This window comes from Phoenix dactylifera, chromosome 4 (genome assembly GCF_051530095.1).
Source record: "Phoenix dactylifera cultivar Ajwa chromosome 4, Ajwa_hap1_PhDact_Kaust_v1.1, whole genome shotgun sequence".
NCBI classification, from domain to species: domain Eukaryota; kingdom Viridiplantae; phylum Streptophyta; class Magnoliopsida; order Arecales; family Arecaceae; genus Phoenix; species Phoenix dactylifera.
The window spans coordinates 16,239,165-16,311,253 of record NC_143193.1 but is presented as its reverse complement, the minus strand read 5'-3'; the positions used below and the strand labels follow the sequence as shown (position 1 = coordinate 16,311,253).

The following is a 72,089-nucleotide window of genomic DNA, read 5'->3' as shown; positions in this document are numbered from 1 at the left end:
TTTTTCTAACAGTTCTGAAAAATTTGAAAGTTCCTGATGGGTACTCATCGAATATTTCATGATGCGTAAATCTCAAAGAGCGAAAACTTTCAAATCTTAAAAGTCACGATTGTCACATTTTGATGCAAGATATCTTTCCATTGGCTTTAAGATCGTCAACACCGAAACAAGTTTTTGCAATTGTTTCTCAATTGTCATCATTCTTTAAGGCATTATGTTCCAAAGTTCTTGATCCTAAGGAGCTTGATCAATTGGAGTCTAATATTGCACTTACACTATGCAATATGGAAAAGATCTTTCCTCCTGGATTTTTTACTATTATGGTTCATCTACTCATTCACTTAGCGGCAAAAGCTAAACTTGGTGGCCCGGTTCACTACCGATGGATGTATCCTATTGAGAGGTAATTTTTCTAAATTCTAATATAATTATTTAATAATCAGTTTGATTTTGATATTTATTTTAAAAATTTATTGTTGAAGGTTTCTTATGCGTTTAAAAGATTATGTACGCAATCGAGCCTATCCCGAGGGCTCGATTGCTGACGGATATATTGCTGAGGAGTGTTTGACATTTTGTTCGAGATATCTTGAAGGTGTTGAAATGGTTTTCAATCGACCTCAAAGGAATTGTGATATCATAGAGAATGCAGATGTTTACAAGTTCTCATCTGGTGGAAGAGTTTTGGGAAAAGTTGAAAGTGTTGTTCTTGACCAGAAATCGTTGGCACAGGCACATCGCTATGTCTTACTTCATAGTGATATAATATCCGAATCTCGCAGGTTAGTACGGTTAATTGAAATCTAAATTTACTGTCATGTCAGGAGAATGTAATATTGGTATTTAATTAAAGATAACCTTGATCGTGCAGAGAATTTTTAATAGCTCAGCGAAGTCTCAACCATAACATTCGTCCTACACCAAGGATTGAGCAACGATGGTTGGTTGAATTATTTCCAGAATTGCTTTCCAAACAGGTTAGATGTGTAATATATTAAGCTTTTTTTTTAATTTTATAGAGAGAAATTAATCATTACTTCCATAATTTTTTTTAGATACCAGTGATGATGGAGAAGCATTGTTCTGATGAGTTAATAGTCATTGCTCGAGGTCCGAATAATATTGTCAACAGATATGTTGGGTTCATTATAAATGGTTTTAAATTTCATACTAAAGAGCGTGAGAAATTTAGAAAAACACAAAATAGTAGAGTTATAGTTGAGGCGGACGGAAAAAATTATTATGGTGCTCTAACAGATATTTATGAGCTGAATTATTATGGAAATTTTAAGGTAGTATTATTTCGATGTGATTGGGTGGATATAAACTCACCTAGAGGTTTGAGGCAAGACATAAATGGTTTCACACTTGTAAATTTTTCAAGGTTGATACATACTGGTGTGTTATTGAAAGATGATCCATTTGTTTTTTCATCTCAAGCTCGACAAGTATTTTTTGTGCAAGACTCAAAAGATAAAAATTGGTCTCTTGTTATTAAAACGAAACCTAGGGACTTGTATGATATGGGAAAAAAATTGGAAGAGGAGGACGATGATACTTATACTCAGTGTATGCCTTATAATGTTGTGCCAACTGATGAAGTAAATGCGCCAACGAGTTTGATGCAATGAAGGAATCCCGTGTACAAGATCTTCTGATCTCAGTATGTGTTTGATTGTTAGAAGTTTTTGTTTTTTCCTTTATATTGCTCAGCTTACTATTTTTGTTTGATGAGTTCTGTGCGGCTACATTAAGTGTCCATCAGCTTGAAGGTCTGGATAGATGGGAGCAACATGCTCGATGCGCTTATGAGCTTTTTGAGAAGGATGGAAACCGACTTTAAGCTCGATGCTCGATGCTCGATGCGCTTATGAGCAACTTGAAAGGACAAGTTGGCTCCATTCCTGAATCCGTCCTTGCAGTTGGAGTTTCAAATGTTGCTGGTACTTTAAGAACATCTATTGTCTTGTCTCTTAAAACTTCTAATTTCTGATTTAGTAGTCTTTGAAAGATGTAATCTCTACCTTCTTCCAGTCCTCAGTCGATGGTGCTTCATTATAGTTATCGTCGCATGTTTCCAATACAGTAAATGCTTGTTTATATTCCAAGGCGGCCGCCAGCATCAAGAGACAATGTCTTTGTGCTAGGAATTTCAAGTTGCAAGGCAATCTCAGCAAAATTTTCTTCACGGGCTGGAGAAGCTTTGATAAATTTCACACTTTCACGGATGTTGTATATAATACCATGGATTGAAGCAATCACATCTTGAGCAACTACATTCAAAATATGGGCATAACAACGGACAACAAACAGCTGACCCTTGAGCATGAGCGTGTTCTTGTTGGACAGGTGGTCTCTGAGATTTGCACTGTAGATGTCATGAGATGAGCAATTATTGTCTAAAGTGATGGTGAATAACTTGGACTTCATGCTCCAATCTGAAAGGCTAACCCCGATAGCTTCACTATGAGCATTTTCTGAATGAGGAGATGATACCATCATGAAGTTAAGCATTCTTCTGTGCAGCCTCCAGTCGCTGTCGATGAATTGCCCAGTAAGGCAAACATAGTTCCAAAGACTTGCATGAGGCTTTGCTTTTCTTTCTGATAAATGGATATACGCAGCTGACGTCCTGGTCAAATGCAGCGCCATTTGCAAAGCCAGACATTCTGTAGCGTCTTTTGCGAGGGGGTTCACCGCAAGTTTCATCGGCTTTTGAACCTGAAGTAAGCGCAAGCATTTTCTTTTCCTGAAGCAATATGCCTCTTGAGGTGGCTAGTGCCTGCAATCTTCGACCCACTACTGTAAGCAAATGTTTGCTTGCACAACTTGCAACAAGCCCGTGTACATCCTCCAGCCACAGCTTCAATAGTGAAGTGTTCCATCTTTTTCAAATTTTGCACCACTTTTTCAAATTGAATTTAGTATTACATCTTTCAAAGACTTCAGGTCAAGAAAAACTTTGAAGTTTGAACATATAGACTGATATGAATATACTTTGAAGTTTGAACATGTAGACTGATATGCATATACTTTGAAGTTTGAACATGTAGACTGATATGCATATGAAGTTTGAAGATGATATAGTTGTATGATGATCCATGTTCTAAATGCCTTAAAAATCAGAATGATTGTGATGATCAGCTTGATATGGCTGGTTGGTGTCATATTGTCCTAAGAAAGATATCTCTGGTGATCTTCTAGAGTAAAATTTGATCTTCTCTTTTATTAGCCCTTTATTTAGTATAAATTTATCATTTAACCAAATATTGATTCTTTTTTGTGCATACCAGGTAACAATATGCCCCGAGAAAGACGATTTAGAGATGTGGAGTTCCAGCATTCTCAGGTGGGATCTACTTCTGAGCAGTCCCTGCAGTCCCAGCAGCCATGTGATCACCAGCAGCACGAGTCAGGATCTCAGCGCGAGCCTCCTGCTGATTGTCCGGAGGATGAGCTCCGGATCCAGGGTAATTCGATTTAAAGTTCATATTTTATGTTCATATTTGTCTTCAACTTTTTAAGACATTTTATTTAATTTGAATAGATGGACAAGGGACAGCGAGGACGAGACGGGGACCCACTCAAGCAAAGGATGTGTGGAAGCTTCCTCCGGGTGAGAAGAACATCATCCGATGCAACGAATTGAGGCAACCCATCAATAGAGCTGGAAGTCTACTATCAAGCTTTTTAGGATCGGTTGCACGCAAGGGTCAGCTGTGTCCACTCAACTATACGAAGTGGAATGACATGCTTCTTTCGTATAAGGTTGAGCTTCTTAGACTTATACAGATAATGAATTGAATTTATTCTTTTTAATTCGACACCTCCTGTATGTTAATTTGCTTAGTATCATAATTTTATTTTAGATGTTTAATATTATTATAACATTCTGTATCTTGTTGTAGGGTAAGTTTGTACTCCCTCCAGAGAGCCATGATTGGGTGCTAAAGTCCCTCAATCGCAAATGGAAAGAATATAAAGCAAAATTGAAGACGGACTTCAAGCGCGAGGGTATGACAGAGGAGGAGGTTGCTCGTGTGACTCCTCCTGATGTATACCCTCAACAGTGGAGGGAGCTTGTTCACTACTGGTTTTCTAAAAGAGGACAGGTCACGTATATTGTTTCAATATCTTCTATTATCTTTATTATTAATATAGATTGCAAATATATACTTTGAATCATATTATACTGTGTGCTTTTATTTTGGCAGACATATTCTAATATTGGTAGAGCTGCACGAGCATCTCAAGCAGTTCCTCATACTTCAGGCTCGAAGAGTTATGCGAGACGTAGAAATGAATTCGTAAGTTCTTTTGAAACTATTTGAAACTCTACTAACATATAGCACATATCATGATATATAGTTTGCCCATATACTTTCCGTATGTGTAAATAGTAGAGCATGGAAGGGAGCCTAGTAAGGTAGAGTTTTATAAGATGACCCACACTCACCGAGATGGCAGCTTTGTCTGGGACGAGTCGAGAGATATAGTTGTATGTATTCATTTTTATTTGATCATAATTTTTTAATTAGTTTTACTTCTTTTAAATTATTAATGTGACTGTTTATTTTTTTGAGAGAGATATAGGAAAGAGCTACAAATCTTATTTCAGAGCGCGTCGGGGAGTCATCATCATCCAACGCGGCCAGTCGCGTCGAGGCTCAGGTCTATGCCGAATTGATGGGCCCAGAACGTTATGGTCGCGTAAGGGGTTACGGTATTGGAGTTACCCCCACTCAGCTGTCTGCAGTGAGCCGATATACCCAAGATGCCAAACAAGGTACTAGCACTGCAGAGGTTTATCGTTTGAAGACAGAGATGGCACAGATAAAGCAGTCATATGAGACAAGGATAGAGGAGATGAGGCAGAGTCATATGACTGATATGGCGGAGTTGAAGCAGAGCCAAGAGTTGAAGATACAATCTTTGCAAGATCAGCTTGACCATATTTCATCTTTTTTGCAGAGATTTGCTCCTCCGGTACATAACTAAATATATTTGAATATTTTATATAATTATAATGTATTCTTGTATTAGCGTGATGACTTTCGTATTTTTAGTTTCTAAAGTATTTTTTTTTCTTGTAGGTTGCTGATACTTCATCTATTCGTAGAGATGATGCCGTCGACTCTTGATACATCGTAGATTGTATACTTAGAAATTTGAGATGGATGTTTTTAGAATGTTTTTGAAGTACAATGTAATCAAATATGATAATATTGAGATTTTGAATGAAAAGTTCTTGTCTGTGTTGTGTATTTTCTTATCTATGTGATTTAGTGTATGTGTTTTGTTAGAAATTAATGTATACAGAGTATTAAAAATTGCATATACAATTTTTTTTTAAAAAAAATGTCATTGCCGACGCTATTTAGCGTCGGAAATACCAAGCGGCACGACATTTTTTAAAAAATGTGAAATGCCTTTCACGACGATTTATTGCGTCGGTAAAGTCGCATAGGCCGACGCTTTTAAGCGTCGGCATAGTCCAACGGAGACTACGGTGGGAAGCGTCGGTTGAGGTACGCCGACGCCTTTAAGCGTCGGCTTGCTATAACAGGAACGATGCTTAAAAGCGTCGGCATAGACCGACGACGCTTTTTTGACGCGTCGGGTTAAACCCGACCCACGCCCACCTGCCCGACGTCTGACCCACGCTTTGCGATGCGTGGGCTGGAAATTCGCCGACGCTTAAAAGCATCGGTAGAGATAAAAAAAACCGCCGGGAGATATTCTTTCTTTTGTAGTGTAAGTTCACATACTCGTCAAACTACAACAATCTCATAGTGAATAGCTGAGGCATCGCAGGTCAAAGGACCAGTCATACAACTACATCATAAGTAGTCATTGACGAGTGGATAGACATCCATGTGACTATTATCTTTGGTCACGCTCAGTACCTTGTTCTCTAATAAGTACTCGCATAATCACTCCAGTGTCTCTACACCATGGACTTGAGACTCGTCCATCTGACTAAGTGATATGTGCACTAATCTCATTGGATCGATCACCGTTCCTCGTGATGGATCCATCGATCAGGAGCATTTAGAAATTAATCCCTAATGACACGTGCCTCAAATTCTCAACTCCTTGAGAATATGTGTCATCATCTATTAATTTCTTGGACGATTCATGAACACATACAAACATGAATGAAAAATAAATTATCCAATCTTATTTATTAATAACTGTCAAATTACAAATTTATGCCCCAGATTACAAATATGCGTCAACCACGTTGGCTTCTAGGGCATACTTCTAACAATCTCCCACTTGCACTAAAGCCAATCAGACATGTATTTACGTCCCAATTTTTTAAGATGGATTTCTAATTTCTTCCGACTCAACTGCTTAGTGAATGGGTCCGCCACGTTATCAGTGGAGTCTACTCTCTGCACCTCTACATACTTCTTTTCGAGGTAGTCGCGACTTAGATGAAATCGCCGCTCTATGTGCTTGGACTTCTGGTGAGACCTTGGCTCCTTAGCCAGTGCTATGGTGCCATTGTTGTCGCAGAAAAGGATTATGGCATCTGTAACATGACTCCTAGCTCTTCGACAAATTTCTTATACCAGAATACTTCATTCGCAGCATCCGATGCAGCAATATACTCTGCTTCCATGGTAGAATCTGCAATAATCGGTTGCTTGAAACTCTTTCAATTTATCAATCCTCCATTGCATAAGAATACATATCCTGATGTAGACTTTCTATCATCAGGGTCAATCATAAAGTCTGAATCAGTATATCCTTCTACCTTTAACTCTGTGCCTCCTCCAAAGGCCAAAAACATATCCTTAGTCCTTCTCAAGTACTTAAGGATATTTTTCACAGCTATCCAGTGCTCCTCGCCTGGATTTGACTGATATCTGCTCGTGACACTCACAGCATGTGCTATATCAGGTCGAGTACATAGCATGGCATACATGAGGCTCCCTATTGCTGATGCATAAGGAATCCTACTCATGCGCTGAATCTCTTCAGATGTTTTGCGGTACATCTTTTTGGAGAGATTTATCCAATGCCTTAGGGGTAACAATCCCCTCTTAGAGTTTTCCATACTGAACCTCTTCAACACTTCCTCTATGTACATTTTTTGTGATAGACCAAGCATCCTCTTAGATCTATCCCTATAGACCTTAATCACCAAAATATAAGATGTTTCACCTAGGTCTTTCATGGTGAACTTCTTAGACAACCATAACTTGACCGATGTGAGCATGGAAATATCATTCCCAATCAGGAGTATATCATCCACGTACAATGCGAGGAATATTATAGCCCTTCCATTGACCTTTTTGTACTCACATGGTTCCTCTTTGTTTTTGATGAAATCAAACGATTTGATCACATCATCGAAATGGGTGTTCCAACTCCGAGATGCTTGCTTTAGTCCATAAATGGATCTTTTCAGCTTGCAGACCTTGTGATCACCATCACTGAAAGTGAAACCTTGAGGCTGTTTCATATAGATATCTTCCTCAAGATATCCATTAAAGAATGCAGTTTTCATATCCATCTGCCATATCTCATAATCATGATAAGCTGCAATGGCAAGCAACGTTCGAATGGACTTCAACATGGCTACCGGTGAAAAGGTATCCTGATAGTCAATGCCTTCGCGCTGACCATAACCTTTTGCCACCAACCTTGCCTTATAGGTCTCTACCTTGCCATCCGAACCCATTTTTCTTTTGTAGATCCATTTACACCCAATAGGTACAATACCTTCAGGTGGATCTATTAAGATCCATACTTGGTTGAAATGCATAGAGTCTATTTCTGACTTCATTGCATCCATCCATTTCTCGGAGTCGATGTCTAATATCGCTTCGTTGTAGGTCTTGGGATCATTACTATGATCTCTTTCTTCCATGAGTAACTCTTCCTCTATGTCCTCTGTAATCATACCTAAGTATCTTTCAGGAGGATGGGAGATCCTACTGGATCTACGAAGTGGACGAGGTTCTTCATGTATTGGCTCCACGTGAATAGGTTCACTAGGCTCAATTGCTCGTTGCTCTTGAGAGACTTTTTCTTCGAGCTCAATTTTCCTCCCACTGCCTCTATCAAGGATAAACTATTTTTCCAAGAAGATGGCATGTCAGCTCACAAACACATTGTGGTCTTCTAGGATGTAAAAATTATATCCTAATGATTCTTTAGGATATCCAATGAAGCGCGCACCAATTGTCCTAGCCTCTAACTTGTCTGCCTGTTATCGTTTGACTTGGGCCGGACATTCCGAAATCTTGAGATAACCAAGACTTGGTTTCTTACCATGCCATATCTCATACGGTGTGGTAGGAACGGACTTAGAGGGAACTCTATTCAATATGTAGATAGCTGTAAGTAGGGCATCTCCCCACAAGAATAAGGGTAAGTCAGTGAACCTCATCATGGACCTGACCATATCCAATAGGGTCTGATTCCTCCTTTCTGACACTTCTTTGAGTTGAGGTGTTCCAGGAGGTGTCCATTGTGAAACTATACTATTTTGTTTGAGATAATCGCGAAACTCTCCACTAAGGTATTCTCCTCCTCGATCTAATCGAAGAACCTTAATGAGTTTTCTTGTCTGTTTTTATACTTCAAATCTGAATTCTTTGAACCTTTCAAATGCTTCAAATTTATGTCTCATAAGATAGACATAACCATACCATGAGAAATCATCGATAAAAGTAATAAAGTAGAAAAATTGACCCCTAGCCTGTACATTGAATGGGCCACACACATCAGTGTGTACTAGGGCAAGTATTTCAACGGACCTCTCCCCATGTCCTACAAAGGGTAATTTGGCCATATTTTCTTGAAGGCAGAATTCACAAATCGGATATGATACAGAAGTCAATTAACTCAAAAGCCCATGTTTCTCCAATTTATTAATTTTGTCTTCTCCTATATGACCAAGTCTGAGGTGCCACAAATACTTTTGATTTATCTCATCTCTAGATCTTTTAGATCCTATGGTACTCACTGTATGCTCAGATACGTTCACAGATACATCCATATGTAAGTGATAGAGACCGTCAATCATAAAACTACGTCCAAACAGTTTATTTCGCAAATAAATGGAAACGTAGTCTTTATTGAAATTGAATTCATAATGTTCCTGTGCTAGACAAGATACAGAAATCAGATTTCTGCTAGCACTAGGTACAAAATAACAATCTCTAAGTATTAAACTAAATTCTGACGGTAAATGCAAAGGGAATGTGCCCACAGCAACAGCAGCAACTCTTGCTCTATTGCCAACCCGTAGGGTTATCGCACCTTCCGTGAGCCTTCTACTTTTCTTTAGACCCTGCATGCATGGTAGTGCACAAGTGAACACTAGAACCAGAGTCTATAACCCAACTGGAAATAGAAGAAACCGTTAGATTAGTTTCAATAATGAGCATATTAAATATACCTTCAGAAGGCGTGTCACCCTTTTTGCTCTTTATGTTTCCCATGTAGATCGGACAGTTCCTCTTCCAATGGCCGTCTTCATTGCAATGGAAACATTTTCCTTTGGATTCGGCCTTCTTCTTAGGAACTTCCTTCTTCGGCTTTTTCTCGATCTTCTGCTTCTTCACAGGCTTCTTCTTCTTCCCAGTAAACTTTATCTTGGAAGTAGAAGCTAGCTCAGCAGTGAGAACTGTGCCCCTTGAACCTTTCAAGGCTCCTTCAGTTGTTACCAACATATTCAACAATTCAAGCTTGGTGCATTCAATTTGATTCATATGGTAGTTTACAATAAACTGCCCATATGAACATGGCAACGATTGTAGGATCAAATCCGTTTTCAGATTCTTGTGCATGGTCATGCCAAGCTTCTCAAGCTCCTCAAGATCCTTGATCATGGTTAAACCATGTTCATGGACGGACTGTCTATCGTGCATCTTGGCTTTGAAGAGCCGCTTGGACACTTCAATACCTCGCTGCACGACTCTGTTCACCATACAACTCTTGTAGGTGATCAAGTATGTCCTTAGCAGTTTTCATGCTCTCATGCTGGCATTGCAATTCGTTGGACATGGATGCCAAAATGTAGCACCTAACTTTATTATCGTCATCCAACCATTTTGCATGCATCTCACGCTGCTCATTGGTTGCACAGGTTGGTAACACCGGGAGTTCATGGTTAAGAACGTAAGCTATCTTTTCGCAACTCAAGACAATCTTCAAGTTGCGGAGCCAATCTTTATAGTTTGGTCCGGTCAACCTATTGTTATCTAGAATTCGAACTATCGGGTTGGAAGCCATTGACATCTGCAGAGAGTAAAGATTCTAATTAGAAATTTGTATTTGACATTAATTTGTTTTAGGGACTTTTAAAACAAAATTGGATCAAATCCTTCCACTATTTTTCGGATCTCTCACACTCCCCTAGTAAAGATACAGAAACCTGCGACTTAGGATTTCGAGTGGGGTGCTGCGGTCCTACCAATCTACATGTCACCTCACCTAACAGTTATTGGAGACACATAGACGATGAGTGTACAACTCTTGTACAATGCTTCGTAAGCATATTAAGCTAACCTAGTCTCCAAGTCATAAGGACCTCACCTAACAGTTATTGGACCCGTTCCTTGGTTAAGTCAGACCCATCGTATATCCTGCAAAAATAAAGCTGTGATTGGGTCCTCACCTAACAGTTATTGGAGCCCAACCCCACCTTTACCCCACAACATCTCATATTAATAGAGACGTCTAATCCTCCGATGCAACTAGCCCACTGTATCCAGCCGAGACCAATCAATGCCGGAAAGATCTTAGCAACTCTACTACGGTGGAAGACCAATCGACTTAATATTGGGTAATCAGATCCTGGTGATTCCAACATTGAGTTTTTCATAGGAGGTAAACGATCAATTGGTCAGGTAAGCAGGTGGGAGGCTCTCCTTACTCGGAGAGTAAGGTCCTATTTAAGTAACCACCTTTGAGCTTTCCTAGAAACCAATTAGATCAATTAATCAAATATGGCTAGCTCAATGTATCGTTCACTCTCGCTTGATTTAGAAAGCTTTTAGGTCTCTTGGGATTTACATCTAATGTAACCATCTACCACATACCATATGTCATTCGATTTACATCTTATGTAAATGTCATATTGGTTCAAGTTTACATCCTATGTAATTATAAAACCCTTTCATATATTATGTGATTACATCTTATGTAATTCAGTTTTCATCTTATGTAAATGATTTATTATTTAAGAATTTTCTTTACATCTCATGCAAATAAATTTTGTTTAACTAATACATACATCTCATGCATACATTGTTTTAAACATAACCTTAAACAAGTATGAACATTATGATTACATGCATCTTATGTATATTTTCAGATCTAAAACTTTAAACCTATTATGCTATTCTCTGGATTTCAGATCATGCATTACTTGATTTAAAATATTGTAATCTAATTGCAATTCTAAAACAACTTGCAAGATCATAGCAAATAAAAATCTGCATGCTGAAAATTTCAGTAACCTGAAATTTCAGCACGCAGAAAATCCAGCAAGCATAATTCCTTTATTAAATCAGATTAAAAATATGGTAATCAATCCTTAAGTCCTAATCATGCTCCCTAGAACCATGGCTCTGATACCACTGCTGAGTTACGCTCTGTTCGATGCGACATTTGCAGCGGAATTCAAACGGAATATCGTTCATCGTATGAACGTGCCTCGGATCGTAGAATTCAAAAAAATTTCTGGATCCAAATCCAGAAGATCTTTGAACTCATTAGGAAGAGGAGATTAGGATCTGAGAAGGGTTGATTAAGATTTATAAAACTGAAACAAAAATCATAAGTTATAAATTTGAAGATCTCATCTTCAAAAATTCTGCAGGTGTAGAACACCACAGCCTGATGATCTTTCTAGGTTCCTGGTTAAGCCGCACATATGTCCGGCCTCTACAAGTATCCACACGAGGATCTAATCATCTGAGATAGGGTCTTACCGGAGTGCTAGCTTCTTGCAAAGACCTCTCATGACTATCATAATATTGGAAGATAAAAATCTGCAGCATACCTCTTTGACGAAGAACGCTTTCTTCTTCAACCTTGCTCGCAATGAAGGAAGATGAGGGATGAAGCTTTAAGCGTGGATCTTCCTTGCCTTGCTTCTGTGGATGAAGAGGAAGACGAGGTCCCCTTGCTGCCGTGGCGAAGGAACGAAGAAGAGAGGGAGAGAGGAGGCGTGGGGATCTAGGATTATAAATTCAATGCACATGCCTCCCCTTTTATAGATTGGGTTTAAGGGCTTCTCCTAATCTTATTAGGAATATGGGACTAAAACCCACCCTTGGATTAATGCCAAGTGTCCAATCCTTGTGCTCATAGATGCATGACATGTGTCTACTTAATCAATTGATTAATTTCCTAATCACATTAGGATTCTTAATCTTATTAGGAGAATTAATTGATTTGGGAGCATGCATCCTACGACGCCATGTGGACTTTAAAGTCCGCATAGTGTGAACATGACTTAAGTCATCTTCATCCTACGACGACATGTGGTCTTTAAAATCCGCACAAACCTTGGTTTAATCAAATTGACCCAATCATGAACCCAAATCAATTTGGGTCGAACCCAATTTGATTTGGCTCATTAAATCAGCCCAATTGCAATCCACTTACAATCAATTCCACTTAATTCTTCTTCCATTAACTCACTAACACTTAGTGGGTTAATTCAATCACCAATCATATTAATGATTGATCTCTATTGTGATTCACAGTCACAATTATGATAATTTGACTAATTAAATCCTCTATGTGTGTGACCCCGTAGGTTCTATTCTAACTGATAGTAAAACATATTGAGATCTCCATCTCAATACACTGAAACTCCTTTTAGTGGACTGAAATGATTTCAATTCTACTCTCAAGGTTCACTGATCACCAAGTGAATGCTTTCGAGTCTCACAATCCACTAGTGACACCTAGCAGTATTTGGTGGCAACCTAGCAGAATGGAATGTTTGAACCTCTAGGTGCAGTTAGTGTATGATACAGTCCCTCTATCATGGATTTCGACGTGACGAAGGTTATGGATATCTCGTCAAACCCCATCGTCCGTCATATGTCAAATTTATACGACTTCCAGTTCGAGATATGGAAAACTCTTTTTCCAAAATGCGTGGCCAAGAATTTATCGAACTCAGTCTCATAAATCACATAGGATCACTCCTAATCTATCAAGGTCGATAGATCCCATCTAGATGCAACTTTATTTCAAAATGAACCTACTGTAACCAATCCGCACTACAAGGATCCGAATGGCTAGGGCCTAAGTTCACATGCTCGTCAAACTACAACAATCTCATAGTAAATAACTGAGGCATCGCAGGTCAAAGGACCAGTCATACAACTGCAGCATAAGTAGTCACTGACATGTGGATAGACATCCATGTGACTACTATCTTTGGTCACGCTCAGTACCTTGTTCTCTAACAAGTACTCGCATAATCACTCCAGTGTCTCTACACCATGGATTCGAGACTCGTCCATCTGACTAAGTGATCTGTGCACTAATGTCAGCGGATTGATCACCGTCCCTCGTGATGGATCCATCGATCACGAGCATTTAGAAATTAATCCCTAATGACACATGCCTCAAATTCTCAACTCCTTGAGAATATGTGTCATCATCTATTAATTTCTTGGACGATTCATGGACACATACAAATATGAATAAAAAATAAATTGTCCAATTTTATTTATTAATAAGTATCAAATTACAAATTTATGCTCCAGATTACAAATATGCATCAGCCACGTTGGCTTCTAGGGCATACTTCTAACAGTTTTGTACTTAGTTAAACGAGTCAGGCATGTTAATAATTATTTTAAAATTTTGTTATATGTTATGAAATCTGAAAAATATGACTGGGCAAATTATGAAAAATCTATTTTGTGTATATGTATGCATTCTCAGCATGGCTATGATCCGTTCTGGCCCCGCCAATGAAGATTATTCGTTGGCCCTGTCGACTTGTATTTATGAAAAACTGGTTTCAACACCATGCCACGAGTGATTAGAATAGTGGATTTGGACACCGTTGCCACCAATGGTTAATAATAGTGGATTTAGCACTTTGTGCAACCCATGTCACTAAGTTACGTAACCATAGCCTATTTATGTTGGAATTCTGGTATCAGAGTTTTTATGAAAATGCTTAGTAAATTTCCAAAAAAAAAATATTATTTCTGATTTATTTTTTAGTTATTATTTTATATTTTGATTAAATATTTGACATTCTTTGATCCCACTCTGGGCTATTTTGTTACTTACCAGGCTAGTGTAGCTCATTATCTTATTTTCTCTATTTTTAGATCTAGAGGCATAATCACATGGAATTGGAGAGTGCATTAGATTTTCTGATGTTTCTTTCAGTTATTGGCATTTTAGATAGACTAGTTAGAATATTTGATTTATGTTGACATATGGTATTTTGAGACTTTGGAAGATTGCTTTGAATAAATTATTGATTAAAAAAATTTAAGGATTTGTTATTACCTTGGATATGATCCATTGCCTTGCATGCTTGCATGGCCCGCCGTACAAGCATGCAGCGTCTGCCACGCTCTGGACAACTTAAAAGGTTTCACTCATTCAACTCCCTTATTTGCATGAAATCAGTACTTTCCAAGTACATAAATATGGGAAAAGAAGTATTATAAGTAGTGGAAAACGTAGGCAAAGTCAAGAAAGAAAAGAGAAAGTAGCATATAACTATCGCAGGGATTGAGCTTTCTGATCTGTAGTACGAGAGCTTGGATCATGGCCTTTATATAGGGAACCTAGACCATGGTATTGAGAACCTAGACCATGGCCCTTATAGAGAGAACAAAAGATAGCTTTCTGATCTACACCGAGAGCCTGAACCATAGCCTTTATTTACAGAGCAAAAGGCAGGCTTCCACATATCCAGCCTGGCCGACATTGCTGAGCCCAGCTCACATTTTGACTAGCCCAAAAGCCCACTTATCCTATTAAAGACCATTTGTTGGACAAGTATTAAATATCTGTATTCGCATTAATTTTTCCACCGTAGGACTAAAGTTTAGTGAACTAGTTAAGACATAAATGCTTTAATGATGAAACTTTTCCAACCAAAAATCAGGAAAAAATGAATAATTAATTATTATCTAACACCAACTCTCAAACATCCAAAATACAAATCTTCTTGAGCCAACTATTCAACTATTCATATTGAGCTTAGCTTTAATGTTACCCCAATCTCTTGCCAATTGTTGCTATTTGCATCCATGCTGGCTTTAAATTTCCCCTCCTAGACTCTCTTATTAAAAGCCTATGCAATCAGACTACAAGAGTAAATACCATAATTTGCAAAGGAGTTTCCTTGGTCAAAAACTACAGTTATCAAAACAAAATATTGTTCGTGATTTAATGTTGCAAATATATAAATTTTTCCTTGGACTATTTTTTAACATGGACTTATAGGAAAATGTGAATCATTGCTTACAATTGGAAAAAGAACTCAGCAAATGAGACTTTTCAACGAGCAGATTTCTTAGTAGGTGTAACATATAAATACTTTAATAGATAAAATGAAATTTAAATAACACTTGTTGTTTGCGTTGCTTATGTCTACCACAAGCAATAAAATAATTTAATAAATAAATAAACCATTAAGGAACAGTATTTTTGACATGAAAAGATCAAAGAATACGGACGTCTAGGTGATGCATAGACCTCCTTAATGACAATTATTATGAACACTAATTACAACAAATCACAGTAACCGAGTTGGGATTTTACAAAAACAGCAATCCTACTCAAGTTGGCATGTGGAATTCGTGGAGAGAACCGGACACGCTAATAAAGCCAGCGCCTGCCCTCCTTTCAAAACAATGGATAATAGGAGTCTCCGCGGCAGACAGCTTCAGTTAGCCCGCAGCGAGTAGCTCAGCTCATCAGTCAAGCTCATTTTCGAGTCTGGGTGCTTGCAGGCTGCTGCTCCACTGCAACAAACCTTGGCAGGGTTATCAGGGTGTTCACTCGAGATACACCGTCTAGGGCAGACCATTCATCACTGTTCATTACTGTGGCATTGCCATCAGAGGGTAGTTGCTTCCTTGGGCTTTCTATATCACGAAGGATCAAAGAGCCTGAACGGGTGGTGCCAGATCGGTCCGTGCTAATCCGAGTAGATAGCTCTTCTTTGCCACTGTCAGCTCCTGGAGCATATGGTGATCCCCTTACTTTCGTCTTGAGGTTGGAGGAATTATTGGATGCATCTGTATCGAGGAATAGGCAGACTACCGCACAATCATCAATTTTGGAGGTTGGATATTTGAGCCTCCAGACTCCAACTGCTGACTCAACAAGGGAATGAGCTGCAGAGGACCGAGCAGGTGCAGAGGAGACAATGTCTACCACTTCTTTGTTAGACAAGACATCCCACACCTGTGAGAACAAGGGAGCATAAGTGGCATGTAAGAATTGCAGTTGGGAAAAGACAGCACTATTCAATGTAGCTCTTCAGTTTCACCTAAGGGTCAGTATAAAGACCATATAAGCAAAAACAAAATGGCAGTAACAAATTTATGCTTCAAGCCTCACCCCATCAGTGGCCAACACAATGAACTCATCCCTTTTAGTGATGTGTCTATAAGAAATTTCCGGAACAGAAATTAAACCAAAATCCTTCAGACAAAAATCTCCAAAAGCCCGTGCCATAGCCAAGCCCGGGGAGTCATTGTTTGGCAGCCAAACCCGAGCCACCTCTGGCTCATTCTGAAGAGCAAAAACGCGGCCCCTGCACTTCCTGATTCTCTCGGCTTCCCCTGCAAAACAACTCTTCAGATTCTTAAGACATGCTGCATTTGAAGGTTTCCTCTTAAATCTATTGAGACATAACATTTTGCTTTCCAGAAACAGAACATTCAGATTAATAAGCATTCGCAATCGTTGAGTTACGAGAAATCCACTCTCACTCAAAGATAAGTACTTCTAATTAGAAAATTGGAAAAGTTGAAGTACATCCTTTTTGTCTACAAGAATATATCCTGCATCTACATATCCATCAGCATAAATATACTATTGACAAACAAAAATTTAATTCTGCATGAGTTAAAGAGTTATGAACCACCAAGACACTGGGATTCCGTCAACAGAATTTCTATACTATATTGTGATTTTACTTGAAATATATAATACAAGTTTTACAGATTATTAAAGCTGCCATCTCGTTCTCCTTACCAGGGTATGATAGAATTTTGAAGCAGATAGTGGAATGGGGTGTTAATGGACTATTAATGGACTATAGTTTACTCAGAATAAATACATATTCCTATACAGAAACATACACATACACGTACACATATACATATACATATATACATCCAGACATATAAAGAATCTTGTTAGTAAAATAGGAATACCTGTTAGCCAGAAATATGAGGGCTCAACAATTTACATGACGAGCGGTAGAACTGAAGTTCACCATAGCAAATGCACGCTAAGCAAACTTCCCATGTATTTGGTACGGGCCTAACAGATCACAGATCTCCGTTGGTTTCAATTCAAAGCCAAATCTACCAAATGCGAAATTTCCATACTCCTATATGCTACCAAAAGGCAAGTATTCTTTTGTCTACCTTCACGTTTTGGCCTCATTACAAGTTACATAAAATTTTCAAAAACTCCTTTCCTTAAAACAGTTGGAATGCAGGCTGAACTCCGCTTTAAAACACAAGCTTTTGTGTAGAAGATCACAATTCAAAGAAAAACCATCAAACTAGACTAACAGAGTACCAACATGAAGTTACTTGGGTTGTATGGAGGTTGACTCTATGCATCATACATAGCCTTCCCAAAGATAACATAGAAAGTAAATTCCTGACTGTGATTGCTAACATGATCTTTGCCTTCCTCCAGTGCTGAATCTAATTAAATTCTTGAAGATCACATTGCATGATATATGGTGGGAGATCTATAAGAAACTAAGGAATCTTCAAACCAGTATCAAGATTAAACAATTGTTCCTAAGATGAATTGCCACGTTATCAGTATCCTTACCATGAAAAGGGATTTCATTATTGGATGTGAAAACAGGTGATTTTCTCCTTGATGAAGACCTACCCTGCTTTAGGCCATTGAAACTCATCATCTCATGAAGTGACTTCTGTCTTATTTTTCTACTCATACCCTATTCTTTTGATCCCTGAAAGTAATCCTAGCCAAAGATGTATTAAGCTTATGAAAATCATCTAGACAAAAGGTAGCTATAACAAGATGTATTTAGCTATAATAGCAAGCACAACCAAAATATAACCTTAACAAAATTACAGCAACTGAGCAGAACATTCATATGTTTCATTGATTCAGACACTTCATGACATGAAGTAATGAAGGAAAAGCTAATGATCTAGATTATTTTAATAATCTGGAAACCTTTGCAAACAAAATCGACAAGGCTAAGCCATCAATTTTGTGCTAGAATTAGATAATTTTATCAGCAATCATTGATAAAGTGATATTCTGAAAATCCTAGCTTCATCTTACCTATTGCTATTGTGTCCAATCCTATCAATCATGAGTCTATGAGTCTGCCCTCCATTCAGAACCAATTAAACCATGCCCACCTCACAAAAACTATCTTTGGACCCTCCCCAGAACCAGCCACCCTCTATTCTATTTTGAGAATTGGTGCAGTGGAGACAAATGAAATCAAATGGAAAAAGGAGAGGGAAAAGTAAAGAAAGAATGTCAAAATAGGCTAATTCCAAATCTGTTTTCTCCTTATCCAGATGAATCATCACAAGTGAAGAGGCATTATTTAGCAAATGAAGTGATCTATGTGACTACCAATTCCAAAGCATATCTAAGATGTGCACTAGTATACTACAATGATGTTGACCTGTGTGTCATATGTGTCAATCCATATCAATGTGTATCAGCTCATATCAATGCATATCCCTTTAATACTCATTAATACAGCTATATGAGCATGTATGCTCGATATAAACTTGTATGCAATCATCCTAATTAGCCTCCATTAATACTCAACACGGTACAAATCCCTTCTATTGATTTTCTAATTATTGGCAATATAATAAGCTTTCTATAGACTGAATATCGTAATGATAAAATACCATATATCAGAGAGTTTAAAACACAAAAATAGTTTTCACGTCTATTGTTTGTTTGCTAACACAAAAGATAGTTTTGACGTCTATTCTCTAAGAAATATTCTTGAATCTATGAAAAGTGCATACTAAATTGCAAGAATTCAAAACATCTAAGATGAATTATAATCCTAAATTTCTATGAATTAGTCGAAAACCATGACTATTTAAGTTGAAATATGACTATAAATTAATATGAACAATCAAAGTTTTTTTTTTTAATGAATAACTTGGCAGATTTTGGTGCGTTAATTGCAAATATTTCATCACACTTGGCTCTTTGGCATGGGTTCATCATCATCGCCATCATCATCATTATCATCATCATCCATCAAATACAGGGTCAGTTATAAAGCTAGCTTCATTGAGGGATTGAGCAAATTTCACAACCACCAATATGTTAGCCTTACATGACTCCGAAATTTGTAGCTAATTCCTAATTAAGGCAAATCTAGACAAAAGTGGGCCACCATGACCTATGGTCTATTTACATATACAAAGTACCATACTATTTGCAGTTTAAGATTATGCAATCAACAGGTAACTCTCCAAATTCACTTGGACTAGTAAAAAGCTATAAAAAGTCAAGGAATGCAATCCCATTAAGATTATAAAAACAAATCTTATAGATGATTAGTATCCTAAACTCAAAGCTATCATGAAGGAAAAAGAAGAGAAAAGTTAATGTTTTCATTTCAGTTATGAGATAGGGAGGGTTAGCCTTGGGACAATGTTTAAGGTTGCTCCATTATGACCTAAGGTTCATGGGTTCGAAACATGAAAACAGCTTGTCTGCACCAAGTGTAACCACGCTATCCGCTAAAATTTGTCCCTTTTTTATGTATTTACCCTGTTGAACTTGAGGTTTTTAATTATAGTGATTTATTCCAATCCAAGACATAAACAAAGACAGGTAATCTTTCTTAAAAAACTTTCTTTTCTAAAAGGAAGACCCATGTAAGAATAAAAGATCTATTTTAACATGACATGGATCTCTCCATATCTCTTCTTTCTGTATATTTCTGACTCATGTTTACGAGATGATAAAATAAAATAACAATTAAAAAAAGTTCAAACGATTAAATTAACAAGTTTTTGGCTCCCAAATATCCAATTGATCCATTAATTTCTTGTAATGGACTCTAATTATTCTTTGACATATAAGCTAGGAGTTGTTGATGTTTTTCCAAAATTATTCGTAAACCTCTTTGGGATAAAAAACTCTTTAATGCAATTTCTCGGAGGGAGAAATTCACTTTTTTATTTTGTTGATAGAGGGTTCATGATTATGAATCATGAATAGAAGTAGGATAAAAAACTAGATTTGGAGAAAAAAATAAAATGTAATTACCCAAAACTTCTAACTCTTATTACAGGTAGAACTTATGTCATCAAAGAAAACACAATTCTTTTTAGTCTTTTCTTTTTTGATTATGATGAACTAAATAATTGTTCACTACAAATAGCTGAATTTAGTACTCTACTTTATTAATGTTTTGAATTTTGACATCTTACTATAAATTTCATTGTTGTCAGCATTGACATGTAGAACAAGACTCTCTTTTTATCCGATTAATCAATTTTTCAAAAGATCTATCAAATCTGGAATGAATTATTTATCGCAGAATATTCGATTTTTCCTTCAAGTTCAATTGGAACGGATTCACAGTAAGATAGTTCCTCTTCATATGTTTTGCATTGCTAATCAAATCTTGAATAGATTTGACACAAGGAACTCCATAAATTTGACATACACTTTTTCATGTGCTATGTACCAAAAACCATCAATTTTATTGCCCTTCTCGCAACAACCACCTTCAATTGATGCTTTTTGAAAAGCCTCGGCATTTCTCTCTCTCCACTTAAACCATATTTCTATTGATCTGTCTGCATTTGATTTCTTTCCTCTTCATCCATTTAAGCTGTAACCTTCTCTGACAAACCATTCTTGCTTTAATCTCATAAGTTTCATTTAAATAATATCATATATATTAGTCTAGATGTGTGTGAGAAAATCTACTACCACTAATATTCTATATCATATTTGTTTTAATATCAAAATAATTTTATACACAATATTGTCCACAATAGATGTACCTCCCACTATTCTTTCACATATAGAATCAAAAAGGGAATCGCTCTAGATAGATCACCCCCCCCCCCCCCCCCCCGGGGAACAAAACAAAGGAAAACTAATAATTCAACCCTCAAATAAAAAACCTATTAATTCAGGCCACCCTAAGTCTTTCCATCAAAATTTGACCAAGTAGATAAACTCCATCTAACACGTTTATATCCCACCCTCATTTCCAAACTCCAGTAAATCTAATGTATTCTGCGCCTACTACTTAACACATGTGAAATACAGATAAGAAAAAAATCAGATGCCTGCATATGAAGATCTAAGATGCATAAGATACATGTCCACAAGGATGCAAGCGTGCAGCAATTGTGGACCTGCCGGAATCCACGATAATCTTGACATGAACCATGATACTGATGATTTGATTGATAACACACTTCAGTGGGAATGTAAGTGCGTGAAGCAATCAAATAAAAAATTAAAAAAATGCTGAATCCAACATACACAAACTCAGAATTCTAGCATCATCAGATTCAGACTGAATATGGATCTGAAGCAAATTTACAGAGACAGGTTCAGATTTATTCTCTGTCAAAATTGGTAAGTACTGAATAACATTGCGCTTAGTACATGACAAGACATTAGATATTTAAGCAATATTTACAAATGTGTAAAACAAACACAAAGGTTGATATTTACAGCATTACATACATTAATATTCATATTTCTAGAATCTCATTATCGCAATGTGTGAAGCAATTGGCAAATTCAATAAAATATCTAATTCATCACATAGCTACAAAATCAACTCCCTCGATAAGAATAAAGGCGAAAAAATAACCAACAAAATTACTTTGAATGTCAATAATAAATAAGTTACTGAAGTGAGAGGGTAAGAGTCTTGGCAAGATGTCGAAATTCATTCTAAAATATGCATGTTTTCATTTCTGCAATTAACTAATGAGAATTGTCGTCTAACAGTGAAAGACTCTTACTCCTTGCCACACATATTAACCAGAAAATCATCACTCAAGCAGCTTTCTTCAATGATATGTAGTAGTTACTCTATAGCTTAATAACGGTCAACGGCAACTTGGAAGGCTGATCTTCTTTGTTATCCCAAAATTCTATAAAAGCTACAGGTACCTCAACTAACTTAACTGATAACTTCAAGTACATCAAATTACGAACAAATGATTATCTTTATAAAGACAGTGATAACACAAGCCCAATATGATGTCACAATATGCACATGAAGATAAGGACAAAATCTCCTACTGTACATAAAGATAACATTCTATTCATTAGCACTATGATAACCATAACCATTAAGCATTATCCTAAGTATTCGGGTTTCTGGATCCACATTTGCCAAAAATTCCTAGACCATCTCTGATGTAATTTCAAGCTTTTCCATATTTTTTGTCAAAACCTCCATCTATGTCACCCTAGACCTTCCCCTTCTCCTACATCCTTCAACAGAAACTAAAGTACCTTTTCTTACAGGAGCCCTTTCAGATCTTCAATGCACATACCCAAACTATCTCAATCAGTTCTCTAACATTTCATCAGCACTAACACCCATTTATGATTGTTATCTTGTTTGTGCTCTAGTAACAGAGATTTTGCTGGTAAATCCTTTTCCTTGTTATCCCCTTAACCTAAGCAAACATTGGTCACTTTAAATACAGACTAAACTTTGCTTCAGAATGTGGAGCAATAATACCATAATCCGCATGCTAAGTCACAAGGCTGAAGAAGAATTAGATTAAGTTTCCTTCTGTACCCATAACGAACACACTTTCCTTTAGCATCCCACCTCTTTGTCAAATATTATACAAAAATACTGGTCCAAAACTATTCAAGTTGTGTTTGGTGCAGTTGGCTTCAATATCACATGCTTCAAAACCCATACAAGTCCATGCAATAAGGTCATACATGGACTTTATCAACTTTCCAAGCAGCATCACATGCAAATTATATGATCTCATATTGTGTGACATATCAAACTAACCACTTCAAGAGAGGTGCTAGAAACAAGTTGCTTATAACTCTACTATGTATAAGATTCTCAAGAAGTATGTTCGCTGCAACCCCCTTCATCCATCTATCAATAACCCTCAACAAGTAACAAAACCCAAACAACCCGGAAAGCACTGGAGGGCTCACATTTTTCACAGACATGTATCTAAAAGGAACACAACCTGCTTACTCGTCCAACATTAACTCTAGTAAATAGGCCCAGTTTGGATGATAAGAGCAATCTGTGGATGACGTCAGAGAGTGATCTCCTCCACAGAGGAGATAGAAGGGACAAAATTGGGGGAGCTTGGTGGTGGCCTGCAATCCTAGTTTTTAAGGGAAATGCGTCACCTTGGAAATGAAATATATTATTTCTGAAATTCAGGAATGAGAAAAACAATGAGCCAGCTGGATCCTCATCTAACTATTACTTCTTTTATATTGAAAAAGGAAGCCTCCACAGATCACAACTTATCCATGGACAACTCCTTTCATTGTCCAAAGGGGGTCTTATCCACATCCTATTCCAGAATAGATGGCACTGAATCTAGCATTCCAATACACACTCTGTCCATCGGTTATGCCTCTAACCTCATGTCTTCTCATCAACTTCCACTCAATTTCTGATCTCCAATATGCCATATCTTTCATTTCCTTCCCATGCCAATATCCCTCACTTTACTACAAAGAAACTCAACCCAATTCATAAGATCCAAGCCTTCCTGCATAACCCCTATCTCCACAGAGGTATTGTTATTGTTACCATTAAGGTTCTCATTCTAGGAAGTGCTATTGCATTGGAACTCAGATACGAGCATATAAAAACAGAGCTGGTTAGAAAAAAATTACAAATGTTCTTTTTCCACGAATAAGGGCAGTTCACTTTCATACCCTGAAAAGATTTTAATACATACGGTTTAGAAATTGTTAGTTCCAGATTGGCATCAGGGACATAAAAACAACATAAAACCTAAACTGGTAAGAAGAAACAAAGCTCCTAGTGTCCAATACACAAATTAAATTATCACTAATAAAAAAAACTTTTCCCATTGTGTTCCTACAGACAGTAGTCCTGAAATAGAAGAAAAAATTGAGCATGTCAACAGTGATGTAGTCATATAGAGAGAAACAGCAGCATGGTTTAGCACCACATAAAAGCAGATGCAGATAAAGCTCTCAACAGAAACCAAAATATTGAAAATCTTAGATAGAAACATATATGATAAAAAAAAGTGAGGGAGAAACCTACTAGGTAGATTAGGTTTAAGGTCCACAGTCAATTGAACAGCAATCAAGCAGTCATTTTGATCTCTGGTACCCAGTACAGCTCTTGAGTCCCCCACATTCCCAATTACAAGATCTTGGCCCTACATAATAAGCAGCAACACATCTCCATTAAAGTCAGAGAACTCAATTTATTTATTTTTCAGAAAAGTGGCTTTTTCATTTCTTTTTTATATGAAATACCTTGATAAGGAACATTCGTTCGAATCCAACAACATTTGCTTCCATGCAATAATTCTTAGATTTCTTCCATGCAATATTTGCTTCAATGCACACTATTTTATTCGGAAACTATTCTTACCTGTTTGACAAGGGTGACTGCTGTTGTACCACTGCAAAAGCAATCAATGTTTGTATGCAGTTTCAGTTCTTTATCCATAACTTTGAAAGCCTTCAGGAATGACTCCTTCAGTGTTGTAAAGATCTCTGGATGCTTATCTTTCTCTTCAATGACTGTGGAAACCCCAGGCTCGTCATCTAGGCATATAGATGAAGTTTCTTCTGAACTCATGCTTCCTGAATGGCTAATAATAGTGCTCTCTCTACAATCATCACTTCCTACGTTTACTTCCCAATGAGCACTCAGCTTCAGAGGTAGAGAATCTCTTACTCTCCTTGCAACCATATGGCCATATGGTCCATGACCATCAAAAACCCCGCAAAAGACTGTGTCTGTTCTTGAACCAAAATTCTGCAAACAGAAGATTCAAAGTTAATTAAACAATGTGAGCATCATCTATTCCCGAAAAACATCATGCAAAACAGTCAAAAAGACAACAAAGTGACCAGGTCATTCATTTGTACGGCATGTGCAAATAAATTGTTGACAAGTGGTGGAACAGAAGAAAATGCAACATCCATAGATGGGGAACCCTATGTTGAGGAAGATCTAAATCAAAACCTTCGAGACAACGAGTATATCACAAAGCAAGAAAGGAAAAAACGGATCACACACAATATTTATGTGGTTCGGCAAGATTTGCCTACGTCCACGGTGAAGGCAGCAAACTAGAAATTCAGTATGTAACAGGAGATTACAAAGTTTTGTTTTTTCTTTTGCTCACAAACCCAAATCCCCATACACCCTGTTTTCTTTCCTCTGTTTGTTTTTTGTGCCGCCTCTTATCTCCTTAACCCGTCCTACTCTAACCCTACAACATATATATATATATATATATATATATATATATATATATATATATATATATGACCCGGGTTAAAACTGGGTAAAGAAACCAACCCAAATAAACTGGGTTTACATGGGTTTGAAACAAAAGAAACCAAATAAAATAAGGAATCTGCAGTTGCTGCTGCATCTGGGTTGAAATCAAGACATGCTCAACAAATCTCCACCTTGGCTTAAATTTTGACCAGCCATAGAACACATCTGAAACTCCTCTAGCTGTCTTCACTTCAGCCCTTCCGGGCTCTCAGGTACTAACAACACCAATCAAGTCCAAGCAATGCTTGAACTTGACTATTGGAAGGGGCTTAGTCATCATATCTGCTGGATTCTCTGCTGTAGCAATCTTCGTCACTGCAATAGTACCCAGAGAAATAACATTCCGAATAAAGTGAAGTCTAACATCAATGTGTTTGGTCCTCTCATGGTACATCTGATTTTTGGTTAGATGTATAGCACTCTAGCTGCCACAGTATACAGTAGTCAACTCCTGTTGTAAGCCCAAATCACCAACCAAACCTCTCAGCCAAATAGCTTCCTTCACTGCCTCTGTAACTGCCATATACTCTGCTTTAGTAGTAGACAAGGCAACTGTAGACTGTAATGTTGCCTTCCAACTAATGGCACAACCAGAAAGTGTGAAGACATAACCTGTCAAAGACCTCCTCCTATCCAAATCCCCAGCATAATCTGAATCAACATAGCCAATAACACTACCAAAAGTGTCACTGCCTCTCTCATATACTAAGCTAACATCTGTAGTACCCCTCAAATAACTAAGTATCCATTTCACGGCCTCCCAGTGAACTTTTCCAGGTTGATCCATATATCTACTCACCATACTCATTGCATGTGAAATATCTGGCCTAGTGCATACCATAGCATACATAATGCTACCCACTACACTAGCATATGGAACACGTGACATGTGTTCCTTCTCTTCCTCAGTTTGTGGTGACATAGTAGCTGAAAGCCTAAAATGAGATGCAAGTGGAGTGCTCACATGTTTGCAATCTTGCATGCCAAAGCGTTTAAGTACCTTTTCAAGATATCTTTTCTGTGACAAATACAATCTGCCCGCTTTTCGATCCCTGTGTATTTCCATACCAAGTATCTTCTTTGCAACACCCAAATCTTTCATTTCAAACTCACCACTAAGCTGAGCCTTCAACTGACGGATCTTAGACATGCTTTTAGCGGCAATCAACATGTCATCTACATACAGCAATAAGTAAACAAAAGAGCTATCTGTAAGTTTTCTATGATAGACACAGTTGTCATACTCACTTCTAGAATATCCAGTGTTAATCATAAATGTATCAAACTTTTATACCACTGTCTAGGAGACTGTTTCAGGCCATACAATAATTTCTTCAGCAAACACACATGGTCTTCCTTACCTTGAATAACAAATCCCTCAGGTTGATGCATGCAAATCTGTTCCTCTAACTGGCCATGTAAAAAAGCAGTTTCAACATCAACTGCTCAAGCTCCAAGTCAAATATGGCAGTTATGGCAAGTAACATCCGAATTGAGCTATGTTTCACAACAGGAGAGAACACTTCATTGAAGTCAACACCCTCCATCTGAGTATAGCCCTTAGCCACTAATCGTGCTTTAAACCTAGCATCTTCCACTCCTGGAGTTCCTTCCTTTTGAAGACCCATTTGCATCCCACAATCTTCTGGCCCTTAGGCGGTTTCACAAGCTCCCAAGTACGGTTACTGTGAAGAGATTCAATCTCCTCACACATGGCAACTGTCCATTGTGATGAATCTTCACTAGTAATGGCCTCCTGATAAGTACATGGTTCTTGAATCTCAATACTCTCAGCCGCACTAAGAGCATATGCAACCAAATCTGCATAACCATACTTCTGTGGTGGCTTCACCTGCCTTCTTTGTCTATCCTTAGCAATACTATACTTTTGTGTCGGATCCCTGTCATCTGAAACTTCCACCTCTTCCTCATGCTGCGGAAGTGGATCACTACCTTCCTCAAACTCTGAAGCTTCTGCATCAAACTCCACCTGCTTGTCAACACCATGATCTACCATAGTATCCAAACACTCCTTTACAGGCTTCAGCATAGCTGACTCATTAAAAGTCACATCCCTACTAACAATTAACTTGAAGCATTTTGAATCAGAACACCATAATCTGTAACCTTTCACTCCATCTGCATATCCTAGAAATATGCACTCCACTCCTTTGCTCTTGGCTCAAGTTTACCATCATTTACATGAGCATATGCAGAACAACCAAATATCCTCAAATCAGCATAACTAGCAGGAGACCCATACCATACCTCTTCAGGAGTTTTACAATCAATAGCCGTCGATGGAGACCTATTGATCAAGTAGCAGGCAGTATTCACAGCTTCAGCCCAGAACCTTTTGGATAGGCCAGCATTAGACAGCATACACGAGCCTTCTCCAAAATAGTTCTATTCATTCGTTCTGCAACCCTGTTTTATTGTGGTGTTTTCCTAACTGTGTGATGTCTCACAATACCTTCATCCTCGCAGAACTCATTGAAAGCATCTCCATAGAATTCCATGCCATTGTCAGTTCTCAAGCGCTTGACAAGCTTACTAGTCTGCTTCTCAATCATCACTTTCCACTTTCCACTGCTTGAACTTTACAAAGACATCATTCTTATGCTTCAAAATAAACACCCATACCTTCCGAGAGTAATTATCAATAAAAGTTAGCATATACCGAGCACCACTCAATGAGGGAACTCGAGAGGGACCCCAAAGATCTGAATGGATATAATCCAAGGTACTTTTAGTTCTATGAATAGCAGTGCTAAACTTTACCCTGCATTGTTTTCCAAACATGCAATGCTCGCAGAAGTCTAATTTTCCAATTTTTATGACCACCTAGCAAGCCCTGTTTGCTCAGCACAGCCATACCCCTCTCACTCATATGCCCCAGTCGCATATGCCATAACTATGTAGTAACTGAATCTGAAGTCGATGATAATACTGCAGCAGCTCCACCTGTAACTGTACTGCCCTGCAGTAAATAGAGGCCATTCTTCATCATTCCCTTCATCACCACAAGTGCACCCTTTGAGATCTTCATAACTCCACCTACACCCTTATAACTACAGCCATTGGAGTCAAGCGTACCCAAGGAAATTAGGTTCTTTTTCAGCTCTGGAACATGTCTGACATTAGCCAGAGTTCTCACCATACCATCATACATCTTGATTTTCACTGACCCTATCCCAACAACCTTACAGGCCACATCGTTTCCCATAAGAACTTTGCCTCCATTAATTATTTCTTAGGTGGCAAACCAATTCCTATTGGGACACATATGATAGGAGCATCCCGAATCAAGAATCCATTCACTGCTCACGATATCAGTAGTAACAGAGAGAACATCAGCACTATCAAACTCTTCCTCTGCATAACTGGCAGCATTACTAGAATCAGATTTTTCTTTTCCTTTTTCCTTTCCTCTACGCTTTGGACAATCTCTTCTCATGTGTCCTTCCTTGTGACAGTGGAAACATTTAAATTTTCTAGTCTTAGACCTAGACTTTGATCGACCCCTATTACCTGGACCATTTTCTTTTTGCTCTTCCCCTTACAAACAAACCCTCACCTGAACTTCCTTCTCTACTCTCAAACACCCTTCTCTTCAACTCCTTAGAGTTTAGGGCTGCCTTAACATCCTCCATGGAGAGGCTATCTCTACCATATATAATGGTACCAACAAAGTGCTCATATGAGGGCGGCAAAGAACACATCAAAATAATAGCTTGGTCCTCATCATCAATTTTCACATCAATATTTTTCAGTTCAAGAATAGTTCTATTAAACTCATCAAGGTAATCTTTCATAGACATACCTTCTAGCATCTGGAGCGTGAAAAATCGTTTCTTCAGATACAAACGATTCGTAAGGGATTTCATCAAATAGAGGCTCTCCAATCTTTTACATACTTCAGCAGCAGTCTCCAGATCTGCAACTTCGCGCAACACCTCATTGCTCAGACACAAAATAATCGCGCTATGTGCCTTACCAAGCAGATCTTGTTTTTTATCTTCGCTCATGGTCGCGGGTAATGCAGTTCTTGTTAGATGTATGCCCTAGAAGCCAATTTTGGCTGACACATTATTAATTCTAGGACATAATTTGTACTTGACTCTATTATTATTGAATAAATGAAAGGCATCTTTTTCATTCATATTATTATTGTGTCTATGAATCGTCCAAGGAATTAATAAAATGATGCATATTCTCAAGAGTTGAGAATTTGAGCCATGTATCATTAGTGATTAATTTCTGAACGCTCCTGATCGATGGATCATCACGAGGACGGTGATCGATCCGATGAGATCAGTGCACAGATTACTTTCCTTATGGATGGACGAGACTCGAGTCCACAGTGTGGCGACACTGAAGTAATAGTGCAGGTGCTTGTTAAGAACAAGGGTACTGAGCGTGACCAATACAAGAAGTCACTTGAATGTCTATCCACTCGTCAGTGACTTGCTTGATGTTGCAGTAGTGTGACTGGTCCTTTGACCTGCGGTGCTTCAGCTACTCACAGTGAGGTTATTGTAGTTTGATTGCACACATACATGGTCTCTAGCCATATGGGTCCATGCAGTGTAGATTGGTTGCAGTAAGTTCACTGTAGGAGTAGGATATGCACCTATAAGGAATCTATCGACCTTGATAGATAAGGAGAGATCCTATGTGATTTATAAGACTGAGTTCGTAAGACCTCGGCCGGGGCAGTATGCACAGTGGAGAAAGAGTTTTCCACTCTCGAACTTAAGTCGAATAAATCTTCACATATGACAGACGATGGGGTTTGACGAGTTATCCATGACCTCCGTCCTGTAGGGATCCACGATAGTAGGACTGTATCACATGATAACTGCACCTAGAGGTTCACCATTCTATTCTGCTGGGTAGCCACTATATGCTGCTAGGTGTCACTGGTGGATGGTGGGACTCATAGAAATTATCTTGATGATCGATAAACCCTAATGAGTTGAGTTGGAATCGTTCCAATCCATTGAAAGAAGTTTTCAATGATATTATGATAGAAATCATAATATATCTCACTACCAGTCAGAGTAGAACCTATGGGGTCACACACACTAGAAATATTGACCGATTCGATGGTTGAATCGTGATTAGGAATCACAAGTAATCAATTCGATTGATATTCAGTTGAAGAAGGAACAAAGGGAATTAATTAATTGGACTTGAAACAAGAGTCCTACTTCGAGTAGGATTCCTAGAGTCCTAATTGGATTAGGACTGGGAATCCTAGTTGGAGTAGGACTGGGATTCCTACTTGGAATAGGATTCCTACAATCCTAATGAGATTAGGAGTTTTGAATTAAAATCGGATTCCTACTTGGAGTAGGATTCCTAGAGTCCTAATCAGATTAGGACTTCGAATTCAAATAGAGTCCTAATTGGATTAGGACTAAAATTAAATATATCCTAATTTGGATTAGGATTTCTTAAGTCACAATTAATTATTAATCTAATGAATCAATAAGACTCCTAATTGGATTAGGATTGAAGAGTTCAATTGAGTCAAAATTGATTTAAGTTCTAATTGGATTAGGACTTACCTAGATTGGATCCAAATTGGTTCACCCTTGGGCTAAGCCTAATTGGATTAGGGCTAAACCACATTAGGGCCTCCCAATCCTCATTAGATGAGGATTAGGGCAACATGAGAGGGAGGGGCTCACGCCCCTCCTCCTTTGATCCCTTGGTGCGGCAACAAGAGGGGCCGGCGCCCCTCTTGGTAATACATCAAGGGCTCCTAACTTGTAGGAGCCCTAGATGTTATAAAAAGAGGAGGCTTTGGGGCTGACCTAATAGATGAGAAGCTCCTCCTCTTGCTGCCGTACGCCCTCCCCTCCTCTCCTTGTTTCATCCGCAAGCAAGAAGAAAAGAAGAAGCCTTGGCGGCCTCCTCCCCTTCCCTTCCTTCATCCAACGCAGGGAAAAGAAAGGCTGCAGTAAGGGCTTTGGTTCTTCTTCAAGATCCCTCCTTCTTCTTCCTCCTCTCAAACACAATCAAGGGTTGATTGAAAGAGAGGAAATCAGCCATCAAAAGAAGTCTTTGCAAGGGAGCTAGCACCCCGGGAAGACAAGAGAGCTTTGATCGGATCACTGCTTCGTGTGGATACCCGTAGAGGCCGGACACTTGAACGGCTTCAAGCGAACCCTCTTCCTAAAACCACGAACTCAGATTTGCGGTGATCGTCTACCCGCACAAGGTGAAGATCTGATCTTCTAAAGTTATTAAAAGTTTTTAATCCTTACCTAACTACGAACGGTTATCAAACGATGTTCATGCGATGAACGTCGATCCCGCACATGCTCCTTCCGCTACCATCTGATTTTGTTTTTGAAATATCAGCGGCATGGGCGAGCTCACAACAGTGGTATCAGAGCCTAGGTTTCGTAGATTAAGGTAAGAATTAATTATCTAAAGGCATCTTAGATCTGAAAATTGAAGGATTATGCGTGCTGAAAATTTCTGCATGCAGATTTTTCAAGGTTGCTGAATTTTTGCATGCTGATTTTTATGTGATAAGATGATGATTCTAATTGCATTGTTAATGAGATTACAAAGTTTAGAATCATGATTAGCATGATCAGCAACCTATGTCATAACATAATCAATTAATTCTCAGATCTGAAAATTATAATTGATGCATATGGTGATGATCATAGGATTCAAACCCTTTTGGTATTAAATGTAAAGACCTGCGATGTGATCTGCAATGTCATGTAATTTTTCAGATGCTTGCATGCATCTTATTTGATGTTTTGAGAGGCTTGCGTGCCTCCTAAAAGAAGATGTAATTTATTATTATTTTTATTTTACATCTGGTTGTATTTCTGTGATGTGATGTACGTCAACGATCAAGTTGAAGACAAGGCATGAGATGAACAGGGGTCTAAGCGGTTGATGGCGATTGGATCAAGAGTTGGTCAAGGATCGAATCAAGGAGGCTTGGAACCAATTCAAGAGTTGAAGACCAATTGATCGATTGACGTGCATGTGCTTGTAATACGACCTAATTAGAATCCATGATCATCACCCATTTAAAGTTTAGCTTTAATTATTGCTGCGATTATAACTGCCTGCAATGTGCCGTTTGCATGTGATGTGAATGAGAGTTGGGTAGATAGGGTTACATGTGATGTAGCAAACCCAATTGAGACCTAAATTAAAACCTCCTCAATCAAGTCGAGAGTGAACCGACATGAGCAAGTCATATTAGATTAATTGATCTAATTGGTGTCTAGGAAAGCATGAAAGGTGGTTACTTAATTAGGACCTTACTCTCTGAGTAAGGGGAGCCTCCCACCTGCTTACCTGGCCAATTGTTCGATTACCTCTTATGAAAAGCTCAAGTTGCAAACACTAAGACCTGATTAACCAATATTAAGTCAATAGGTCTTCCACTGTAGTAGAGCTGCTAAGGTCTTTCTGATGTTGATTTGTCTCGGCTGGACACAGTGGTCAAGTTGCATCGGGGGGCTGGACCTCTCTATAAACATGAGATGTTGTAGGGTAAAGGTGGGGTTGGGCACCAATAACTGTTAGGTGAGGGCCCAATGACGACTTTATTCCTACGGTTATACGGTGGGTCTGACTTAACTAAGAAATGGGACCAATAACTGTTAGGTGAGGTTTTCATGGCTTAGAGACCAAGTTACACTGCAACATGCTTGAGAAGCATTGTACAAGAGTTGTACATTCATCAATCTATGTGTCACCAATAACTGTTAGGTGAGGTGGCATGTAAATCGGTGGGACCGCAGTACCCACTAGAAACCCTAGTCGTGTGGGATTTCCGTTTTCCTACCAGGGGAGTGTGAGGGATTCGAGAAAATAGTGGGAGTTACATTTGTTCTAAAAGACCTTAGAACAGATTAGGATCAAGTACAAAAGTCTAACTAGAATCTTTACTCTCTGCAGATCATAATGTCAGCCTCAAACCCTTTGACCCGTATTCTTGAGACCAACCGATTGACCGGTACCAATTACAGAGACTGGCTTAGGAATCTCAAAATTGTTCTGAGTTGCGAGAAAATAGGCTATGTGCTCGACAATGACATCCCCGCATTACCAGCACGTCCGACCGCTGATCAGCGTACGACGCATGAGAAGTGGACAGACGATGACACTAGGGTCAAGTGCTATATCATGGCATCCATGTCCAATGAACTACAATGCCAGCATGAAAATATGAAGACTGCTAGGGACATACTGGCACACCTGCAAAAGTTGTATGGTGAGCAGAGTCGCACAGCTCGTTTTGAAGTATCCAAGAGGCTCTTCAAAGCAAAGATGCGCGAGGGGCAGTCCGTCCATGATCACGGTCTGACTATGATCAAGGACCTAGAGGAGCTTGAGAAGCTCGGTATGAACATGCACAAGGAATTGCAAGTTGATCTGATCCTTCAATCCCTTTCTAATTCATTTGGTCAGTTTATAGTAAACTACCATATGAATAAGATTGAATGCACTAAGACTGAACTAATAAATATGTTGGTAACTGCTGAGGGAGCCTTGAAAGGTTCAAGGGGCGATGTCCTTGCTGCTGAGTTGACTTCTGGTTCCAAGAGAAAGTCTACTTAGAAGAAAAAGAAGCCTGCTAAGAAGCAGAAGAAAGACAAGAAGCCAAAGAAGGAAGTTCAAAAGAAAAGGGCCAATGACAAAGGAAAATGTTTCCACTGCAATGTCGACGGCCACCGGAAGAGGAATTGTCCTTCATATCTCGAGAGCCTGAAGAACAAGAAAGGTGACATACCTTCAGAAGGTATGGACTTGCTCATAATTGAAACTAATCTAACGGTTTTTTCTACTTCTAGTTGGGTTATAGATTCTGGTTCTAGTGCTCATCTATGCACTACCATGCAGGGTCTAAAGAAAAGTAGAAGGCTGACGGAAGGTGCAGTAACCCTTCAGGTTGGCAACGGGGCAAAAGTTGCTGCTGTGGCTGTGGGCACCTACCATCTGCGACTACCGTCTGGTTTTAGTTTATTACTTAGAGACTGCTATTATGTACCTGTTGCTAGCAGAAATTTGATTTCTGTTTCATGTCTAGCACAGGAAGGTCATGTTTTTACATTTGACAAAGACTGCTGTTCTATTTATTTAAGAAATAAAATAGTCGCACGTGGTTTTATGATTGACAGTCTCTATCATTTGCATATGGATGTATCTATAAATGTGTCTGAGCAAGAAGTGAGTGCCAAAGGATCCAAAAGATCCAGAGATGAGATAAACCAAAAATATTTGTGGCACCTCAGGCTTGGCCATATTGGAGAGGACAGAATGAACAAAATGGATAAAAATGGGCTTCTCGGCTCATTGACTTCCGAGTCATATCCAGTTTGCGAATCCTGTCTTCAAGGAAAAATGGCTAGATTGCCCTTTGTAGGACATGGGGAGAGGACCACTGAAATACTTACCCTAGTACATACAGATGTATGTGGCCCATTCGATGTGCTAGCCAAGGGACGTTATTCATACTTCATTACCTTTACCGATGATTATTCACGGTATGGGTATGTGTATCTTATGAGACACAAATCTGAATCTTTTGAAAAGTTCAAAGAATTCAGAAATGAAGTAGAAAAACAAACTGGAAAACCCCTTAAGGCTCTTCGATCAGATCGAGGAGGAGAATACCTTAGTGGAGAATTCCGGGACTATCACAAGGACAATGGCATAGTCTCACAATGGACACCTCCTGGTACACCTCCACTCAACGGGGTGTCAGAGAGGAGGAATCGGACCCTATTGGATATGGTCAGGTCCATGATGAGCTTCACTGATCTACCGATGTTTCTTTAGGGAGATGCCTTACTTACTGCAGTATATCTACTTAATAGAGTTCCCTCTAAATCCGTTCCTACCACACCGTATGAGATATGGCATGGTAAGAAACCAAGTCTTGGTCATCTCAAGATTTGGGGATGTCCGGCCCACGTCAAGAGACTACAGGCAGACAAACTAGAGGCTAGGACCATAAGTGCTCGTTTTATAGGATATCCTAAAGAGTCATTAGGATACAATTTTTACGTCTCAGAGGATCACAATGTGTTTGTGAGCCGTCATGCCATCTTCTTGGAAAACCAGTTTATCCTTGATAGAGGCAGTGGAAGGAAAATTGAGCTTGAAGAGAAAGTCTCTGAAAAGCAACGAGTCATGGATCTATCGAACCCATTAATACAGAGCCAGTACACGATGTCCCTCAACCACCTCGCAGATCAAGTAGGGTCTCCCATCCTCCCGATAGATACTTAGGTATACTAGAAGAGGATACCGAGGAAATGTTCCTAGTGGGAGATAGGGATCACATACAGGATCCCAAAACCTACAACGAGGCGATATCTGATGTCGATTCTGAGAAATGGTTGGAAGCTATGAAGTCAGAATTAGACTCCATGCATTCTAACCAAGTTTGGACCTTAGTAGATCCACCAGAAGGTATTGTACCTATTGGATGCAAATGGATCTACAAAAGGAAGATAGGTTCAGATGGTGAGGTAGAGACCTATAAGGCAAGGCTTGTGGCGAAAGGGTATAATCAACGCGAAGGCATTGACTATCAGGAGACCTTTTCACCTGTAGCCATGCTGAAATCATCCGAACATTGCTTGCCATTGCAGCATTTCATGATTATGAAATCTGGCAGATGGATGTGAAAACTGCTTTCCTAAATGGATATCTTGAAGAAGATATCTATATGGAACAGCCTTTGGGTTTCACTTCCAGTGATAGAGATCACAAAGTCTGCAAGCTGCAAAGGTCCATTTATGGACTAAAGCAAGCATCTCGGAGTTGGAACGCTCGTTTCGATGACGCAATCCAAACGTTTGATTTCATCAAAAACGAGGAGAAATCGTGTGTTTACAAAAAGGTTAGTGGGAGTGCTGTCGTATTTCTCGTACTGTACGTGGACGACATCCTCCTGATAGGGAATGATATTCCCATGCTAACCTCGGTCCAGGTATGGTTGTCAAAAAGAGTTCTCTATGAAAGACCTTAGAGAAGCATCCTATATTTTGGGAATAAAGGTCTATAGAGATAGATCTAAAAGGATGCTTGGCCTATCACAGAAAATGTATATAAAGGAAGTGCTGAAAAGGTTCAGCATGGAAAACTCCAAAAGGGGTCTTTTACCCCTTAGGCATGGAATTCATCTCTCCAAGAAGATGTGCCCCAACACATCTGAAGAGATTCAACGCATGAGCAAGATTCCCTATGCATCAGCAATAGGGAGCCTCATATATGCCATGCTATGTACACGACCTGATATAACTCTTGCTGTGAGTGTCACAAGCAGATATCAGTCAAATCCAGGTGAAGAACACTGGACAGCTGTGAAGAATATTCTTAAGTACTTGAGAAGAACTAAAAATTTATTCTTGGTTCTTGGAGGATCATCAGAGTTGAAGGTAGAAGGATACACAGATTCAGACTTCATGACTGATGTCGATGATAGGAAGTCAACATCTGGATATGTGTTCTTGTGCAATGGTGGTACGGTGAATTGGAAGAGTTCTAAACAACCGATCATTGCTGATTCTACTATGGAAGCTGAATACATCGCCGCCTCTGAAGCTGCTAAGGAAGGCTTCTGGTTCAAGAAATTCATTGCGGAATTGGATGTAATGTCATCAGATGCCATAACACTCTACTGCGATAATAATGGCGCCATAGCTCTTGCTAAGGAGCCAAGGTCTCATCAGAAGTCCAAGCATATAAAGCGGCGCTTCCATCTCATACGCGACTATGTTGAGAAGAAGTATGTCGAAGTGCAGAGAGTAGACTCTACGGACAACGTGGCAGACCCGTTCACTAAACAGCTAAGTCAGCAAAAGACTGAAGTCCGCCTTGAGAAGATGGGACTAAAATATATGACTGATTGGCTTTAGTGCAAGTGGGAGATTGTTAGATGTATGCCCTAGAAGCCAATTTTGGCTGACACATTATTAATTCTAGGACATAATTTGTACTTGACTCTATTATTATTGAATAAATAAAAGGCATCTTTTTCATTCATATTATTATTGTGTCTATGAATCGTCCAAGGAATTAATAAGATGATGATGCATATTCTCAAGAGTTGAGAATTTGAGCCATGTATCATTAGTGATTAATTTCTGAACGCTCCTGATCGATGGATCATCACGAGGACGGTGATCGATCCGATGAGATCAGTGCACAGATTACTTTCCTTATGGATGGACGAGACTCGAGTCCACAGTGTGGCGACACTGAAGTAATAGTGCAGGTGCTTGTTAAGAACAAGGGTACTGAGCGTGACCAATACAATAAGTCACTTGGATGTCTATCCACTCGTCAGTGACTTGCTTGATGTTGCAGTAGTGTGACTGGTCCTTTGACCTGCGGTGCTTCAGCTACTCACAGTGAGGTTATTGTAGTTTGACTGCACACATACATGGTCTCTAGCCATATGGGTCCATGCAGTGTAGATTGGTTGCAGTAAGTTCACTGTAGGAGTAGGGTATGCACCTATAAGGAATCTATCGACCTTGATAGATAAGGAGAGATCCTATGTGATTTATAAGACTGAGTTCGTAAGACCTCGGCCGGGGCAGTATGCACAGTGGAGAAAGAGTTTTCCACTCTCGAACTTAAGTCGAATAAATCTTCACATATGACAGACGATGGGGTTTGACGAGTTATCCATGACCTCCGTCCTGTAGGGATCCACGATAGTAGGACTGTATCACATGATAACTGCACCTAGAGGTTCACCATTCTATTCTGCTGGGTAGCCACTATATGCTGCTAGGTGTCACTGGTGGATGGTGGGACTCATAGGAATTATCTTGATGATCGATAAACCCTAATGAGTTGAGTTGGAATCGTTCCAATCCATTGAAAGAAGTTTTCAATGATATTATGATAGAAATCATAATATATCTCACTACCAGTCAGAGTAGAACCTATGGGGTCACACACACTAGAAATATTGACCGATCCGATGGTTGAATCGTGATTAGGAATCACAAGTAATCAATTCGATTGATATTCAGTTGAAGAAGGAACAAAGGGAATTAATTAATTGGACTTGAAACAAGAGTCCTACTTCGAGTTGGATTCCTAGAGTCCTAATTGGATTAGGACTGGGAATCCTAGTTGGAGTAGGACTAGGATTCCTACTTAGAATAGGATTCCTACAATCCTAATGAGATTAGGAGTTTTGAATTAAAATCGGATTCCTACTTGGAGTAGGATTCATAGAGTCCTAATCAGATTAGGACTTCGAATTCAAATAGAGTCCTAATTGGATTAGGACTAAAATTAAATATATCCTAATTTGGATTAGGATTTCTTAAGTCACAATTAATTATTAATCTAATGAATCAATAAGACTCCTAATTGGATTAGGATTGAAGAGTTCAATTGAGTCAAAATTGATTTAAGTTCTAATTGGATTAGGACTTACCTAGATTGGATCCAAATTGGTTCACCCTTGGGCTAAGCCTAATTGGATTAGGGCTAAACCACATTAGGGCCTCCCAATCCTCATTAGATGAGGATTAGGGCAACATGAGAGGGAGGGGCTCACGCCCCTCCTCCTTTGATCCCTTGGTGCGGCAACAAGAGGGGCCGGCGCCCCTCTTGGTAATACATCAAGGGCTCCTAACTTGTAGGAGCCCTAGATGTTATAAAAAGAGGAGGCTTTGGGGCAGACCTAATAGATGAGAAGCTCCTCCTCTTGCTGCCGTACGCCCTCCCCTCCTCCTCTCCTTGTTTCATCCGCAAGCAAGAAGAAAAGAAGAAGCCTTGGCGGCCTCCTCCCCTTCCCTTCCCTCATCCAACGCAGGGAAAAGAAAGGCTGCAGTAAGGGCTTTGGTTCTTCTTCAAGATCCCTCCTTCTTCTTCCTCCTCTCAAACACAATCAAGGGTTGATTGAAAGAGAGGAAATCAGCCATCAAAAGAAGTCTTTGCAAGGGAGCTAGCACCCCGGGAAGACAAGAGGGCTTTGATCGGATCACTGCTTCGTGTGGATACCCGTAGAGGCCGGACACTTGAACGGCTTCAAGCGAACCCTCTTCCTAAAACCACGAACTCAGATTTGCGGTGATCATCTACCCGCACAAGGTGAAGATCTGATCTTCTAAAGTTATTAAAAGTTTTTAATCCTTACCTAACTACGAACGATTATCAAACGATGTTCATGCGATGAACGTCGATCCCGCACATGCCCCTTCCGCTGCCATCTGATTTTGTTTTTGAAATATCAGCGGCATGGGCGGGCTCACAACAGTTCTACCCTCCAGTGCCTTCACAAGACCCTATTGAACCAGCAGTGCCCGCATCTTCACACGCCACATGCTGAAATCGTTTCTCCCATCAAACTTCTCTACTTCGTATTTCGTCGCCATCGCAAAACAGTCTTCAATCAAGGATAATCCGGCTCTGATACCAATTTGTTAAGGAAGATCTAAATCAAAACCTTCAAGACAACGAGTATATCACAAAGCAAGAAAGGGAAAAACAGATCACACACAATATTTACGTGGTTCGGCAAGATTTGCCTACGTCCACGGTGAAGACAGCAAACTAGAAATTCAGTATATAACAGGAGATTACAAAGTTTTGTTTTTTCTTTTGCTCACAAACCCAAATCCCCATACACCCTGTTTTCTTTCCTCTGTTTGTTTTTTGTGCCGCCTCTTATCTCCTCAACCCGTTCTACTCTAACCCTACAGCATATATATATATATATGTATATATATATATGTATGTATGTATATATATGTATATATATATATATGTATGTATGTATATATATGTATATATATATATGTATGTATGTATATATATATATATATGTATGTATGTATATATATATATATGTATGTATGTATATATATGTATGAACCGGGTTAAAACTAGGTAAAGAAACCAACCCAAATAAACCGGGTTTACATGGGTTTGAAACATAAGAAACCAAATAAAATAAGGAATTTGCAGTTGCTGCTGCATCTCGGTTGAAATCAAGACACGCTCAACACCATCATCATCACAAAATAAAACAAATTACCAATCCACACTCTGAAAATATGTTTATATTTCAAACCGCCACTACGGTGAAGACAGCAAACTAGAAATTCAGTATATAACAGGAGATTACAAAGTTTTGTTTTTTCTTTTGCTCACAAACCCAAATCCCCATACACCCTATTTTCTTTCCTCTATTTGTTTTTTGTGCCGTCTCTTATCTCCTCAACCCGTTCTACTCTAACCCTACAGCATATATATATATATATGTATATGTATATGTATATGTATATGTATATGTATATGTATATGTATATATGTATATGAACCGGGTTAAAACTGGGTAAAAAAACCAACCCAAATAAACCGGGTTTACATGGGTTTGAAACAGAAGAAACCAAATAAAATAAGGAATCTGCAGTTGCTGCTGCATCTGGGTTGAAATCAAGACACGCTCAACACCATCTTCATCACAAAATAAATCAAATTACCAATCCACACTCTGAAAATATGATTATATTTCAAACCGCCACTACTTAGAAAGTTCAAGATGGTCATGTAGATTTTATAGCCATAAAGCAAAGAAATTGCTTTCCTAAAACAGCAGCCTGATCTGATTCAAATAACTAAACAAGTCATATTCGGAAAACATGTAGAGATCAGAAAGTAGATTAGATACAAAGAGCTAGCATGATATGTGTGAGAACCTGGAACTGGGCCCGGTCCACTTGACCGGCCCAGCCACTAGATTCGGCCTCACGTGCATCGCACGTGAGGGTGCACTGTGAGGAGGGAGATCCATCCCGAAGTAGATGGGAACTTCCGTTTTAGGGCATCTTTCTCCTCTCCTTTGAGACCACCCGAAGAGGAGCTGCCAGACCCCAAGTCCCCTCCTTCCTTGGGCAATCTTCTTCCTCATGCAGCCACCCGAGAGCGGGAGAGGCCGTTGAAGCCCGCTCCTCTTTGGTTCGGGAGGTTCTTTTCCTCTGTTTGCCGCCCTGGATCTTCGCCGGGGCTGAGGTAAGGTTCCTAGCTTCACCTCCTTGTTATACCATTTGAAAAAAAAAAGAGAGAGAAAGAAAGAAGAAGAGAGGGAAGAGGGGACTTACTTGTGTGCGGCCGCAAGTGTCGCCAACGCTGCTGGTCCCCGCCGCGGGCTCTTCCTCTCTTGAGCTCTCTCTCTCATCCATGGAAAGAAGAGAGGGTCAGTCGCCGCCCTCCCGAGCCCTCTCTCCTCCATGGGATGGAGAGAGGGCTGGCCACCGCGAGCCGTGGGCACCGCCGGCCGGCCGACCGTTGGCCTCAGGCCGCCCCCACTCCCGAGCCTCTACATAGGGTCGCGCCTCTCCCTCCATGGTCACGGGAGAAGAGGGGAAGGGGAGAAGAAAAAAAAAAGAGAGGAGAGGAAGCTTCTGGAGAAGAAGAGAAGAAAAGAAAAGAAAAAGAAAAGAAAAGAAAAAGAAAAAGGAAAGAAAAGAAACAAAAAGAAAAAAAAGAAAGAAAGAAAAACAAATGATAATAATAAAATAAAGGGAGGATGGTTTATGGGCATGAACCCGAACCCGGGGTGCTAGACACTTCTGCAGAGTCGGCCTTGGGAGAATGTTAAAATTTAAGTTTAATATATATTGTGATAAATTTTAAAATAAAAATATGATTTTTGGATATTAGGTTCTGCGAGGAATTTGTGAGATTAATTGGATTTGTTGTGGATCGCGTTCGATGTAAGTAATGAACTGACTTTTCTAGACTTTTCATTTATATAATATTATTTTTGCATCGAATAAATTGTTAATGAATTTATATGTGATTTATGAATTTTACGAGATGATGATTTAAATGAAAAATAGATATGTGAATTGAAATAATATTTTTCGGACTATTGTTATATTTATTGTTCTTACATCATATATGCATATTTAGATCAAATTATAATATATCTATTATGTTACAAAAAAAATTTGATGTGCATCAGATTTGGATCTCTCAGCCTGACTATATTCTGGACCCCACAATTGGGGGTTATGCATTGGCAATTCTGACCCCACCATAGGGTATAAGTGTGGTATTCTGGCCCACTCCGCAGGGTATAAGTGTGGTATTCTGGCCCACTCCGCAGGGTATAAATGCGGTATTCTAGCCCACTCTACAGGGTATAAGTGTGGCTCTGTCTCTGGCTTAGCCACAGGATATAAGTGTGGTCATAGTTAAACGCTGTTGAGTTGAATGTGATTTATCTCGAGTCGGATTTATAATTATATATACGGATATTTGAAAGATACGGAATTCAATGGATTTCTGTTCGAAAAGGAATTGATTATGTCATTATGCTGATTCGTTGTAATTTGTATTTATATTTTATGTTATTATATAAATTATCTAGTTAAGTTATTTATTATTTACTGGGCTGTTTAGCTCATTATACAATTTCTTGTTGTTTTCCATATTCCAAGAACTAATCTATCGAGGTTTCAAAATGGAAGAGCAACTAGAAAGATTGTAGCACAAGCTATTTTTGAATTGAACTGTCATCTTGGACAATTATTATGATTGTTAGACATTGCAATGTTTTGTTATTTAAAGAACTAAGTTTTGCATGTTGGTAAATTTATTGTTCCGCTGCATATTTAGAACTGTGAGACTTTATGATTTGAATTAGTCCATGGAATAAGATTGCATTTATTTAGATGAATTATTTTAGATTTATATAATTGATATATTTGGTTAAGATGCCTTGCATGCTCGTAGGAAGATTTTCCTACGGGTGTGCGGCAGTTGGCGCGGACCTCCGGCTCGTGATCTCGGGTCGGGGGCATGACAACTTAAGTGGTATCAGAGCATGAATGGATAAATTGTAAGATAAGAAAATCTAACATGACATGAGTGTAGGTGGGTAGACACTAGGGATATTGGGACGTTAGTTTATGATGATTGTAACAACCATCCTATATACTTGTAATTAACTGGTAAGCTTATTATTGGCATGCTGCTATCTGATAGATATAGATCAGGATGCCTCCACATCGGATGAAAAAGATTACTTGCGGAGCTACTGATATGGCACCAAACCCGCAAAATGGCAGCACACCCCAACAAGTTGGTAACTGTTGGCGGAGGCCTGAGGGGCCGAGTCAACGTTGGCGGAGGCCTGAAGGGCCGAGTCAGTCCTGCCGCCTGCCAACATGGATGCGCTGGAGGAGTAGGGCGGGTTATACCACTAGGGGGTCCCTGAACCCACTGGCGAGGCCCTGTCGGAGTCTGGAGTCGGGCGAGGCTTAGTCGGAATCGACTCGTGGCGCTATGGGCCCCTGCGCTAGTTTAAGAAAATAAAGTTGCGCCTTCACTAACACCTGCGGGTTTTGGTGTAATGGTAGCGCTTGATCCTGACAATTGGTATCAGAGCCATAGGTCTCGAGTTCGAAACCCAAGCATCACGTTGGGGGGGATTGTTGGCGGAGGCCTGAGGGGCCGAGTCAACGTTGGCGGAGGCCTGAAGGGCCGAGTCAGTCCTGCCGCCTGCCAACGTGGATGCGCTGGAGGAGTAGGATGGGTTATACCACTAGGGGGTCCCTGAACCCACTGGCGAGGCCCTGTCGGAGTCCGGAGTCGGGCGAGGCTTGGTCGAAGTCGACTCGTGCCGCTATGGGCCCCAGCGCTACTTTAAGAAAATAAAGTTGCGTCTTCACTAACACCTACGGGTTTTGGTGTAATGGTAGCGCTTGATTCGGACAGTAACATCCCTCAACAGGAGAGAGTTGTCAATCCTGCTAGTAATACTCAGAGAAGACAACAAGAACCAGGCTTAGGCCAGGTTATGCAGACTTTAGTTGGTATGATCCAGATGCAACAACAGATACAACAGCAACAGGTTCGACAACAACAAACGTCGTTGCACCATGCAAGACGAGGAGAGCAGTACGAGCAGCGTAGTAATATAGTTGAGTTCAAGAAGCTGGCTCCTCCAGCCTTCAAGGGGACTATGGAGCCTTTGGAAGCTAACAATTGGCTTACAGAGATGGAGAAAGCGTTCGCCGTTCAGAGATACCGGGACGACAAAAATATTCTTTAGGTATCATACATGATGTAAGGTGAGGCATTCAACTGGTGGCGGATGTTGAAACATAAATATGAGCAAGACAGGGAGCCACTCACTTGGAAAAGATTTCGAGGAGCATTTTATGATAAGTATTTTCCTCGGAGTGTAAGGATGCAAAAAGAGCAGGAGTTTATTCATCTAAAGCAAAGGAATATGACCGTTGCAGAATACGAAGCTAAATTTACCGAGCTAGCTAAATTTGTTCCAAAGTTAGTCGAGGATGAGCTAGATCGAGCGCATAATTTGAGATGGGACTAAAGACTGAAATTAGAAAACAAGTCGTACCTTATGAATTGACTACCTATACAACTGTGGTAAATAAGGCTTTAATAATTGAAAGGAAAGTTAATGATGAACGATTGGAGAGAGAAAGAAATCAAAAGAAGAGGAACAGGTCAAATGAATTTCAGGGGCAAAGCAATGAAAACACCGAGAGTTCAAACAAGAAATCAACAAGTGACAACCCTAAGCAGATGAATAGCAATAAATGTTCCAGATGCGGTAAGGCTCATGCTGACAAGGATTGCCATTGGAACATCGGTGCCTGCTTTAGATTCGGTAAGATAGGTCATAAAATTACAGACTGCCCACAAAGAAACGAGAATAGATCTACTCAGGCAATGGAAGAAAGCCGGGGCCAAAGACTCGAGAAAGAGTATTTGCACTTACACAGGCTTCTGATGTGTTGACGACAGGTATTAATCTAGTCCCAATATTTATTTCTATTTATTGTCTAGCCATGCCCACTACTTTTTGTTAGACAACTTATTATGCTGCTAGAAAAGATTAAATAGTTACTTAACATTTTTTTTGGATTAATTGTCAAAAGAAGAATATGAACTTTTGAATTTCGAAAGTGTTCACACGAATTAAGACATAATAATGAATGTACCACTAAGCAAGTAATTCTAGAAAAAAAACCTAAACTTGACATGAGTATGTTGAGGTTTAAATTAGAGTGTGCAGAGGAAGTATGGTGAATGAAATTATTTGACATTGGTCAGACGAGACGACTTTGATTTGAAGAGTGTTATGACTTGATTTGGAAGAAGTATTCTCTACTCTTGAACTGCATGTACGAAAATTTCATAGACAAAATTTCTTTTAAGGGGAGAAGGATGTAAGACCTGGAATTGGGCTCGGTCCACTTGACCGACCCAGCCACCAGATTCGGCCTCACATGCGTCGCACGTGAGGGTGCACTGTGAGGAGGGAGATCCATCCCGAAGTAGACGGGATCCTCTGTTTTAGGGCGTCTTTCTCCTCCCTTTTGAGACCACCCGAAGAGCAGCTGCCAGACCCCAAGTCCCCTCCTTCCTTGGGCGATCTTCTTCCTCGTGCAGCACCCGAGAGAGAGAGAGGCAGAGAGCCGTTGAAGCCTGCTCCTTTTTGGTTCGGGAGGTTCTTTTCCTCCGTTTGCCGCCGGAAAGAAGCCGTCGGATCTTCGCCGGGGCTGAGGTAAGGTTCCTAGCTTCACCTCCTTGTTATACCATTTGAAAAAAAAAAGAGAAAGAAAGAAGAAGAGAAGGAAGAGGGGACCTACCCGTGTGCGGCCGTGAGCGTCGCCGATGCTGTTGGTCTCCGCCGCGGGCTCTTCCTCTCTTGAGCTCTCTCTCTCCTCCATGGAAAGAAGAGAGGGTCGGTCGCCCCCATCCCAAGCCCTCTCTTCTCCATGGGACGGAGAGAGGGCTGCCACCGCAAGCCGCGGGCACCGCCGGCCGGCCGCCGGCCTCAGGCTACCCCCACTCCCGAGCCTCTACATGGGGTCGCGCCTCCCCCTCCATGGTCACGGGAAAAGAGGGGAAGGGGAGGAGAAGAAAAAAAAAGAGAGAGGAGAGGAAGCTTCTGGAGAAGAAGAGAAGAAAAGAAAAGAAAAAGAAAAGAGAAGGAAAGGAAAGAAAATAAAAGAAAAGAAAAAGAAAAATAAAAGAAAAGAAACAAAAAGAAAAAAAATAAAGAAAAAAAATGATAATAATAAAATAAAGGGAGGGTGGTTTACGGGTATGAACCCGAACACGAGGTGCTAGACACTTCTACAAGGTCGGTCCTGAGAAAATGAAAAAATTTAAGTTTTAAATATATTGTGATAAAATTTAAAAGAAAAATATGATTTTTGGATATTAGGTTCTGAGAGAAATTTGTGAGATTAATTGGATTTGTTGTAGATCGCGTTCGATGTAAGTAATGAACTGACTTTACTAGACTCTTCATTTATATAATATTATTTTTGTATCGAATAAATTGTTAATGAATTTATATGTGATTTATGAATTTTACAAGATGATGATTTGAATGAAAAATAGATATGTGAATTGGAATAATATTTTTCGGACTATTGTTATATCTACTGTTTTTACATCATATATGCATATTTAGATTGGATTATGATATATCTATTATGTTACAAAAAGAATTTAATGTGCATCAGATTTGGATCTCTCGGCCTAACTATTTTCTGGATCTTACCAATTGGGGGTTATGCATTGGTAATTCTAACCCCACCACAGGGTATAAGTGTGGTATTCTGGTCCACTCCGCAGGGTATAAGTGCAGTATTCTGGCCCACTCCGCAAGGTATAAGTGTGGTATTCTGGCCCACTCCGCAGGGTATAAGTGTGGTTTTGTCTCTAGCTTAGCCACAGGGTATAAGTGTGGTCATAGTTAAAGGCCGTTGAGTTGAATGTGATTTGTCTCGAATCGGATTTATGATTATATATACAGATATTTGAAAGATACGGAATTCAATGGATTTGTGATCGAAAAGGAATTGATTATGTCATTATGCTGATTCGTCGTAATTTGTATTTATATTTTATATTATTATATAAATTGTTTAGTTAAGTTATTTATTACTTACTGGGCTGTTTAGCTCATTATACAATTTTTTATTGTTTTACAGATTCCAAGAACTAACCTATTAAGGTTTCAAAATGGGAGAACGACTAGAAGGATTGTAGCACAAGCTATTTTTAAATTAGGATTTATTTAAGTTGAACTGTCATCTTGGACAATTATTATGATTGTTAGACATTGCAATGTTTTGTTATTTAAATAACAAAGTTTTGCATGTTGGTAAATTTATTGTTCCGCTGCATATTTAGAACTATGAGACTTTATGATTTGAATTAGTTCATGAAATAAAATTGTATTTATTTAGATGAATTATTTTAGATTTATATAATTGAGATGTTTGGTTAAGATGCCTTGCATGCTTGTGGGGAGAGTTCTCTACGGGTGTGCGGCGGTTGGCGCGGACCTCCAGCTCGCAATTTCAGGTCGGGGGCGTGACAATATGAATCTCTCCTAGTCTAAGAAGCTATAAATCAATCTCCATATATTTCAAGAAAGACTAATACGAATTGCGATAGCAGAATCCAGTGGCTCAGCAAAATAAAAGTGCTCCACTGATAGCATTAACGAGAAGAATCTCAAACATTCAACACTAATTATTGTAGAAGAGAGAAGAAAATGAGAGGAAATAAAGAAACCTCCCAAATTTCTCAAATAGTATATGCAAAGGACCCTAATATAATACAATCTTAAAGCAAAGTGTCTCCAAAAATAATTATAACAAAATAAGCATGATGAAAGCAGAAATCAAAAGATATTATAGCAGTGGTATACAAAACCCAAGGAATGATTGGCTGGATAGCCGGAACAAAATCTCTCGCTCTATCTTATCTATGTCCAATGGAAGTAAATCATTCCCTCAAGCCCAAAACAGAAAACAATAAGTGACCACCATAAAACGGAAAAGCTTGTTAGGTGTTGAAAGTTCTTCAAATCATAACTCGGCATCATCAAGTGAATTATGAAAATTCTTAACATGATAAGGATATTGCGCGGAACAACGATACAAATAAGAGCTCAGGAAAACGAACCTCCCACACAATCATAGCATCCTGGTTGAGCCCCTTCTTGCCCTGCTGGGTAAAGAGCGAGGCAACGCTGCTGCCCCCGTTAAGGAACATCCTCCCGGGTATCCTGTGTAGCTGCTCCTCCCTGCGGGTGTCGAAGGAGGATCGCCGGGATCCCTGCCGCTTCCGCGACCCCTTCCGGGGCTGCTTGGCCCCCGACACGGGAGATGACGGGGACAACGGGCTGGACGAGCTGCTACGCCCGTCCGACCACAGGCAGGACCCCATCCGGAGGGCCCTAATTATATCCAATATGCACTCCAGACCAGCCAGGCAGCCGAGCCTCCCGTTTTCTCCCGACGGATCCGTCGATACCCCCCTTTCTTCCCCCGCTGTCAAGCCTTCTACTCTCCGCCCGCCACAGCCGACGGCCGCCCTGTCCGATTCACCCCAATCCGATCGACGCCGGTGGAAGAGCCAGAAATTCTCAAAGGCGAATTGTTTTTCAAGCAAGCAAGAAAAAGCAGATTCCTTGGGCCATCTCCAAGTAATGAGACAAGAGGACTGGATGGAATCTTCTCTCCCTGTTTCTTTTCCCTTTATTTATTTTCCTCCACAGCTGTTTTCTGATATCCTCAAAAAGCTCTAAAAATCTCCACGAAAGATGATCACGCCCACCTCAAAAAACCATTAAAAAAAACCAGCCGACCAAATAAACGTTCAAGAAAGGCAAAAATCAAAATACGAAATAGATCTTGGACCAAATCCAACCACATGGAGCTCTTATTAAAAAAATGGAAAGAAGTATAACAACAAAAAGAGGTATCTATCTACTTCCGCTCCTCCTACAAGTCATCTACCCTTCCTTTATAAATATATACAGCCTTTTGGTGGAAGAATGAATAAATTCTTGAGGATTACGCGACAAGACAACAATGGAGGCCACCGAAAAATGAAAAAAAGGAATCCAAAAGGATTGCTGGAGGATCGAGAACGAAAATTAGGGATCTAACAAGCAGAGGATTTAACGGAGGGGAAGGAGGAGGAGAAGAAAGCGAGTTTCCTGGGCTTTCCAATTCTCGCTCTCTGCGCTGCTGCTTGACCCGATCCACGAGATTCCATTCCGCCTCTCTGATCTCCTTTTCCCGGCTTCTCCAATCCCGTGGCGCCCTTCGCCTCCCCTCCCCTTTTTTCGTTTCTTTCCTTTTCCTTGCCCCTTCTCTCTCACCACCCCCTTTTTTTTGGGGCTAAGACTCACCCCCACTTTCGTCTTCTCGTGCCCCCGGCCTCTTTCTCACACACGGCTTCCCCTCCTGTTTATCCCTCTCTCTCCTCTCTCCTCTCTCCTCTTGCATGCCTATTTTTGACATGCTATGTGTTTATATTGTTTTATTGATTAATTAAGTGATTTTCTTTCTCTCTCTCGTGCACGCAAACCGTGCAAGGCTGGACCCAGAATCCCAATTTTAGATTATTTTCCAACGTGATTACGTAAATACTATTTTTATTTTTTTTATTTTTATTTTTCTCCCACATGCCTCTGTCTATTTGTGACTTTATATTGTGGTTGTTTTTTTCTCCTCACTCATCTATCTGGAAAAGGCGATCCCCATGGGCACCTGGACCCCGTGTCGAAAATTTATCCTCAGATTACTTTTTTTGGAAAAAAAGAAAAGGGCCGGGTTGGCCAACGGATATGGTCACAGTGTAGCGGGATTGGGCTGGGATATTCTTACGCCTAGAATCACGCCGCTAAAATCAGCGTGATTTTAGGCGCGAAGCAAGGTGAGAATATCTATACTGTCTGAAACCGCGAGTTAAGATAAATTGAGTTGATGCGGGCTAAGCTTTGGAGTGCACAAATCCTGCAGAAAATTCAGTCTAAAATAATTATGATTTATTATTTCTTTATGAACGGATATGGTTATATGTTATCTCTATTTTGTGTTTATATATTAGTTATGTTTATCCTTATTATACTATATATATTGATAATTAGTAATGCCTTGCATGTCACGAGGATTCAGGGACCAATTTGACCTTGGACCAGCATTCTAAATTTAAAAAGATGTATCATCTTGGGGCAATCTTAATAATTTAGATCCATTGGAATTTTTTGAACAAAATATTCGAGATTGTTGATCTGCATTGGTACCAACCATAGTCCATACAAAGAGCCAGCCAATCAAAGCCTACCACAAAGCCCGTGAATCGACAACCTGAGTTTGCCACATGGCAAATTTAGAAGCATGCGGATGACTCTTCAAATATCAAAAACCCCTATAGCTAGGGACACTTTGGTTATGATCTTAGTAATTTTCGAAGTCACGCCAATGAGCCAAGCGGAGCATGACATACATGTGAAACGCCGCGCCTGATTATTAGACCATATGGAGGCCTGCCAATCGCAGTTCACCCATATGCTCAAATTTCTAGGCAACAGGCATTCGCCTTCACCAATACAATCCACTCTCCTTGTCCGAATTTCAGGTAAGTGCTATGGTGCCCTGATAGATTATTACACTGTCATCCATTGAGAACCTTCTTTATTTTCTAAATATCGTCCTGACATAGGCATTGGAGGGTCTACCGCCAAATATACTTTGAAAAAAAGACTTCTTCGTCTTTATTATTTTAGTTCGGAGCTTAGTCGCAGAGGAAAACCTTGGACACACTCCAAATTGTAGCCTCATACGACCCGAGTAGCTCACCATCAAGCCCTTCAATATCTATCCTACTCGGCGCTTGAGCCAAGTCGATTCTCAACAACAACAGATTGGTACTAGAGGAAGAGCCAATAATCCTATTGTAAGAGGTCTCACCCTAGGAATCGAATAGTTCGTGGCTATAAAGTCTTGAAGGATGCAACTAGCACCTTCCAATGCATAACCAAATACACCAAAAGAGTCTGATGGCCTTTATAGAGCCCGCAAAAAGCTTCACCCCCACTGGAACCATAGGCAGCACCAGTGGTAACTCTTAAGCAGTTCTAACTACTCATGTGGCAAGTTCAAGATATGATTATTACTGTCTAGAACCTGTAGCAATCAGCCACCAATCAACATCAACAACAATAGGCTTGCAAGCTAAGCTGTCATGAAATCTCGATGCAGTCGGGCCATCTCTCTCCTCGAAGTGACGCAGTCGAGGATGGGTGTTGTTGGATTTTTTGAATAAGGGCTGAAACTCTCTCATCCTTTTTTTTTCTTTTCTTTAGCAATGGCGGGTAGGTGTTGCCCAAGGTGACAAGCCAAGAGGGGGGGGTGAATTGGTTTTTCTTAATTTTTAGCTATCTTACTTTAGTCAATTGATGAGTTAGTGAAATTAGAACAATGCACAATACAAACACACAAGAAATATAGTGGTTCGGTGCTCTCCTAAGCACCTACGTCCACTCCCCAAGCGACCCCTTGGGAATTCACTATAATTCCGCGGATTACAGTTGGATTATTTTCCGGGCTCACAATCCAAAAACCTTTACACTTTGGTTTTCCGGGATCACCAAGAACCTATGTTGGTTTTACGGGCTCACCAACGAACCTTCACAATTAGTTTTACGGGTTCACCAATAAACCTACACCGTTGGTTTTGCGGGCTCACCAACAAACCTTTACAAGGTGATTAATAAAAAGAAAGAAAAAAGTTGAAGCTCCTAGATGAGCAAATATAACATATATAAGCTACAAAGAAGAGTTTAGAGAATAGTTATCGCTTGATGAGACTTCTCTCTTCTTTGTCAAGAATGCTTCACTCTTCAAGGGTGGATGGAGCTCTTAATATCTCTTGGAATCTGCTCAACCACTTCCTTTTGACTCTTGAATGAAGCACTTGGATGAAGAAGATTAGGGCACTTGTCTTTCTTGTGTAAGCTTTGATATTTTGCTAAAGAATATTTCCTCTGATGAATAGTATCACTTTAAATAGTTTCCTTCATCCATTGGACAAGCCCCAATGGTTAGAATTCAAAAACTAGCCGTTACTCACTGTTGGGAGGTCAAAAAGTACTTCTACAGAACTAGCCGTTATGCTTCTGCCCGTGCTTGGGTCGACTCAACTTTTACTGGGGTCGACCCAACTTTCACTTGGGTCGACTCAACTTTTACTGGGGTCGACCCTCTCAGAACCACAGAACCTTGCATTTCAGCCTTCCTTCACTTGGGTCGACTCAACACCTTTTTGGGTCGACTCAAGGTTCAGTTGGGTCGACTCAACTTCCACTTGGGTCGACCCTCTCAGGGTTTCCAGAGAACCTATTTTTGAATGTCATTGCCTTTGGTTCGACTCATGTTAACTTGGGGTCGACTCAAGTTTCATTTGGGTCGACCCTCTCAGGGTTTCTAGAGAACTGTTTTCTTAAGGCTTGAGGATTGGGTCGACTCATCCTTTTCTTGGGTCGACCCAAGTACTGTTCATCCGTGCCATTTTTGCAGAAGTGTGCCAGATGGTTTCTTGATGTGCCGGGGTCGACTCAATCAATCTTGGGGTCGACTCAATCCACACTTTGCTGCAACTTAAGGTTAGATTCATCCATATAATCAATGAAATAACCTTTAAGCAATTTTGAATATATGTCATGGTAGTGCTACATACTCCAAACAATGAAAATTACTATTGTCCACTTAAGAGTATGTTTCACTTGAAACTTTGCCAAATTAGAATTTAGATTTTACTATCCCTTTTCTATCACAAATTTTATCTCATTAATAATTATTGAAATACATCTTAATCTCATTATACTAATGTATCGAGAGTGACAGACTTATTAATGATGTATCGAATTAACTTGTAACATATTCTTAATTATTGTATTTGTTACGGGGGAACTTAGCCACCATGCCCCACGTGACTAGCACGCGCGCCCGGGAAGACTACGGCTGCCCCTTGATCCAGCAATCCGACCTCGGGTCGGATATCTTCGGCTCCGCAGCCCGACCCCGAGTCGGCCGCCCCTTGATCCAGCAATCCAACCTCGGGTCGGATATCTTCGGCTCCGCAGCCCGACCCCGAGTCGGCCGCCCCTTGATCCAGCAATCCGACCTCGGGTCGGATATCTTCGGCTCCGCAGCCCGACCCCGAGTCGGCTGCCCCTTGATCCAGCAATCCGACCTCGGGTCGGATATCTTCGGCTCCGCAGCCCGACCCCGAGTCGGCTGCCCCTTGATCCAGCAATCCGACCCCGAGCCGGCAATCTCTGACAACAACAGACTGTTCCTCTGAGGCACGCCACGGCCCCCTGCTCCACTACTCCCTGCAACGGCCGTATCCGACGCTGTTTCACGATCCCCTGTAACAGCCGTACAAAGCGGAACTCCACTACGCCCTGCCATAGCCGTACCCAGCGCTGCCCCACGACGCCCTGTAACGGCCATGTCAGTGGCAACCCCATCGCGCCACACGATGACCAATCCCCAAAAGAACCCCCCAGCCTGGTATATATGCGGCTGGGGGGGAAGGGGGAGGGTAAGCAAGATTTTCCAGAGTATCATCTTACCTGCTACCTCTCCTTCTCCTTCGATCTTCCCTAACTTGATCGTCGGAGGGCCCCCACTACCCCGGTGGTGGTGCAAGGCTTGCTTGCAGGTTCCCCGGCGGAAGGTGGAGCGCAACCGAAGCAATTCCAAGGGAACCCCGTTCACACCGCTGTGCCAATCGTTCTCGGTTTGAACCCCCAGCAACAGTTGGCGCTAGAAGGAGGGCCCGGATCTCAGAGCGATCGTAATGGCACGGCGAGGTGGTCGTGGAGCTTCCAATGCTTCCGGTCGCGGGGCCTCTCACGCCTCTGGCCGGAAGGCCGCTGCATCTCCAACACACTCTCAGCAACACTCCACCTCCCCACCGCCCGTTCAGACGGTCGAAGCCGCCCAGTTCGACCAACTAACCCAACAGGTTTGCACCCTCGCGGAGGTGGTGCAGAATCTGCAGGGTGCGATTTTCCGGGCACCGCAGCGGGCTCAGGAGCCGCCGCGGCCTGAGCATTCGCCTGTCCTCCTCAACCCGCGCTCCTTCCTCTCCCATGGGGATGAGCGCCGGCGCGAGGAGGATTCTCGAGCACGCTCCATTCTGCCGGGACCCTCCCACCGGAGCTGCGCGGGGTCCGAGAGGCGGGCCCGGGCACGTTCCCAGACCCCCCAATCCTCGAGGAACCCGCGCTCCAGTCGGTCCCCCTCTCGCCGCTCCTTGTCTCCCACCCACCGGTCGCGCTCCCTGGACCGGCGGGTGGACGATCTCCACCGACAACTCCAGGTCCTGAAGGGCCATTCCAAAGATCCCTTCGCCGACTTAGAGATCTCCTCCCAGCCGGCGCTTGCCTCGAGGATCCTGCGGACCCCGAATCCGCCGGGGTTCAAAATGCCGGCGATCGAGCCCTATGACGGGGCGGCGGACCCGCGGGATCACGTCGAGAGTTTCAGGACCCTTATGCTCCTCCACGGAGCATCAGATCCCCTTCTCTGCAAGGCTTTCCCGGCAACCTCCGTGGCCCGGCGAGGGCATGGTTCGCCGGGCTGGAGGCTGACTCAATCCGGTCCTTCGACCAGTTCACTCGCCTCTTCGTCACTCATTTCGCCGTCAGTAGCCGGCGGCGACTGGTCTCCGACTCCCTCTTTGATGTCCGGCAAAACGAGGGAGAAAGCCTGCGGGATTATCTTACCCGCTTCAACAGGGCTACGCTGGAGGTCCGGAGCCTGAGTCAGGAGGTAGCTCTTTCAGCCCTGAAGCGTGGCTTCCGGAAGGGCAGACTCACCTTCTCCCTGGACAAACGCCTGCCGCGGAGCTTCCCAGAGCTGTTGTCCCGGGCGAACCAGTATGCGGACGCCGAGGAGGCGGCCGCCCACCGGAGCAAGGAGGCCGCCGAGATCCCTCCAAAGCTTGGGAAGAAAAGGCGGAAAGAGGCACGCTAGAGGAGGAGCCCGACGCCCCAGCGTCGGCGCAGAAGCCCGTCGCCGGCGAAGAACCACGGCGCCCCACGCCCTCGTTCTCCGCCCCGACATTTCAATCGGTACACCCTTCTCCTGACTCCCCGGGCCAAGATCCTTATGGAGATCAAGGGGCGGGAGGACCTCCCGGCCCCGAGATAGATGCGGAAGATTCCTGGGAAGAGGCCCTCTCGGGCGTACTGTGAGTACCACCGAGACCACGGCCACGACACGGAAGACTGCTTCCAGCTTCGGGACGAGATCGAGGCTCTCATCCGCCGGGGGCGTCTCGGTCGATATGTGAGCGACCGACGTCCCCCGGCAGACCCGCGTCCGGCCGACCCGGCTCCTCCGGGGCCTCGGGAGCAGAATCGACCCGTTGCGGGCGTGATCCACACTATCACTGGGGGCTGCCCCCGACCCGTGAGGAACGCAGGGGGCTCGACGGAGGCGTCGGGGGCGGGCGTCGCAAAGAGGCAGAGGGTCGGCAACGTAATCACTTTTTGTGATGAGGATGTAAAGGGGGTTCAGACCCCCCACGATGACGCCATGGTAATCTCCCTCACCATGGCAAACTATGATGTAAGGCGTGTTCTTGTGGATAGTGGAAGCTCAGCTGATATCTTGTTTTACGAGGGCCCTTTTGTGGGACAAAACCGTGAGGGCAATCCCCCCGTCAGCGCTGGACGCGCGGGCCGGAAACGTCTCCCTCCGTCAGCGCTGGATGCGCGGACCGGAGCGCCCAAAGCGGACAATACCTCGTGAGGGACGCGGTCTCTTTCTGCTCGGCTCGGTTGGGACTAAGGCTGTTGCCGGGGTGAAAATCCCGCAACAGATGGTGCGCCAGCCTTGGCCGACCAACGAGCGGAATTCCCCGAGGCTCGGCCCTCGGATGCCAGGCTAACCCGATGATCATCCCGGGAGCAGACTAGCCTGAAGCCCCGACCGGTCGCCTCGGCTTGCGCCAGCCTTGGCCGACCAACGAGCGGAATTCCCCGAGGCTCGGCCCTCGGATGCCAGGCTAACCCGATGATCATCCCGGGAGCAGACTAGCCTGAAGCCCCGACCGGTCGCCTCGGCTTGCGCCAGCCTTGGCCGACCAACGAGCGGAATTCCCCGAGGCTCGGCCCTCGGATGCCAGGCTAACCCGATGATCATCCCGGGAGCAGACTAGCCTGAAGCCCCGACCGGTCGCCTCGGCTTGCGCCAGCCTTGGCCGACCAACGAGCGGAATTTTCCGAGGCTCGGCCCTCGGATGCCAGGCTAACCCGATGATCATCCCGAGAGCAGACTAGCCTGAAGCCCCGACCGGTCGCCTCGGCTTGCGCCAGCCTTGGCCGACCAACGAGCGGAATTCCCCGAGGCTCGGCCCTCGGATGCCAGGCTAACCCGATGATCATCCCGGGAGCAGACTAGCCTGAAGCCCCGACCGGTCGCCTCGGCTTGCGCCAGCCTTGGCCGACCAGTGGAAGAATTTCCTGAGGCCCAACCCTCGGATGCCTGGCCTAGCGCCGGAAGAATTTCCTGAGGCCTAACCCTCGGATGCCTGGCCTAGCACCGGAAGAATTTCCTGAGGCCTAACCCTCGGATGCCCGGCCTAGCGCCGGAAGAATTTCCTGAGGCCGAACCCTCGGATGCCTGGCCTAGCGCCGGAAGAATTTTCTGAGGCCCAACCCTCGGATGCCCGGCCTAGCGCCGGAAGAATTTCCTGAGGCCTAACCCTCGGATGCCTGGCCTAGCGTCGGAAGAATTTCCTGAGGCCCAACCCTCGGATGCCCGGCCTAGCGCCGGAAGAATTTTCTGAGGCCTAACCCTCGGATGCCTGGCCTAGCACCGGAAGAATTTCCTGAGGCCCAACCCTCGGATGCCCGGCCTAGCGCCGGAAGAATTTCCTGAGGCCGAACCCTCGGATGCCTGGCCTAGCGCCGGAAGAATTTCCTGAGGCCCAACCCTCGGATGCCTGGCCTAGCGCCGGAAGAATTTCCTGAGGCCCAACCCTCGAATGCCTGGCCTAGCGCCGGAAGAATTTCCTGAGGCCCAACCCTCGGATGCCTGGCCTAGCGCCGGAAGAATTTCCTGAGGCCCAACCCTCGGATGCCTGGCCTAGCGCCGGAAGAATTTCCTGAGGCCCAACCCTCGGATGCCTGGCCTAGCGCCGGAAGAATTTCCTGAGGCCTAACCCTCGGATGCCTGGCCTAGCGCCGGAAGAATTTCCTGAGGCCTAACCCTCGGATGCCTGGCCTAGCGCCGGAAGAATTTTCTGAGGCCTAACCCTCGGATGCCTGGCCTAGCGCCGGAAGAATTTCCTGAGGCCTAATCCTCGGATGCCTGGCCTAGCGCCGGAAGAACTTCAAGAGTCAGGAGTCGGCGAGACGCTACCAAGAGTTAAGAAGAGGAAGGACGAAAGTGAAATGAGGAAACACTCTGTTTGCATTAACTTTCGTTGCATCAGGGCCGAGACCCATACAACATGGCAAAACGCCAACATACAAAGAAAAGAACAAAGAAAAGTACAGAGAGTCAGTTTGGAGGAACCCCTGAGTCGGGAACGGCGAGCACGTCCACGAAGGGTGGGGAGACGGTTGGAGAATTGGCAGGCAATGGCATCGGAGGGGAGTCGAGGAGGGAGACCCCACTCAGGTCAATTCCGGGGTATTTAGCGGACACTCTTGCCAGGCCTTCATCGAAGCCTAAGGCAAAGGAGTCGGACCCCGCGTCCGACATGTCACGGATGAACTCGGCGGACTGACGATAGGCCTGTACCGCCTGACGCCCGATCTCCACGCTCTTCTCGGCCAGCGCAGCCTCCGCTCGCTCCGTAATCTGAGCTTTCGCTTCCATGACCTTCGCCACAATCCGGTCGTCCGCCTCGGAGGAGACCCTCAGCAGATCGGCCCGAGCCTCCATGTGCCTCGCCTCGGCAGCGACGCGAGCAGCCTCAGCCTCCTCCAGGCGCGAATGAAGCTCCTGGTTGCTCGCACGAGTCCCCTCCAAGGCCGACTCCAATTCGGCCAGCTTGGCTTCAAGAGATCGGGTTCGGTTGCGGGCGTTGTCGGCCGACTGCTGGGCCTTCTCCCACCTCTCCCGGAAGTCGGCAGCCTTCCGGGACTGCTTTTCGGCCCGCTCCTCCGCCTTCCTGATCTCGTTTTCGAGACCCGAGGCAACCTTGAGTTGCTCCTGAGCATCCAACAGTTGCCTCTCGAGGACGGCGAAGCCGAGTGCCCGCTCTTCGGCCACCTGGAGCCTCGTTTCGAGGTCCCTGGTCGTCCTCCCCGCCGCAGCCTGGCCTCCCTCCTCTACAGCTTTCAGTCGGCTCTCGGTCCTCGCCAGAAGCCTCGCCTGTTCCTCGTGGCTCTCCTCCAGGCGGATCATGTACTGGGCGAGCTAAGAGATAGGAAAAATGAGAGCGTCAGACGGGGATCAACAGAGCCTATAAACGACGAAAGCGACCAAAAGAACACTCACCGACATGAGACAGACGCAGCTGGCAGCTCCGACTTCAGGGATGCTCATCTGCCGGACCTGCCTACGGTCCCTCTCCAGCAGCACCGTCTCGACGAGGTTTCGGGCGCCGGCGAAAGTGAAGGCCGACCCCGACTTCGCCCCGGAGCCGGACGGTGGTTCTGCAGCCTTACCCTTATCCATCGCTTGGGAGAGAGTCATGCCAACCGTGCGCGGGGCAGGGGCCGCGCCAGAGATCGACAGGGTCCCGCTCGGCCGGGGCCTCGGCGCGCCCTCCCTTCTCGTATCATCCGAAGCCGACCGAGTCGAAGATCGGGCTGGGGACCGACTGCGTCCGACCCGGCCGCCCCGGGCGCGCTCGGATGACACCTCCGGAAAAACGATAGTCTCATCACCGGAGGGCTGATACGGCATCAACTGTCGGTCCGAGCCCGCGGCGTCCCCCTGATCGGTGGGCCCGGACCCGTCTGTCGGCGTCGGAGCCGCCTGCTGGCGGGGCTTCTTCGCCGGTGGGACCCCGCTCGGAGGAGTCCGTTTCTTCCTCCGGACCGCTTCCAGTAGGGACGCCCTACTAACAGCCATTGCCTTGTCCGACTGCATGACGTCGTCGATTTCTGCAAAAAGGACGAGATGGTTAGAAACTAAGAAACCGATGGAAAGAAGAAAGGAAAGAGGAGAAAAGAGCTAAAAAAGAAGAAGTGGTGGCGGGCTCACGGTCGGTGGGGACCGAGCTCAGACCGACGTTCACCAAGGCATCCTCGGAAATGAGGCTAGCCACCGGGGGGAGCCGGCCCTCGGCAACCAACCCCCTCAAGACGGCGACGCCATCGGACTCCTCCCTCGACAACCTCGATAGGCCGATCGGGGACTTCATCGGCGTCTCCCAGGTTGTCCCGATTCCCCAAGAGGGATCTACGTCGATGAAAAAGAAGCGCTCCTTCTAGCCATGAATGGAGGAAGGAGCCTCCTTGACGAGGCCGCACCCTTGCCGCGCCGCAAAGCACCACCACCCTCTGTCCCGGGGGTGGCCGTTCAGGCCATAGCATTCCCAAAAGACGTTCAGGGTGGCGGGAACCTCGTGCATGCGGCAGAGAACCTGGAAGGCCGTCAGGGTACGCCATGAGTTCGGCACCAGTTGCGTCGGCGCCACTCTTAAACCTCGAAGCACCTGCACGACTAAGTCCGAGAGGGGAAGGCGGAACCCAGCCCGAAGGATGTCCTCATTGATGGCGACCTTCCCTGGAGGAGGATGGGACATCCTCTCCTCAGGCCCCGGGAGCGTAACGTTGCAGGTTTCGGGAAGGTGGTACCGGGCCACGAACCTATCTAGGTCTTCGGGGACCAGCTCCGACTGAATGCGGTCTGCTCTTACTTCGTCCATCCCTAACGGCCAGTGAATCTACGGTCAGGACGGGGTCAAGAGGGGAGAAGAGACCGGAACGACTGGGGTACACTAATACGAAAGGAGAAAGTACGGAGGGCCCTAAATTGCAGAGTGGGGCAACTCACCGGAAGGGAAGGAAGAACGGCTCCGAGAGCGCCAAAGGAGGAGCGAACGAACAGTCCGACGGCAACGGCAGCAGCACAAGGGAGAAACTCGAGGATGCCTGTGAAGAGAAAGGCGGACGGGGGAGGGCCCCCGGTTAAATAGGCGGAAAGGCGGGTGACGCCTCGGTGGCGCCAGAGGACGCCTGGCTGCCGAAGGTTCGTTCGCGCCCCAAAGGTGAATCGACGCCATTAAGGAAGGATGTCCGCCGAAATCCGCAGACCGCCAAATCAGCGACAACCGCCATACGCCGTAAAGAAGGCAGGGAGCTCGAAGCGCACGCGCCTTTCCGAGGGATGGCGGCAATCTCGAAGCATCACTCCCTTCACCCGTTCCCCTCCTGGTTCCAGGCTCGGAAGTGGGGGGCTACTGTTACGGGGGAACTTAGCCACCATGCCCCACGTGACCAGCACACGCGCCCGGGAAGACTACGGCTGCCCCTTGATCCAGCAATCCGACCTCGGGTCGGATATCTTCGGCTCCGCAGCCCGACCCCGAGTCGGCCGCCCCTTGATCCAGCAATCCGACCTCGGGTCGGATATCTTCGGCTCCGCAGCCCGACCCCGAGTCGTCTGCCCCTTGATCCAGCAATCCGACCTCGGGTCGGATATCTTCGGCTCCGCAGCCCGACCTCGAGTCGGCTGCCCCTTGATCCAACAATCCGACCCCGAGTCGGCAATCTCTGACAACAACAGACTGTTCCTCTGAGGCACGCCGCGGCCCCCTGCTCCACTACTCCCTGCAACGGCCGTATCCGACGCTGTTTCACGATCCCCTGTAACAGCCGTACAAAGCGGAACTCCACTACGCCCTGCCATAGCCGTACCCAGCGCTGCCCCACGACGCCCTGTAACGGCCATGTCAGTGGCAACCCCATCGCGCCACACGATGACCAATCCCCAAAAGAACCCCCCAGCCTGGTATATATGCGGCTGGGGGGGAAGGGGGAGGGTAAGCAAGATTTTCCAGAGTATCATCTTACTTGCTACCTCTCCTTCTCCTTCGATCTTCCCTAACTTGATCGTCGGAGGGCCCTCACTACCCCGGTGGTGGTGCGAGGTTTGCTTGCAGGTTCCCCGGCGGAAGGTGGAGCGCAACCGAAGCAATTCCAAGGGAACCCCGTTCACCCCGCTGTGCCAATCGTTCTCGGTTTGAACCTCCAGCAACAGTATTAATCATCAAAATACCACTATCATTCTCAATCTTCCCCTTTTTGATGATTACAAAATATTGAGTATGAGCCTATTGATACTTATCTTAAAATTAGTTTTAGAAGTGCTCAAGTTGCTGAATTTCAGCTTTTCAAATTTGAGAGTGAAGTCTCCCCCTATTTCATCCAAATGTTTCCAATTTGACCTTTTGAATTACTCCCCCTTTCTTTTATATTTCATTAAAGATGAAACTTCAAAAATTTGAGATAAAGCATGAGTTTCAGATTATGTATCGAGATGTGAAAGGTATGTACCAAATTCTGAAATTCTATGTGCCAAATTCTGAAATTTGATTTAAATCTTAGACTTTAACATTTTCATTGTTACAAATTGCTCCCCCTTAAATGTATATCCATTCCTATTATAATTTTCAACTTGTTTGTCAACTTATTTCTCTTTCCTTGCTTCTCCCCCTTTTTGTTATCATCAAATAGGTGCATGAGAATAGATAAGTAGACACAATAATTAACAAACATTTCAGTTTCATTGATCAAAATGGAACATTGTAGTACAATAATGCCAAAACAAAATAAATACAATGTTTCTCAATCAAAGTACAAAGTACATGATCAACACAAAATATATATGAGAACTAGATACATATCCTAGGCTCTAATCATAATGCTAATATCAGCCTAGGGGGTATCTAATGGCTGTGATCTAGTCCTCATCCTCCCAGCATAAGTGGCGAGGGGAGGTCGAGCCTGATGGGACTGAGTCTGGCATGGAGCTCGGTGAGCTGGATTACTCTGTGCCGAAATCTCTGACTCAGCTGCCTGGGGCACAGATGATCCATGAACCTCTCTCTCTCCGTAGAGCTCCTATCTGCTCTCTAAGATCGCTAATCTCAGCAGTCATAATATCCAATCTGCTCGTCAGTCCATCAGTGATAGTCCTCGCCTGAGCTGACATAAGCTCAGTCATCCTACTCCAAAACTCATCTGTATATCCTGCAGGAACAGATGACGAAGGTCCAGCCTCTGAAGGTGCTGTAGGATGATCCGTAGGCTCCTCATCCTCAGGGATGGGGTCTCCAATCTCTGGTGCATCACCCTCTGGTGCATCACCCTGAATCCCAGCTCCTGCACGTATCCACTGCCCGTTCACCTTCTCATAACCCATGCGAATAAGGGATCGTGCAGTGTATGTGTCAGTGAATAGTAGATGCCTGGAGATCTCTCCCTCTACTGATATATCATGCTGTCGGAAGATCAGGGTGAGTATCATACCATAAGGCAGGGAGACTTTGGAATTGCATATGACCTTTCTCATCTGCCTGAGTATCATAGCTGGAAGGTTCAGGGGAATGCCCTGAATAATGTGCTCCATGACGACCAGGTCTCGCTCAGAAATGAGATCAAATCTTCCGCTTTTCGGAAATAAAATCCGACCTATGAAGTTGTGCAACAACCTCATTTCAGCTGAAAGAGAGCTTGCTATTACAGTTTCTGAATAATCAAAGTCTTCATTCTCAAGAATCAACTGCAAGGCTCTCAACTTATTTTCGGGCTTTTCTGGAGTTGCTCCTTCGCAGGGGAGATGAAGCAACTCACTCAAACTCTCTTCTGAAACCCTAACCCTTACCCCTCGGACTTCAGATATGAGCCCTGCCATTCCAGTTTTCAGAAAGGCATAGAACTCACGAACCAATCCTGGGTAGATCACCACATCTAGAGAGCAAAGATACTCCCATCCTTGCCTTCGGATCCATTCCCCCAAACGGAACCCTTCTTGATCCAAAAACTCGGAGTGGATCCTTCTTCCCGTGGTAACTGGTCTCCAAGCAAATTTCGCAAGTTGGACTGAAGGGGAGGGAGGAGGAGGAGGCTTTACATGTGTCTCACCTTGTGGAGACACTGTAGAAGGCTCTGTAGCAACTCTATCCGCACGGGTGGTCCGTGAAACCCTCCCGGAACGCTTGGCTACGGCTCTCTTGGGTCCCATTTCTTCAAGATCTTGATCTAATCTACTGTTTGGAGATGATTGGAAGAGATTTGAGAGTGGGGAATAGGGTTTTCGGAAGAGGATAAAGTGAAAATAGTGCCCTAGATTGCTCACGGGTCTCCCTTTTAACAGTGGGGTCCCGTCGTTGGGTCGACCCTAGAGTTTTCTTGGGTCAACTCAACGTTGGGTCGACCCCATTCTGGGTTGGGTCGACCCTAGTTCAGAAATTTTTCTTTCTCTTCCTTTTTTCTTTTAAAAATTTTTCTTTCTTCCAATCCTTACAAATTCTTACTGGGACAATGATACATGAGTAAGGAATCTATAGATGACTAGTTTGACTAATGTTTCATGGATTTTTAGAAATGGGAGGAGTGTATCATGAGACAGCTTGCTCCTTTTTATATCTCCTCAATAAAAAGGATCACATATGCCTAATTCCCTCCTAAGCGTGCAAAATCTATCTTCACTCAAAGGTTTTGTGAATATGTCAGCTAATTGTTTCTCAGTACATACATGCTCAATACATATGTTTTCATTTTGCACATGATCTCTAATAAAATGATATCTTATTTCAATGTGTTTGGCTTTAGAGTGCTGAACCGGATTTTTAGTAAGGTTGATGGCACTAGTATTATCAAACTTTATAGGAATGTTATCTAGTTTAACTCCATAGTCCTCTAGTTGTTGCTTAAGCCATAGTACTTGAGCACAACAACTGCCGGCAGCTATATATTCAGCTTCAGCCGTTGACAGTGCTACTGAATTCTGCTTTTTGCTAAACCATGATACTAAGTTATTTCCTAAAAATTGACATGTTCCACTAGTGCTCTTCCTATCTAATTTGCATCCAGCAAAATCTGCATCTGAGTAGGCAAGCAAATCTAGACAAGAGTCTCTTGAGTACCATAATCCTATGTTTGTAGTTCCTCTTAAATATCTAAGGATTCTTTTAACAGCACTTAAATGTGACTCCTTAGGATCTGATTGGTATCTAGCACATATTTCCACACTAAACACGATGTCTGGTCTACTAGCAGTAAGGTAGAGCAAGGATCCAATTAATCCTCTATAAAGCTTAATATCAATACTTTTTCCTTTCTCATCTTTGTCTAGCTTACTAGTAGGATTCATTGGGGTACCTACTTCCTTGTGATTTTCATTCCCAAACTTCTTTAATATTTTCTTTGTATACTTAGTTTGATGAATGAAGATACCTTCTTTAGTTTGTTTGATTTGTAACCCGAGAAAGAAATTTAGTTCTCCCATTAAACTCATCTCGAATTCTCCTTGCATTAAATTAGCAAACTCTTTGCAAAGATTGTCATCTGTGGCACCAAAAATTATGTCATCTACATATATTTGTACCACTAGCAGATTTTTGTCTTCTCTTTTAAGAAAAAGTGTTTTGTCTACATTTTCTCTACTGAAATCATTATTCAATAGAAATTTGCTTAGTCGATCATACCAAGCCCTAGGTGCTTGTTTTAGTCCATATAATGCCTTATGTAGTCTAAACACATGATTTGGCAATTCATGATTTTTAAAACCAGGAGGTTGCTCTATATATACTTCTTCCTCTATAAAACCGTTTAAGAAGGCACTTTTTACATCCATTTGATACAATTTGAAATCCATGAAACATGCAAAAGCTAGAAGTAATCTAATAGCCTCTAATCTAGCTATGGGAGCAAATGTTTCCTCAAAATCTATCCCTTCTTCTTGATTGTATCCCTTAGCTACAAGTCTAGCTTTATTTCTTATAACTATCCCATTTTTATCTAATTTATTTCTAAAGATCCATTTTGTTCCAATTACAGAGTTATGCTTTGGTCTCTTAGTTAATGTCCATACATTACTTCTTTTGAATTGATTTAATTCTTCTTGCATAGCATTTATCCAATTAGTATCTTTTTCAGCTTCTTCATAAGTCTTAGGTTCTAACTGTGAAACAAAAGCAAGATAATCATTTAAATTTCTAAGAGAGGATCGAGTTCTTACCCCTTGAGATGGATCACCAATGATTAAGTTTTTAGGGTGTCCATATGCATACCTCCATTCCTTTGGTAAGCCTTGAGATTGTGGTGGCACGCGATCATTTTTCTTATCTTGATTTGGCACGTCATCAAGATTCAATTTTTCAAAGTTAATAATTCCTGCAACATCATCAAGGATATCTTCTTTCGTAGCAGACTCACTATCAGACTCATCAAATATGATATTAACTGACTCTTCGACTACAAGAGTTCTTTTATTAAACACTCTGTATGCCCTGCTAGATGTGGAGTATCCTAAGAAGATACCTTCATCTGACTTGGCATCAAATTTACTTAGATCCTCCTTGCCATTGTTTATTATGAAACATCTACATCCAAATACTCTAAGATATTTAGCGGTTGGTTTCTTATTCTTCCAAAATTCATAAGGAGTTTTCTTGGTTATAGGTCGTATTAAAACCTGATTAAGAATATGGCAAGCAGTGCTTATAGCTTCAGCCCAAAAGTACTTTGGAAGATTTGACTCGCACAACATCGTGCGTGCCATTTCTGCCAAGGTCCTATTTTTCCTTTCAACAACCTTATTTTGTTGAGGCGTTCTAGGTGCTGAAAATTGATGTGAGATACCATTTTCATTACAAAATTCTTCAAAGTGTTGATTTTCAAATTCAGTTCCATGATCACTTCGAATTGCTATTAAGGTGAGCTTCTTTTCATTTATGATATTATTATAATATTTCAAGAATGCTGAAAATGCTTCATTCTTATGTGCCAAAAATGAAACCCATGTATAACTTGAGAAATCATCTACTATAACTAGTCCATACTTCTTTCCTCCTAGACTCACAGTTCTAGTGGGTCCAAATAGATCCATATGTATGAGTTCAAAAGGCCTAGTTGTTGATACTATATTCTTTGATTTGAAGGATGATTTTGTTTGTTTTCCTAATGAGCATGGTCCACAAATTTTGTCCTTTTCAAAGATCAATTTTGGCACATCTTTTATTAATTCCTTCTTGACTAGTTTTGATATTAAATCCATACTAGCATGTCCTAGTCTACGATGCCAAAGCCAACTTGTTTCATTTTTCTTTTCTTCATTAGTAATTAAACATAATCCATTTTTCTTGCCTAATTCATGAAGATCTACCATGTAAATATTTCGTTGCCTTTGTCCTATAAGTACAATGCTATTATCTTTAGGATTTGTGATTATGCATACTGATGCTTCAAATGTGACTTTAAACCCTTTATCACAAAATTGACTTATGCTAAGTAGGTTATGTTTCAAACCATTAACTAATAAGACATTTTCTATGAAGGTAGATGGAGTAATGAAAATTTTACCCTTTCCAATGATATACCCTTTTCCATTGTCTCCATAGGTTACTACTCCACCTTTCTTAGACTCCAAGGTGACAAATTGGTCTACGTCACCGGTCATGTGTCTTGAACAGCTGTTATCTAGATACCATCGTTTATCCACCTTATTAGCTGCAAGACACCCCTGCAATCAAGATCAAGAATGAGCTTTAGGTACCCAAACTATGTTGGGTCCTTTAGGGTTAGTACTTGATGTTCCTTTTGGAACCCAAACTTTCTTGGATTTAAGCTTATAATTATTACTCAATTTGTTGTAGCTAGACTTTCTATAGTTACATTCATATGCTTTATGTCCTAATTTATTGCAACAATGACAAGTTATATTTTCATTTTTAGCTTTTACAAATATATTCTTTAAGTATTTTTGTTTTCTATTTGTTTTATATCCTAATCCAGCCTTATCATAGACAGCTTTTTGACTATCAAGAATCATATTTAATTTGGTTGAGCTGAGTGTAAACTTATCTACTAAGGATGTATATTTTTCAGCATCTTCTTTTAACTTGACATTTTCAGCAATTAGATTCTTGGTTTCATTTGTGAGTCTCCTACTTAATATTTCATAGTTATTAAATAGTTTCAGCTTATTTTTGTTAAGAGATTGATTTTCTTCTTTTAGAACTTTATTTTTATTGATCAGTTTTTTGTGTTCTTTCATGAGTTCTAAAAATGCATCATGTAATTCATCAACAGTAAAATCACATTCAAGTTCAGAATCTACCTCATCGTCATTTGCCATATGGCAGATTTGTGCCGACTCTTGTTGATCTTCCTCTTCCGAACTTGACGCCTCACTTTCACTCCATTCAGCCATGAAGTTCTTCTTCTTAAGTTTTCTTGCCATCCACTTCAATTCCGGACAATCTATCTTGAAATACCCGGGCTTGTTACACTCATAACAAATTAGTGTTTCCTTTTCTTTCTCTTTGTCCTTACCCTTTTCTTTGCTTGAGCTACCTTTGAAGAAGGGTTTCTTTTTATGAAGTCTCTTCTTAGGTCAAGAGAAGAAAATTTTCTGAATTTTCTTCCAAGCATAGCCATTCCTTCTTCATCAAATTCATCATCATCATCAGATTCTTCCGATTCAGTTTCTTGTTTTGGAGTGGTAGACTTTAGGGCAATGGTCTTTCTTCTCTTGACCTCATCTTCTGAATTTTGCCTCATGGTCAACTCATGGGTCATGAGTGATCCTAGAAGTTCCTCCAATTGCAGTGTATTGAGGTCCTTTGCTTTCTGAATTGCGGTTACCTTGGCCTCCCAAACTCTTGGTAGAGACCTGAGAATTTTTCACACCAATTCAGAGTTAGTATAAGACTTTCCTAGACTCTTTAACCCATTTATGATTTCCGTGAAATGAGTAAACATTTCAGTTATGGACTCAGTAGATTCCATTTTAAACAACTCATACTTATGTACTAATATGTTTATTTTTGACTCCTTAACTTGATTAGTTCCTTCATGTGTGACCTCAAGTTTATCCCAAATTTCTTTTGCGGAGATGCATGTAGATATTCTATTGAATTCACTTACATCTAGTGAGCAGTAAAGTACATTTATTGCTTTAGCATTTAATTGTGCTAGTCTTCTATCACTTTCATTCCAATCCATTTCTAGTTTGGGTATGATAGTGCCATCTACACTAATTATGGGTGTGTGAGGTCCTCTAGTTATAATATACCACAATTTATAGTCTAGAGCTTGAATGAATATCCTCATCCTAGCTTTCCAGTATGTGCAATTAGTGCCATTAAATAGAGGAGGTCTATTTGTGGATTGCCCCTCACTCATAGAACATCCCACTTGGGTTGTCATGATCTTTGTCTCTTGATTGTGAGATCAACAAATACTATATGAGCACCTCGCTCTGATACCACTTGTTGCCCAAGGTGACAAGCCAAGAGGGGGGGGGGGTGAATTGGTTTTTCTTAATTTTTAGCTATCTTACTTTAGTCAATTGATGAGTTAGTGAAATTAGAACAATGCACAATACAAACACACAAGAAGTATAGTGGTTCGGTGCTCTCCTAAGCACCTACGTCCACTCCCCAAGCGACCCCTTGGAAATTTACTATAATCCCGCGGATTACAGTTAGATTGTTTTTCGGGCTCACAATCCAAAAACCTTTACACTTTGGTTTTCTGGGATCACCAAGAACCTATGTTGGTTTTACGGGCTCACCAACGAACCTTCACAATTGGTTTTACGGGTTCACCAATAAACCTACACCGTTGGTTTTGCGGGCTCACCAACAAACCTTTACAAGGTGATTAATAAAAAGAAAGAAGAATGTTGAAGCTCCTAGATGAGCAAATATAACAAATATAACATATATAAGCTACAAAGAAGAGTTTAGAGAATAGTTATCGCTTGATGAGACTTCTCTCTTCTTTGTCAAGAATGCTTCACTCTTCAAGGGTGGATGGAGCCCTTAATATCTCTTGGAATCTACTCAACCACTTCCTTTTGACTCTTGAATGAAGCACTTGGATGAAGAAGATTAGGGCACTTGTCTTTCTTGTGTAAGCTTTGATATTTTGCTAAAGAATATTTCCTCTGATGAATAGTATCACTTTAAATAGTTTTCTTCATCCATTGGACAAGTCATAATGGTTAGAATTCAAAAACTAGCCGTTACTCACTGTTGGGAGGTCAAAAAGTACTTCTGCAGAACTAGCCGTTATGCTTCTGCCCGTGCTTGGACTCAACTTTTACTGGGGTCGACCCAACTTTCACTTGGGTCGACTCAACTTTTACTGGGGTCGACCCTCTCAGAACCACAGAACCTTGCATTTCAGCCTTCCTTCACTTGGGTCGACTCAACACCTTTTTGGGTCGACTCAAGGTTCAGTTGGGTCGACTCAACTTCCACTTGGGTCGACCCTCTCAGGGTTTCCAGAGAATTTATTTTTGAATGTCATTGCCTTTGGGTCGACTCATGTTAACTTGAGGTCGACTCAAGTTTCATTTGGGTCGACCCTCTCAGGGTTTCCAGAGAACTGTTTTCTTGAGGCTTGAGGATTGGGTCGACTCATCCTTTTCTTGGGTCGACCCAAGTACTGTTCATCCGTGCCATTTTTGCAGAAGTGTGCCAGATGGTTTCTTGATATGCCGGGGTCGACTCAATCAATCTTGGGGTCGACTCAATCCACACTTCGCTGCAACTTAAGGTTAGATTCATCCATATAATCAATGAAATAACTTTTAAGCAATTTTGAATATATGTCATGGTAATGCTACATACTCCAAACAATGAAAATTACTATTGTCCACTTAAGAGTATGTTTCACTTGAAACTTTGCCAAATTAGAATTTAGAATTCACTATCCCTTTCCTATCACAAATTTTATCTCATTAATAATCATTGAAATATATCTTAATCTCATTATACTAATTTATCGAGAGTGACAGACCTATTAATGATATATCGAATTAACTTATAACATACTCTTAATTATTGTATTAATCATCAAAATACCACTATCATCCTCAGAAGGTTTCTTGGATTGAGGAAGGAGGAAGATGGAGATGAGAAGGTGATAAGTGCTAAATAATGCATAAATTAACTTCTCACTCGTAGCACTTATCATTAGTTTTACGCACATATTTTAAATTAAACATAAGAAAATGCATTCCCCTTTATCACTACATTTTAATAAATTATTAAAAGTAATTCAAGTTTAATTGGTTTTATTGGTCGAGTCTAATCTATGCAGGTCAAGTCAAACTCATTTGGGATGATCCCTGGACCCAAATCACATGCATCCCGCGAATTAGATCCTCTCAGATTCTGACTCGGCCATTGATCCCAATTCCCCTGCATCACATCTCAGCCACTCGCATTCAATCTCTTCTCGTGTTCAACCATTGAAACAAGTCCCCTTCATTCCATATTTCAACCTCCCGTGTCATCCTAGCTGTACACATTTCTAGCTTCTAACCCCCTCTCCCAAACTAAACAGAATCCTCTCATGTCCAGCCGCCCCCTTCGTAGATCCAAATCAAAGTCATCCGGATTCCTCCCATGTCCCACGAATAAAACCAAGTCCCAAATTTCACGCGTCCGCCCGCATGTATCCCAACATCTCTCCCCTGTTCTGCGTCACCAGATCATCTCCCAGCCATTTACACATCATCCCATGCGTCCACTGTCCACATGGAACCAGAATCATCCATCCTAGCCGAGATCCTCTCAGCTTCACGCTCGTCTTGGCTATTCGCATAAGATCTTCCGCATTCCGGAGTCCTTTCTCTCACGGATCACTCCCTTTCGAACTCCCTTGCATTCACGGCATCCAAACAGAACCAAATCCAACACCCGGCCAGCTATTCCGTTCGGAATAGAGCTCCATCGCCAAGCTCCTCCTTCATTTCATTTCCTTCCACGTCATTTGCATCACCCTATCCTTCTTCGAACCTCTTAGCTCCTTCCGCAAGATCTCAGCCAAGATAGAGCCAAATCCAAGCTTCCCAGCATTCGGATTAGCTCCATCTCCAGCATTTCTTCCTTCCATAGATAAATCCCAGCTCATTCCTCCCGTATCTTCACCTCTAATCCTCCTAGCAAATCCCTCTCATCCTCTTCCCCGGATCACGCCAGTAAATCTTCCACCTGCGATCGAGTTTCAGAATCCATGTCATCAGATTCATTCTCTTCCCCTGTTTCGGAACCACTCCCAGCCGAATTCAAACTCTCCTTATCCACGGATTCATCCCAGCGTCCGTGAGTTCCTCCCAAAGCCTCCGAGATCCTCTCAAACCCACTGTTTTCCCATGCGTCGGAACATAGCAAAGACCTTCTCAACGTCCACCGTTCGCGATTCAAGGCTTCCTCCATCCACGGATGAGTTCTTCTCCCTTGCTCCACGTTCACACCCTTCTGTTATCCACAGATAAGCTTC

At 42.1% G+C, this 72,089-nt stretch overlaps 3 protein-coding genes, 1 long non-coding RNA gene and 1 pseudogene across 5 annotated transcripts; 2 read left to right on the top strand and 3 right to left on the bottom strand.

Moving 5' to 3' along the window:
- LOC149753685 (uncharacterized) overlaps nt 1–972 on the top strand; it is a 1,707-nt pseudogene extending 735 nt beyond the window's left edge.
- Nucleotides 973–2,097: 1,125 nt separating this feature from the next.
- Nucleotides 2,098–2,709, bottom strand: LOC149753684 (zinc finger BED domain-containing protein RICESLEEPER 2-like). The gene has a single exon (XM_089930365.1). The coding sequence runs from the start codon at nt 2,707–2,709 to the stop codon at nt 2,098–2,100; it is 612 nt and encodes a 203-aa protein (XP_089786491.1).
- A 1,195-nt stretch (nt 2,710–3,904) lies between these two features.
- LOC148703339 (uncharacterized) lies at nt 3,905–4,952 on the top strand. Its single transcript, XR_016400416.1, has 2 exons — nt 3,905–4,112; nt 4,215–4,952. It is a non-coding gene; the product is annotated as an uncharacterized LOC148703339 (long non-coding RNA).
- A 10,644-nt stretch (nt 4,953–15,596) lies between these two features.
- LOC103697425 (putative protein phosphatase 2C 33) lies at nt 15,597–50,095 on the bottom strand. Of its 2 annotated transcripts, none has more exons than XM_039118905.3 (5): nt 48,761–50,095; nt 24,845–25,234; nt 24,509–24,626; nt 16,588–16,811; nt 15,597–16,431 (listed from the first exon to the last, which is right to left on the bottom strand). In XM_039118905.3, the coding sequence occupies exons 1-5, from the start codon at nt 49,022–49,024 to the stop codon at nt 15,949–15,951; spliced, it is 1,479 nt and encodes a 492-aa protein (XP_038974833.3). In that variant the 5' UTR covers nt 49,025–50,095; the 3' UTR covers nt 15,597–15,948. The 2 variants fall into 2 exon arrangements, with proteins under 2 accessions (XP_038974833.3, XP_038974834.3); XM_039118906.3 differs by lacking the exon at nt 48,761–50,095 and adding an exon at nt 41,893–48,754.
- A 1,634-nt stretch (nt 50,096–51,729) lies between these two features.
- On the bottom strand, nt 51,730–59,326 carry LOC149753683 (uncharacterized). Its single transcript, XM_089930364.1, has 3 exons — nt 59,116–59,326; nt 58,414–59,034; nt 51,730–51,774 (listed from the first exon to the last, which is right to left on the bottom strand). The coding sequence occupies exons 1-3, from the start codon at nt 59,311–59,313 to the stop codon at nt 51,730–51,732; spliced, it is 864 nt and encodes a 287-aa protein (XP_089786490.1). The 5' UTR covers nt 59,314–59,326.
- Nucleotides 59,327–72,089: the final 12,763 nt, after the last annotated feature.

Coding starts and splice junctions, on each gene's coding strand:
- LOC149753684 (XM_089930365.1), bottom strand. CDS start 2,709: ATGAAACTTGCGGTGAACCCCCTCGCAAAAGACGCTACAGAATGTCTG.
- LOC103697425 (XM_039118905.3), bottom strand. CDS start 49,024: ATGGGGTCCTGCCTGTGGTCGGACGGGCGTAGCAGCTCGTCCAGCCCG. Junction 24,627..24,844: donor CAGTCACCCTTGTCAAACAG/GTAAGAATAGTT, acceptor CTTATTATGTAG/GGCCAAGATCTTGTAATTGG. Junction 16,812..24,508: donor CCTTAAACCTAATCTACCTA/GTAGGTTTCTCC, acceptor GTTGTTTTGCAG/GGGAAGCCGAGAGAATCAGG.
- LOC149753683 (XM_089930364.1), bottom strand. CDS start 59,313: ATGACTCTCTCCCAAGCGATGGATAAGGGTAAGGCTGCAGAACCACCG. Junction 59,035..59,115: donor GCTGCGTCTGTCTCATGTCG/GTGAGTGTTCTT, acceptor CCTATCTCTTAG/CTCGCCCAGTACATGATCCG. Junction 51,775..58,413: donor TGGAGATCGGGCGTCAGGCG/GTACAGGCCTAT, acceptor TGATTGCTACAG/GTTCTAGACAGTAATAATCA.